This window comes from Miscanthus floridulus, chromosome 5 (assembly GCF_019320115.1).
Source record: "Miscanthus floridulus cultivar M001 chromosome 5, ASM1932011v1, whole genome shotgun sequence".
Lineage (NCBI taxonomy): Eukaryota > Viridiplantae > Streptophyta > Magnoliopsida > Poales > Poaceae > Miscanthus > Miscanthus floridulus.
Window position 1 is genome coordinate 17,794,512 of NC_089584.1, and position 72,089 is coordinate 17,866,600.

General features: G+C 44.8%; 3 protein-coding genes and 1 pseudogene across 4 annotated transcripts; 3 read left to right on the top strand and 1 right to left on the bottom strand.

Annotated features, from left to right (window-relative positions):
* The first annotated feature begins 29,512 nt into the window (after positions 1-29,512).
* Positions 29,513-30,242, top strand: LOC136454341 (transcription factor DIVARICATA-like). Its single transcript, XM_066454792.1, has 2 exons — positions 29,513-29,643; positions 29,954-30,242. Exons 1-2 carry the CDS (start codon positions 29,513-29,515, stop codon positions 30,240-30,242), a joined length of 420 nt encoding a protein of 139 aa, XP_066310889.1.
* A 5,481-nt stretch (positions 30,243-35,723) lies between these two features.
* Positions 35,724-37,274, top strand: LOC136451667 (cytochrome P450 89A2-like). Its single transcript, XM_066452357.1, has one exon. The coding sequence runs from the start codon at positions 35,724-35,726 to the stop codon at positions 37,272-37,274; it is 1,551 nt and encodes a 516-aa protein (XP_066308454.1).
* A 16,302-nt stretch (positions 37,275-53,576) lies between these two features.
* On the top strand, positions 53,577-60,567 carry LOC136454342 (cytochrome P450 89A2-like; annotated as a pseudogene).
* Positions 60,568-60,598: 31 nt separating this feature from the next.
* Positions 60,599-64,458, bottom strand: LOC136449606 (sulfoquinovosyl transferase SQD2-like). 2 transcript variants are annotated; one of them, XM_066449705.1, is made up of 11 exons: positions 64,075-64,301; positions 63,575-63,641; positions 63,413-63,483; positions 62,781-62,898; positions 62,618-62,691; positions 62,464-62,519; positions 62,279-62,362; positions 62,102-62,189; positions 61,932-62,009; positions 61,685-61,741; positions 60,599-61,424 (listed from the first exon to the last, which is right to left on the bottom strand). In XM_066449705.1, exons 1-11 carry the CDS (start codon positions 64,167-64,169, stop codon positions 60,920-60,922), a joined length of 1,293 nt encoding a protein of 430 aa, XP_066305802.1. In that variant the 5' UTR covers positions 64,170-64,301; the 3' UTR covers positions 60,599-60,919. The 2 variants fall into 2 exon arrangements, with proteins under 2 accessions (XP_066305802.1, XP_066305803.1); XM_066449706.1 differs by lacking the exon at positions 63,413-63,483 and having other exon boundaries at positions 64,075-64,458.
* Between the last annotated feature and the right edge of the window lie 7,631 nt (positions 64,459-72,089).

A 72,089-nucleotide genomic window follows, 5' to 3' on the forward strand; every position in this document is an offset into this window, starting at 1 on the left:
CAAGACAATGATCTACAAAAATCGAGTTGTTTACACGGCGCATATAAAAGCCAAACAAGCACTCGACAAATCAAGAAAGTTTATCAAGACAACAATCTACAAAAACCGAGTTGTTTACACGGAGCATATGAAAGCCATACAAGCACTCAACAAATCAAGAAAGTTTGTCAAGACAACGATCTACAAAAACCGAGTTGTTTACACGGTGCATATGGAAGCTAGACAAGCACTCGACAAATCAAGAAAGTTTGTCAAGACAACAATCTACAAATATCGAGTTGTTTACATAGCACAGTCAAAAGCATGACAAACACTTGACTAAATCAAAGACATCCAGGCAAAGAAGACATCAACAAAAAATAAAGGATCTTCATTCAAAAAGAAGTATAATATCCTTATTACAGATGCTGGAGTACTAAAGTCAAAATACATCAAGCATCGCCATAAGGAGAAGAAATATCAATATCAAGATTATCTACAATACTCCTAGCCAAATCTTCAACCTCAGGCTCTATCTTTTCAACAGCATCAAGATGTTCTTGACTCTCGACTTCCTCTGCAATCTTGGACAGGGGCATCTCCAGAGCAAGAACTCGGACCTGAGCAAGAACATTTCTGGTACATAGTTGGGCGCATCTCTTCACAAACTCCTAGAAACGGGTCAGAACTTGGGGAATAAAGTGAGCCCAAGATTGACCATCATCCGATGGAGTCTGGAGAAGATCGGCTACTGACCAAAATGATTTCCACAAAGCATTCTAGTTCTCAATAGCCATCACCAACTTACCAGTCAAGACTTCAACTATTTTTTGGGCCTGCACAAGATCCCTGTTGTGGCAGAACCTCCTAAATTATAGGACCCACATGCACTTGTCATGGTCCAACAACCTTTGACAACTAGGCATATGTTCCTGGTAACTTAAGAAGTCTATCGGGTGTCCTCGGGGAACCCCGAATCATCCACAATTTCCGAGCAGGATCACATTATAGAGTCATTGCCGTATTACAATATTTATTCAAATATCAATATCAGAGTAAAAACAGCGGAAGTCTTACAATAACATAATTTACAAAATAGTAGTTTCAACCCTCGCAACTAGGTTCGATGTTTATTACAAAATGAAATAGTGGAGTGGCATTATAATATAATACAAAACACACAATAAAACTGCCCTGCCCAAGGGCCACACATTTACTTCTCATCGTCATCACAAGGTACAACTGTCATGCAGCACAATCCAAAATATATCTGCTCATGAGGCTCACCTACAACAAGGGTCAACGAACCCTGAGTACAAAAGTACTCAACAAGACTTAACCGAAATAAAACTGATAGAACTCAGGAATGCCGGTTCATGGGATTCAAGGTATGGCTTCAACAATAATCAAAGTTCTTTTACGTAAAAGCTCTTTAACAAAATTCTTTATATAGAAAACTTCAAAAAATCATATACAAAGCTGACATGATCCATGTTGAGATCATGAAAGTTCATATCCAACACCTTCACAAGCCTTATTCGAGTTCCAGTTATTAGTACTACGATGATGAACAGAGAAGTGAGTCTCCATAATCGAGGAGCAACAATGATTTGAACCGATTAAGCCCAGCTGGGGATTCCAGACCACACGACATATGTAGGTCCCTGACCTACATATACCAACCTACCCTCAGATCCTCTAAAACAAGAACGAGTCCACGCCACCCGAGAATACAGTACTCAACCAATCCAGCCCATTGCCACGTGGGTACACGCTATTCCCGCTATCTCTCCACTCCCAGTGCATGAGTAGCCATTCTCGTAATAGAATCACCAAGTTCAGGCTTACCAGAGTATGTGGTTAGTACTATAAAGTCTCACCACACATAGTTCAACAACGGACGTGCCTTAATCGACATAGGCAGAAAAGAACCCGCTCACAAGACCTCCATGTCTTGAGGCTCACACACACCGAGTCCGCCCGGTCTAGATTTATTACTCCACATTCCCATATCACATGATAACATAAGTTAATCAAACCCCATTTAAAGTTCGCAGGTGATAGGTAATCACCTGATTTTCATCGTTCTACGCATAGCTAAGCATAACTAGGCATATACGAATTTAAAACTGGTAATATAGTAATTATGGAATAAAAAGGTGGGTAATGCACCAATTAGGCTCTTACTTAACTCCTAATCACTTAATGCAGTAACAGAAAGCAAAAACAAAATTAATTTATAAAACACAAGGTAGGGTTGTATGCATCCGGGGCTTGCCTTCATTGACGGAAAAGTCCGGTTCCTGCGACGTTTCATAAGTATTCGATACGACCTCAACAGACGGATTAACCTCCTCAACAACTTGATTAACTACCATGTGTTCACCTTCATTCACAACACGTAATAACAATGCCATGTTTAACATGATGCGGAATACGAAACATGATGCTCGATGATGGATGCAAAAATTAAGAATTTGAATACAACTTTCCTTCGCGGTACAGTGGCAAGTCAAACTAATCAAACCTTTTTCGCAACATCCAAATCAATTGCCAAGGATCATTATCAACTAATCACCCAAGGACATCACTCAATCAAAAATTCAAACAAAACCTAATTCATTAAAGGTTACAATTTGCTTTTATGAATTAATTATTTAATTCAAAATTATGAAATAAATCAACTTATTCTAATTGAGCTCAAAATTTTAGTAAATGTTCATTACATGATAACTAAGTGGTAAAACAAATTTCATAATTTTTTGATAAATAAATAAGCCTAGAAAAATCATGGAAATCCATTTATTAATAAATTGAGCAATTTTTATCACATTCAAAAATTACTAAAAAACATTATTTCATATTTTTCTTAAATAATATACACCACAGAGAAGTCACACAAAAATTTTCATAATTTTTGGAGCTATAGATAAATCTACACAAAAATAACAAATTACATCACTATTCATTAAAATCTGAAAATAGAAAAATCCATTTGAACGCTGAGTCACTGACAACGGGTCCCACCTGTCATCCCTGACCTCGCGCGTTTGACCACGACGGCAACGGCGCTGACCGGCATAAACTCGTTGATGGTGAGTCCAACGGCGACGGCCAAAGTACCAAAATAATCACCAAAACTAGGCGCATCGATTGACATCCCTATCAGCACTGATTATAGCCCTATACTAGCCCGTCGTCGGCCATGGCAGACGTGGTGGCACGGTAGCGCTACGACGGCAACATGAGACCTGTAAAGCTTAAATAGAAGGCCTAGGAAGCATCAGTAGCTCACCCCAAACACGACTGAGTAGAGCACAAGGCCGGAGGAGCAACGGAGAGGTGGGTCGATGTTCCGAGCAAACACGACGGAGCAGATCGTCGTCGGTGGCGATGTTCTAGGAGCTGTGGTGGTCAAAATGAGAAATCAATGGGTCATGAAGGACTATGGCATCATGGTGAAGCTGAAACAAGACTCAGCAGGGGCAGAGGATCACTGTAACACGCTGACCACGGCGAAGCGCTCGCGACGGGGACACTACCGGTCGCGAGGAAGAAGAGCGCGCACCGTGAGTTCCCGACGAAGACAAGCCGAATTGGTGGGTCGGCTGGATGCGCAAGGAGTAAGCGAAGCTAGGACATGCTTTGCTGCGATGGCGCGGGCGCTGGTTCGATGGCAAAAGCTCAACGGAGTTATGGCAACGGCGCCGGGAAAACAGAGGAAGGGAAACGGCGAAGAACGGCGACGGCTCAGGCCTTAAGGAGCGGCCAAAAGCGCAAGGAAGCCATGCAGGAGCCTTTCCCACGCCAGCGCAAAGCCGAGGACATCCACGCACGTGTCTAGAAGCAAACCGAAGGTCGCCGGCGGTGTAGCTACGGCGGTGAAAACTGTTCACAGTATTTACAAGTTTGCCATTCGCCAAAATTCATAAATTACTCTCAAATTTTCATAACAACTCAAAAATCCCCAAAAACAAAAGTTGTTCAAAATCAAAAGTTCTACAACTTTGCTTTTATAACCAACTCCTAATTCGGTCTAGATTTTGAAATGAACTTTTGAATTCAAATGGGGAAATTTAACGAATTACGCCTTTTTGAATTACTCCAAATTTTACTAGACAACTTGAAAAACTCCAAAAACAAACTTTGCTTAACTAGTCAAGCTCTACACTTTTGCTTTTGGACTCAACCCCAAAATATGCATAGATTTTGAAATGGATTTTCAGGGTAGGATTTAAATGCTGAAAATCGGGGTTTTCACGAAAAATTCAAAATCAAACAAACTTTGAACTTGAGTCAAACAATACAATTCAACACATACCACATGAATATAAACTTGTTTTAGTGTATGCATCTCAAAGTTTGCAATATGAACAATTGCCTTGCAATGCATATGATGACATATCATGTTTTTAATATTTAAACACCCGGGGGTGTTACAATCCTTCCCCCTAAAAGAAATCTCGCCTCGAGATTCAAAGCCATAGGGTAAGTAATGGAAAAGAAAATATGTTGCGAGAACACATACAAAATATGTCCATAAAACAATTGAGGTCTCTTTACAAAACACAACTTATACTACCGAGCTCAACTAACTTTACTCTATTCTATATTGACGCTAGAAATTCTAGAAACTTTTCTAACAAGTAATCTTCTGATTCCCAAGTAACTTCCTCTTCTGAATGTTGATTCCATTGTATTTTATAGAACTTGATGGTCTGTCTTCGAGTAACATGATCTTTCTGATCTAACACTCGGATAGGATATTCGGAATAAGTTAAATCCGGTTCTAGTTCCACTCCTTCAACTTCAACATTCTGTTCAGGCACTCGGAGACACTTCTTCAATTGAGAAATATGGAACACATCATGTACAGCTGCGAGATGTTCAGGTAATTTCAAGCGATATGCCACTTTTCCATACCTTTCCAAAATTTGATATGGTCCAATATATCGAGGTGCCAACTTTCCTTTAACACCAAAATGGGTAACTCCTTTTATTGGTGATACTTTCACATATACAAAGTCTCCTTTATTAAATACTAATGGTCTCTGTCTTCTATCCGCATAGCTCTTTTGACGGGACTGAGCTATCTTCAAATTACTCTGTATTTGCCTAACCTTGTCTTCTGATTCTTTCACAAGGTCAACTCCAAAGAATCTTCTTTCTCCAGGCTCAGACCAACTCAATGATGTTCTGCATCTACGACCATAGAGTGCTTCAAATGGAGCCATTCTAATGCTTTCCTGATAACTATTGTTGTATGAGAACTCGACCAAAGGTAAGCATTCATCCCACTTATTGGAATAGTTAAGGACACAACACCTTAACATATCTTCAAGTACTTGATTGACTCTTTCAGTCTATCCATCAGTCTGCGGATGGTAAGCTGTACTATACAGAAGTTTGGTACCCAATGAAGAATGCAATTGTTTCCAAAAGTTGGAGACAAACTGTGTACCCCTATCTGACACAATAGTCTTGGGTACTCCATGGAGACTCACAATTTGCTCTAAATACATCTTGGCATACCGTATAGTGGGATATGTATTCTGGACTGGAAGAAAATGTGCTGATTTGGTTAGTCGATCTACAATAACCCATACTGAGTCAAATCCCTTTGATGTCTTGGGTAGACCAATAATAAAGTCCATACTTATGTCCTCCCACTTCCAAGATGGAATAGGTAATGGTTGTAATTCACCAGCAGACCTCAAATGTATAGCTTTCACCTTTTGACAAGTATCACACTTTGCTATATATCTAGCAATCTCTATTTTCATTTTAGTCCACTAGAATCTTTGCTTCAAGTCATGGTACATCTTGTTGCTTCCCGGATGGATAGATAATCTAGTAGCATGTGCCTCATCTAGAATTGACTGCCGCAACTCAGGAACTTTTGGTACCACCAGGTGATCCTTGAACCACAACACATCTTCATCATCAATACTAAAACATTCCACTTTTCCATTCTTGACTCTTTCCTTGATATGAGCTATACCCTTGTTTTCCTTCTAAGCAGCAATAACTTGATCTCAAATAGTGGCTTCAACAATTATGTTGGTCAGACTTCCTTGTTGAATTACTTCTACATTCAACTTTTCCATTTCTTGACATAAATTCAAATCCATTGTTCTCACTGTCAGACAATTGCAATAACTTTTGCGACTGAGGGCATCTGCAACTACATTTGCTTTACCCGGGTGATAATGTACTTCCAAATCATAATCCTTAATCAGTTCTAACCATCTTGTTTGTCGCATGTTTAACTCTGACTGAGTGAAGATATACTTTAAGCTCTTGTGGTCTGTATACATATGGCATGTATTACCAAGCAGGTAATGCCGCCAAATCTTCAGAGCATGAACTACAGCTGCTAACTCCAGATCATGAGTCGGATAGTGTTCTTCATGTTGCTTAAGTTGCCTAGATGCATAGGCAATGACTCGACTTTCTTGCATCAACACACATCCAATACCAATGCCTGAAGCATCACAATACACATCAAACGGCTTCTCGATATCAGGTTGGGCTAATACTAGTGCAGTAGTCAACAATCTCTTCAAGGTCTAGAAAGCCTCTTCACAATCAGATGACCAGACAAACTTGACTTGATTTTTCAATAGTTCCGTTATGGACTTTGATATTTTAGAGAAATCTAGAATAAACCGATGGTAATACCCTGTCAATCCTAGAAAACTCTGAACTTGATGAACTGTGGTTGGCAGTTTCCAATCAAGCACATCTTTCACTTTGCTAGGATAAACTGCAACTCCTTCGGCTGACAAGACATGTCCAAGAAATTGCACTTCCTTAAGCCAAAAATCACACTTGCTGAACTTGGCATATAGTTGATGTTCTCTCAAGCGGATCAGAACAATCCTAAGATGTTCCGCATGTTCTTTCTTATTCTTGGAATATACTAAAATATCATCAATAAACACCACTACAAACTTGTCTAGCTCCGGCATTAATACTGAGTTCATTAGATACATGAAATGAGCGGGAGCATTTATCAAACCAAAAGACATTACCAAGTATTCATATAATCCATATCTTGTGGTAAATGCTATTTTGGGAATATCTTTAGGCTTTATCTTGATTTGGTGATATCCTGATCTCAAATCTATCTTGGAGAAAACTTTGGCTCCGGCCAATTGATCAAAAAGCAAATCTATCCGAGGTAAGGGATACTTATTCTTGATGGTCACTTCATTCAATGGACGATAGTCAACACATAACCTCAGGGTCTCATCTTTCTTTTTCACAAAAATTGCCGGACATCCCCAAGGTGAGGAACTAGGTTGGATAAACCCTTTCTCAATCAATTCTTGTAACTGAGTCTTCAACTCGGCCAATTCCTTAGGTGGCATTCTATAAGCTCTCCAAGAAATCAGAGCTGTTCCAGGTTGTAACTCTATATTAAACTGTACATCCCTATCAGGTGGTAGACCGGGTAAATCTTCAGGAAACACATCCGGAAATTCACACACTACCGGAATATCTCTAATCTCTTTGACAGCAGTTGCACAAATCTTGCCCACTGATCTTCTTAGGGTTGGAAGTTGGATGAGAAGTTGAGAATTACTATCAAGCAAACTTACTCTTAATGTCCTATTCAAAGCATCTATAACAGCCTTATGCTGATACATCCAAATCATTCCCAAGATTACGTCTATATCCTAATCCTTAAGGATAATCATGGTAGTGGGAAAAATATGCCCACTCAGGTTTACGGGTACCTGGTATACCATTTCCTTACTACACAAATGTCCCCCGGGCGACTATATAAAGAAACTTTCCTTTGTTGTCCCAATTGAAATTTCATGCTTCACGACAAATGTTCTATTGATGAATGAATGCGATGCGCCAGAATCAAAAAGTATAACTGCAGAGTGATTGGCAACAGGAAACATACCCATCATCACTGGCTCCCTTTCCAAAATTTCTCCAGGTTGAATATAGAACACCCGTCATGTCTTCCTCTCATCTTTGCCCTTCTGAGCATTCTAATTGGGGTTCTTGTTTGGTGCCTGACCCTGTTGTTGATTGACAGGGGCCTTCTGATAATTTTGATTAGCCTACCTAGGATATGGACATTCCCTGGAGAAATGACTAGTCCTTCCACAATTGTAACACGGATAGTTGTGACCCTGGGATGTTGGAGCATTGCCACCAGGAGCATTGGTTGACTGTGAGTTTGGATAGGTTATAGCAGGATGAACATTTAACTATTGCCTAGCTTGGAACTGCGGTGGATGATAAGGAGGACGTTTATGATGTACTGGATGATAAATCACCCTCTGCCTCTTCTGATTTCCCCCAAAAGATAAAGACGACATACTCTTTTTCTTTTTGAGCTCCTTATGCTGCTGATACTTTGACTCTAAAGCAATTGCAATATTTACGGCCTCATGGTAAGTGACATTGGTACAAGTGGTCATCATAGTCTGCAACTTGGTATTCAGGCCTCTCATAAACCACCTTTTCTTCTTTGCATCAGTATTGACATGTTCTGATGTATATTGGGACAGATGATTAAATCTTCCCACATACTGCATCATGGTTTGATCTCCTTGCTTCAAAGCAAGGAATTCATCTAACTTCATTACCATCACTCCTTTAGGGATATAATGGGCTCTGAAGGTAGTACGGAACTCAGCCTAAGTTATTGGAATGCCAGCTGGTTGCATAGCCACTAAGTTTGCCCACCAAGCACTTGCGGCACCTCTAAGTTGCTGGGTGGCAAACGCAGGTTTATGCTACTCCGTGCATGGAATAAGGTCAAATTTCTGATCCATGGTTCGAAGCCAGTCATTAGCCTCCAATGGTTCATCTGCCTTGGTGAACACCGGTGGTCTTGTGTCTATGAAATCAACATATGTAGCCTCCTGTCTGTTATGGTGGCGACCATGGTTTCCTTGCATCTGATTCTGATTACTTTGAGCCATCTCATGAAGCAAACGAGAATTTTCAGCTGTCACATTGATAAGTGTGGTTATAGCATCAGCTAGATTTGTTGGAACTGGTGGCAGATCTGGAATACCATCCTCATCTTGCGAAGTTCCAGGAACATACGAACCCCGCGTACGACGCATCTGCTCATAACAAACCAAACTTTATTCACAAACCTTTATTGAATTGCACAAAAGCTTACTCTAGACACATTACATAGGGTTTACTAATATAAACACCAGAACCTGTAAGTACTAAAACAAAGGTACATAGCTTAACTATAACTAACTATTATACAACTCTACTCTTTTTCGTGATTATTTCAAACTTCAGGCTCGGTATCCATTCCGGAATTATTACCGCCTTCATCATCACTTTCATTGATCATTACTAATTCTTCAGGATCTTCTTCTTCTTCTTCTTCTGATTCATTATCATCGGCAAGGATGACACCGGGGTCCATGGCATCAGCTTGAGGCTCATGATTTGGATTTAGTAGATTGCTAAGCCTATGAACTTCCTCATGCAGATAAGTATTATGTTCTTATAAATCTTCTACATAGAATTCTAGCTCATGAGTTCTAGCTCTAGCTACATTTTCCCTATGCCAAGCCTCATTTCGTCCCTCCACCGTACGAACTAACATGCTTTCACAGTTCCTGTGTGCTGTGGTGAGATGCCTCAATTGATCCTGTAATTCTCCTACTTGTATAGCATCCAAAGCCCTATCTCTAGTAGCTTGTGCTAACTCTGCAGAAATCCTCTATATCTCTGCCTAGGGATCAGGCCTAGAGCTACTACTGCTAGCACCGTCATTCCTAGGGGCAAGTTGGTGATGAGGAACTCCTTTGGGTCCAGTGGACTTACGGGGCGTCATCTTGGCACGAGCCATACTGTAGGAAGCCAATTTAATCCAAGTAAGACCATTTGATCAAAGTCTAAAGAGCAGCTATGATGGATTACATTACTCAAACCAGTCTCACTACTCAACTCCAGACTAAGAGGTGAAGGAAGTAACTAGTGAATTATTCATGATGCATGAATCGTTCTTACGAACAAAAACATCAAAGTTTATAATGCACATAAACAACATTTATTTTTATATAGGGCATAGTAAGATTACTACTCCACCACACAAAACCTTTTTAATCAAATACAGAATGGTGAGAAAGAAATAAGATAAGTCAGAAGCAATTTGGACCAAATTATCAAGTTAGATTTAGTCATCCCAAATCATTTTGAAGTTTTTGTAAAACAATACAACAAAAACCTTGTAACGATCGCTCTAATACCATTCTATGGCAGAACCTCCTAAATTATAGGACCCACATGCACTTGTCACTGTCCAACAACCTTTGACAACTAGGCATATGTTCCTGGTAACTTAAGAAGTCTGTCGGGTGTCCTCGAGGAACCCCGAATCATCCACGATTTCCGAGCAGGATCACATTACAGAGTCATTGCCGTATTACAACATTTATTCAAATATCAATACCAAAGTAAAAACAACAGAAGTCTTACAATAACATAATTTACAAAATAGTAGTTTCAACCCTCACAACTAGGTTCGATGTTTATTACAAAATGAAATAGTGGAGTGGCATTATAATATAATACAAAACACACAATAAAACTGCCCTGCCCAAGGGCCACACATTTACTTCCCATCGTCATCACAAGGTACAACTGTCATGCAGCACGATCCAAAATAGATCTGCTCATGAGGCTCACCTACAACAAGGGTCAACGAACCCTGAGTACAAAAGTACTCAACAAGACTTAACCGAAATAAAACTGATAGAACTCAGGAATGCCGGTTCATGGGATTCAAGGTATGGCTTTAACAATAATCAAAGTTCTTTTGCGTAAAAGCTCTTTAACAAAATTCTTTATATAGAAAACTTCATAAAATCATATACAAAGCTGACATGATCCATGTTGAGATCATGAAAGTTCATATCCAACACCTTCACAAGCCTTATTCGAGTTCTAGTTATTAGTACTACGATGATGAACAGAGAAGTGAGTCTCCATAACCGTGGAGCAACGATGATTCGAACCGATTAAGCCCAGCTGGGGATTCTAGACCACACGACATATGCAAGTCCCTGACCTACATATACCAACCTACCCTTGGATCCTCTAAAACAAGAACAGGTCCGCGCCACCCGAGAATACAGTACTCCACCAATCCAGCCCATTGCCATGTGGGTACATGCTATTCCCGCCATCTCTCCACTCCCAGTGCGCGAGTAGCCATTCTCGTAATAGAATCACCAAGTTCAGGCTTACCAGAGTATGTGGTTAGTACTACAAAGTCTCACCGCACATAGTTCAACAACGGACGTGCCTTAATCGACACAGGCGGAAAGAACCCGCTCACAAGACCTCCATGTCTTGAGGCTCACACACACTGAGTCCGCCCGGTCTAGATTTATTACTCCACATTTCCATATCACATGATAACATAAGTTAATCAAACCCCATTTAAAGTTCGCAGGTGACAGGTAATCACCTGATTTTCATCGTTCTACGCATAGCTAAGCATAACTAGGCATATACGAATTTAAAACTGGTAATATGGTAATTATGGAATAACAAGGTGGGGTAATGCACCAATTAGGCTCTTACTTAACTCCTAATCACTTAATGCAGTAATGGAAAGCAAAAACAAAATTAATTTATAAAACACAAGGTAGGGTTGTATGCATCCGGGGCTTGCCTTCGTTGACGGAAAAGTCCGGTTCCTGCAACGTTTCACAAGTATTCGATCCGACCTCAACAGACGGATTAACCTCCTCAACAACTTGATTAACTACCATGTGTTCACCTTCGTTCACTACACGTAATAACAATGCCATGTTTAACATGATGCGGAATATGAAACATGATGCTCGATGATGGATGCAAAAATTAAGAATTTGAATACAACTTTCCTTCGCGGTATAGTGGCAAGTCAAACTAATCAAACCTTTTTTGCAACACCCAAATCAATTGCCAAGGATCATTATCAACTAATCACCCAAGGACATCACTCAATCAAAAATTCAAACAAAACCTAATTCATTAAAGGTTACAATTTGCTTTTATGAATTAATTATTTAATTCAAAATTATGAAATAAATCAACTTATTCTAATTGAGCTCAAAATTTTAGTAAATGTTCATTACATGATAACTAAGTGGCAAAACAAATTTCATAATTTTTTGATAAATAAATAAGCCTAGAAAAATCATGGAAATCCATTTATTAATAAATTGAGCAATTTTTATCACATTCAAAAATTATTGAAAAACTTTATTTCATAATTTTCTTAAATAATATACATCACAGAGAAGTCACACAAAAATTTTCATAATTTTTGGAGCTCTAGATAAATCTACACAAAAATAACAAATTACATCACTATTCATTCAAATCTGAAAATAGAAAAATCCATTTGAACGCTGAGTCCCTTACAACGGGTCCCACCTGTCATCCCTAACCTCGCGCTTTTGACTATGACGGTGACGGCGCTGACCGGCGTAAACTCATCGACGGTGAGTCCAACGGCGACGGCCAAAGTACCAAAATAATCACCAAGACTAGGCGCATCGATTGACGTTCCTATCAGCACTCATTACGGCCCTATACTAGCCCGTCGTCGGCCATGGCGGACGCGGTGGCACGGCAGCGCTACGCCGGCGACGTGAGACCTATAAAGCTTAAACAAAAGGCCTAGGAAGCATCAGCAGCTCACCCCAAACACGACTGAGTAGAGCACAAGGCCGGAGGAGCAACGGAGAGGTGGGTCGACGTTTCGAGCAAACACGGCGGAGCAGATCGTCGTCGGTGGCGATGTTTCGGGAGCTGTGGTGGTCAAAATGAGAAATCAATGGGTCATGAAGGACTACAGCATCATGGCGAAGCTGAAACAAGACTCAGCAGGGGCAGAGGATCACCGTAACACGCTGGCCACGGTGAAGCGCTCGTGATGGGGACGCTGCCGGTCACGAGGAAGAAGAGCGCGCACCGTGAGTTCCCGACGAAGACAAGCTGAATTGGTGGGTCAGCTGGATGCACAAGGAGTAAGCAAAGCTGGGACATGCTTTGCTGCGATGGCGCAGGCACTGGTTCGACGGCAAAAGCTCAACGGAGTTATGGCAACGACGCCGGGAAAACAGAGGAAGGGAAATGGCGAAGAACGGCGACGGCTCAGGCCTTAAGGAGCGGCCAGAAGCGCAAGGAAGCCATGCAGGAGCCTTTCCCATGCTAGCGTGAAGCCGAGGACGTCCACGCGCGCGTCTGGAAGCGAACCGAAGGTCGCCGGTGGTGTAGCTATGGCGGTGAACACTATTCACAGTATTTACAAGTTTGCCATTCGCCAAAATTCACAAATTACTCTCAAATTTTCATAACAACTCAAAAATCTCCAAAAACAAAAGTTGTTCAAAATCAAAAGTTCTACAACTTTGCTTTTTATAACCAACTCCTAATTCGGTCTAGATTTTGAAATGAACTTTTGAATTCAAATGGGGAAATTTAACGAATTACGCCTTTTTGAATTACTCCAAATTTTACTAAACAACTTGAAAAACTCCAAAAACAAACTTTGCTTAACTAGTCAAGCTCTACACTTTTGCTTTTGGACTCAACCCCAAAATATGCATAGATTTTGAAATGGATTTTTAGGGTAGGATTTAAATGCTGAAAATCGGGGTTTCCACGAAAAATTCAAAATCAAACAAACTTTGAACTTGAGTCAAACAATACAATTCAACACATACCACATGAATATAAACTTGTTTTAGTGTATGCATCTCAAAGTTTGCAATATGAACAATTGCCTTGCAATGCATATGATGACATGTCATGTTTTTAATATTTAAACACCCGGGGTGTTACACCTGTCAGCTCCACGCCTAATCAACTTGGCAAGCGCGAGTTCTTCTTCAGCATGAATAATTACCTCTTCAGCCCTGTTGTGACTATTACGAGCGAGTGTCTTCATTTCCTCAATACCCTCCAAAAGCTTTTGCTTTTCAACTCGGAGAGCTAAAGCAGGCACCAAAAACAAGTCATCAGAAAGGAAAATTCAAACACAAGAGAAAACAAAAAGAACCCACAATATCATTGCACTCATTCTTCATGGCCTCCACAGCAACATCCCTTTGCTTTCCTGCCTCAACCACCTAGGCACGGAGAGCTTTCTCCTCCTTTTGGTGCATTTGACGCTCGGTCTCCATCTCAGCCCGACAGAGATCAAGCTCTGTTTTTAGGGCACTAACCTTAGAAGACAACTTTTTCTCGGTTTTAGACAAGAAAAAGAAGTCGGTATGATCCTAAGAAAAAGACTGAGCAAAAAAAGAAAGAGAAAAACAAGACATAAGAATAGAAGAAAGACGAACATCCAAAGAAAGAACTTCAGAAAAGACTTACCTGGAGTTTTTCACCAAAAGAAGTCACGAAGGTCCCCCAGGCAGTGGTCAGCTCTGACAACCGATGAGTGGCATCGAATTGTTGCACCACGTCATCATCCAGACACTGAACGCCACTAGGAAGAGGAGTAGAGGGAGAAGCCGGCTGAGGCAAAGAAGACAAGACCAGGGCCGTACCCTGGGAAGCACCGGCTACCTCCCCAGATGGCTCCACCGCCATGGCCATGGTCACCTCTGGGGCTAGCAAATCAACAACAGTGGGATCACCAAAGAACCCTATCACCCTCACAGCCACCTCACCGACCGCACATTCCGAGTCCAGAGACTCGGAACGCAGGGGCGCACCAGAAGACTAAAAAGTAGTCAACTGAGGGTTGAGGGAAGGTGAAGGCCTGCAAGATGATAAAGAAAATCGACGATAAGAATATGAATCAGAGAAGGGGAAAACAGAAGTAGAGAAACATAACCAGGATTCACTCACTTAGCTATCTTCTTCTTCATAAAACCCCCAAGACCAACAGAAGACCTTAGAGGGGGAACTATAGAAGCAAAAATATCATCGCCACCTTGCAACAGGAGTGGCGTGGTCGGAACCGGAGCTCCAAAAGAACTCGAGGTTGACGAACGCTTACTACAAGAGAACAAGGTCAAAGTCAGAACAAAAAGAAGTGTTCAACGGCAGAAAAACAGGAAAACAACTCACCGACGCATAACAAGGGCCGCATCATCATCCTCCTCTTCCTCACTCTCAAGCATGGCAACCACAGCGCCATCTGAAAAAGAAGAAAAGTACTCGGTTAGAGGCAAAAGCAAACAACAAAAAGACAAAACATATTAATATACTCACCTAGGAGCACGCTACCTATAAGTTGAGTACCTAGACGAGTACTCGATTGACGAGACTTCTTGGCGGCAGACAAACTAGAAGAAGAACAATCTGCTCGCCCCCTTTTTCCGACACTATGGGGAGCTTGAGGAACTGGATGAGGAACATACTCTACATATGTGTCAAGAATGGCAGAAGAAACACCAGGAAACATCGTAGAGGTTTGGAACTTACTGGTTAAAGATGCCCCAGTAAGATTCTCCCCAAGCTCCACAATGGTGGGGTAGTCGTCAAAGGGGATCGGGTCAACAAAGTTACGCCCCAATTCCTATAAAAGAGTAAAACAACCAGACAAGAAATATAACACGAAAAGTGGAGACAACAAAGGAAATACAAAAAGTACTAGCATAAGAAAAAACAACTCACAGCAGGAGGTGGGTTGTTAGCACAATACTCAAAGACAGTAAGCGGGACGATGCTTACTCCCTTCAACATCTTCTGAAGGCGCTCGAGCACCTCCTCACTAGTCAACTCAAGGGCAGGTACCATACGAGAAGGGTCCTCTACTCCAGAGTATTCAAAACCATAGTTTTCTCGCTCCTTCAGAGGTTGAACATGGCGGCGAAGAAAACTAGAGATATACCAAAGCCGGTCAAGCCTTGCTATTTCAGAGCACCTATCCTCTCCAAAAAATGGCTTGATCACCTGGAGCTCATCCACCATCATGGGATTCTTCTCCCATCGGTCGATAACCATGCTACTAGAAGAAGAATGGACAGCAAGAGGAGGGATCATATTGGTGGCATAAAACTAGTCGGCACGCCAATCCCTCACAGAATCAACCAAATCACAATCAAAGAATCTACCCTTACGACCCTGATGAAACTAAATCTTGCAGCCACCAAGAACATGGGTGTCATCGCCACGGTGTTGGGGCTTCAGACGGAAGAAGTAATGAAAGAGAGAAAGAGAAAGAGGAATTCCAAGAAAAGTTTCACAAAGATGAACAAAAACAAAAAGATGAAGGACAGCATTGGGAGTAAGATGGTTTAGGCTAATCCCAAAATAATTGAGAAAGTGATGAAGAAAAGCAGAGGCAGGAAGGCAAAGACTAGCACAGATAAAGGAGACAAAAAGAATAATCTCACCAGAGCCTAGGGTTGGAACCCGATGCTAGCCTGGAGCTCTCCACTTAGCAATCTCCTTGTCCTAGATCAAGCAATCACTGACCAGCTCACGCAACTGATCCTCAATCGTAGTCAGAGCCGACCAGACCTTCTGAGCAGCCCTCATGGCCATGAATTCTTGATTTTCAATAATAGAAAGTGATGCCTCCTCATCTACAAAGGTTGCCTGGGACTTGCTCACGGATTTTTTCCTACCCATATACTAGCAAAAGCAATAAGGCACTGAGAAATGACGATGGTCAGGTGGCGACGCTCAGATGACGGCGACAATGGCGATGATGGAGTAAGAACTAGGGTTTCAAGGCAAAAGCAGGGCAGCAAAGAAAAAGAAGAAAAAAGGCCTTTAAATAGATTTTTACAGCAATAAAAATGCGGCCCATTAGGCTCGTTTAACACGGCATGTAAACACAATGGTTCATTTCCCAACACAACTGACAAAGCTGAAATGACGGATGGCACACTTCTACACAATGGTATAGTTCAACGGGCATATTTCAGACTTATCCATCCAGCACCAAGGCAGATTTGACATATTGCTACAAAAAGAACTCATCAACAATGAAGCAATGAAGGGTCGCCACACAAGGAACACAAGAACTCGTTTCTTATAGAAAGAACTCGGAATCTCACAAACAACCAGGACAATAGTAGAAAAAAAAGAATGACAACCTAGAAAACAAGATTCTTTCTATTATAAATGGCTTAAAAATTACAAGATTACACATCTTACAAGACCCAACGAACTCGGTACTACGATGAGCAAGGTAGCAAAAAGGAACCCGGACACAACTAGGCTCTAGAACGACTACGTGTTCCAAATCGCTACTCGGTAGAACAAACCGCACTCGGCTACACTGTTTTCTTCAAAGGATGGACACAGAACATCTGAGGCAGAAGTCAGCAGCACGGCGGGACAACATGGAACAGGGAAGCCCAACAGGCATCTATCTACCCAAGTCCGATGTGACACCAAATCAGGCGTTGATCTGCACCGGACAGTTGTAGGGCAGACAAGGGGGATTTACCTAGAACTGCTGGATGAAGGAACGTATCCCGCATCACAAGACTTCCTCCAACTACCACAATGTACCTCCTGGTACAATGCCGCTGCGAGATTAGTCTACCTCTAATCTCTATCACAAGACTCCCTCTAGCTACAACAAGATATACAAGAACTATGAGATACGCCCGGGGGCTACTCTACTTTAGAAACTATCATATTCATGGCTACAAAGATGCTCGATGAATCAAAATAGCACACCAGGAGGGTATTTATAGACCAAAGAAGTAGTGCACATGGACCAGGAGCACCAATAGAACAAACCTAACAAAGGGCACAATGAAAAGACATAATTCAATGAAAGAGGACTCAGGCGTGAAGGAATAGTACTCAAGGACAAGCATATTCGAAAGGATATACCAACATTGTACAACTCGTGAGCAAACGGCATTTACACTCAACCACTACCATACAACCACATCTGACAACAGCAGACTACTAGAGAATATGCCAAGACCCTGCACTCGAGTTCTTTTTGGGTAAAAGAACCAGGATATATGCTCGGGGGCTGCAACAGAAGAGGTTTTTCAGCTCTTTTGAACAACATAAGATTCAAGACCCTCCAGCTCCTTGTTTCAAATAGCAAGAGGCTCGGGGGCTACACTCAGTGAGTGCACTTTTTTCCTTGAAAAAAGCACACGTCACCAAGAAGATTTCTTCAAGACAAACCACTTCAAGGACTCATGTCAAAAAGAACCCAGACCAAGCAATATCTGAGTTCTTTTTGATAAAAAAACTTAGACGAGGAATCAAAACAATTTCAAGATAAGACCCTCCAGCTTCTTATTCCAAATAGCAAGAGGCTCAGGGGCTACACTCAGGAAGGAACAAGATGAGGATTCCAGAGCTCAACCATGAAGTGCTTGGGGGCTTGTCGATATGGGACCCACCGGATACCCCATAAAGAAGGGAGAAGTTTTAGTCTAACTAGGATTTCTTTCCCTATAAACTTAGTAGTAGTATTATTCTGTAATCCTACTAGGAACCTCATTGTAAGTCGACTAGGACTCTGGCCTCCTGACTATATAAAGGAGGGCGGAGTTCCTAGAGATAAGGCAACACAACACTTCACAATCAATCCAACGCAAAGGCTAACACCAACTGGATGTAGGGCTATTACTCGATCACGATCGAGGGCCCGAACCAGGATAAATCGATTGTCTCTTGCATTTACCGTTGAGTTCTGCATACACTGAAGCTCGAACATACTGCCTCGGATAACCCTGTGGCAGGCTATCGGTGGTGAAACATCGACAGTCTGGTACTCATGTGTGGGGGCTTGGAGTCCAGTTTAGACGAGGACCTAGACCTTTTGATAGAAAAGTGGTGGGTTGGCCCTCCTTGTGCCTAGGGTACAAGAGGGATGTGTGTTTCGAGGTACCCAGTTGGTTACATTGATTCACGAATCATCGGGCAATCCGGTACGGCTTGTCTATAGTCTAGCACCGTAGTAAAAACTAGAAGATGAAAGGTGGTGAAATGGAACTATTTGTTCAACTCTTGCTCAAAAGTAGAACAGGTGCTTACATAGAATGGCTAGATAATGAACTAATCATGACTGCTAATAATAAACATACATAAGGATTCACTATTAGTATTGCTTTTCGTAAAAAGGAAACCCAGCAAACCACAAAGCTTATCATATCCCTTAGAGTCAGAAAATTATTCCTACTAGTCGGATAAGTCTTGCAACTACATTATGTACTCAGGGTTTATTTACCCCTGTTGCAGGTGCAGCTTGAGAAGTAGCTGTTGGGTGAAGGATTCTTCTAGGGGCACAGATGGATCCTTGTATATTATCGATAGATGTTTATTTTAATTCCACTATTTAATTTCTGCACTCTGAACTTGGTACTGTAATAATGTATTTCTAAGAACTCTGTTTGTATGAAATGGACTAAGTATTATAAACTTGTTCTCATTATTGGATCTTGGGGAAAAATGTGGATTATTCGAGTTCTCTCTTAGGTTGTGCTCGACGGAATCCACCCGATGTAGCTGGCTTTCGGGGTGCTTAGTGTCTGGTGAAGACGAGCACCTCTGAAGGTGTGTTATTTCAGGTGGTTCTTCCATAGGTGGTACCAGAGCCAATAATGAGTCTACGAGTTTCATCACTCTTTTCAAAACCTAAAGTGTGACCAACAAAAGTTTTGTGAAAAGTAGAATGCGATAAAATTGTGTAAATAAGTATAAGTCCTAACAATATGATCTATCTAGGATAGCAGCACTAGTTCTATCTAATCAATTTTATATAGGTACACTGACTTACGCTACGTAGGAATCGTTTAGCAAGCGGAAAGTGAGTGTGCGATGTGCCGAAAAATCTTGCGAATGACGCTATATTCTGGCTTGAGTGAACGTATAAGCCGATGCATGCATCATGATAAGAGAATCTTGCTTAAATTAAACTCCCCCTACATGTATACATTGGATTAGTGAATTGATAACCTAAAAGAATGCTTTAATAGACGTCTTATCATTTCTCTAGTCTCTTATTCCTTATCTGGAGGGTTGTCCCTAATGGTTGGTTCCTATCTGTTTATAGATGAACCTAAGATCCGATCGCGGGAGCATCGGTGCCGGAGTGGGCCATGGTCTTGGTGAAGGTCAAGGTGAAAGTGGCTGGGGCAATGAGAACGGCAACGGGGAGAGCCATGAGGCCCCACTTCTGGCTCCTCCTCCTCCGCCACCACCGCCTCCGATGACTCATGTGGAGATGATAGCGGAGATGTTGGCTGCTCATCATGAGTCAGCCTATGCCTTGGAGCTGTTAGCATAGGCTATCGATGGCTTTGCCCGTGGAGGCCACGGAGGCAATGGTGGGAATAGGGGTGGTGCCCGTAGTCCTAAGAGACCCTGTTCATACTAGGATTTCTTAAAGATGCACCCACTAATGTTCACGTCGGCTGCTGAGCCTCTGGATGTGGAGCATTGGCTTCGTATTCTGGAGCAAAAATTTCTGCTACTCACTATAACTAAGGAGCAGAAGGTGCACTTTGCAGCGCAATAGCTGTTGGGTTCTGCCAGCGCATGGTGGGACACGTTCAGTGCCATGCAGCCTATGGATCACCATGTGACTTGGTAGGAGTTTACTGTTGCTTTTAGAGAGTATTACATTCCTGCTAGTGTTCTGAATAGGAAGTTGACGTAGTTTCTAGACCTGAGGCAAGGGAGCATGTCTATGATGGACTATGTAAACAAGTTCAACCATCTATCATAGTATGTTGGGACTCATGTCGATACTGATGAGAAGGAGAGGGATCAGTTTCTATTGTGGCCTCTCTTGTAGTTTGTAGAAGGAGCTGTACACAATAAACTATTAGACCTTTGGTGTTAGGATGAATGTTGCTATTGCCATGGAGGGACTGCAGCGTGACTCTTAGGCTAAGTGGAAGTGCAAGCGGGTGGCTACGGGTCCTTCTAGTAACCCCTAGGATCAGAAGGTATAGGTTGTTAGGTGAGTGCCCTATCAGTCTTCCGTCAGCCTTAGCAGACCTACTAGGCACCTTCCACCTAGTACTGTGCACCTACTCAATAGGTGCAATAGCAATAACAGCAGCCCCAAGGACAGCAGGTCCCACCTCGTTAGGGGTAGGGGAACAAGCCTAGTGCTTGTTTTAGGTGTGGCAAGGAGGGCTACTATGCTCGAGAGTGTCCACAGAACTATCCTGCACAGTCTACTCAGCCCTCAGCTAACTCCCATCTGATCAAGCGGACAATTATCAAGAAGAATATGCCAGTAAGACACTCTGGGCAAGTTAATTTCACTGAGGCTGAGGAAATCTTGCAGAATGAACCGATGATGGCTGGTATGTTTACCATTGATTCCCATCCAGCATATGTGTTGTTTGATTCTGGTGCACCATATTCATTCATGAGCATGGGGTTTGTACAAAGGCACAATATATCTCATGTGGCTATACCTATTGCCTATAGAATCAGTACTCTGGGTGTGCAATTGTGTGTTAATACTCGAACAGACATAGTTGGATTAGTGCTAGCCACACACACTTACCGCCTCCAGTTCATGGTGTTGCCTAGGCAGGGCATTGATGCAATTCTAGGAATGAACTGGTTGCGTGTATATGGGGTAGTCTTAGATCTTAAGCAGAGAGTTATTGAGTTACGGCTTCCTTCTTTTGAGGATAGGATGTCTCTTCTTATGCCCTTAGATCCAGTCTTACCTGTTGCTACTCATGTTGAAGCTTCTCCTGATCTTGCCTCTATTCCTGTGGTCTGTGAGTTCTCGAATGTCTTTCCTAAAGATTTACCTGGGTTGCCACCAGCTAGAGATATGGAGTTTTCCATTGAGTTAGAACCTAGCACTATTCCTATCTCGCGGCGTCCGTACCACATGGCCCTGAAGGAATTGGTAGAAATAAAGAATTAGTTAGAGGAATTATTGGAAAAGGGATTCATTTATCCTAGCTCTTCACCATGGGGTTGTCTAGCCATTTTTGTGAAGAAGAAGGATGGCACTCTTCGAATGTGTGTGGATTACTGCCCTCTCAATGCGGTAACCATTAAGAACAAGTATCCTTTACCTCATATTGATACTTTGTTCGATTAGTTAGCGGGTGCCAAGGTGTTCTCCAAGATTGATCTCTGTTCAGGCTATCATCAAATTAAGATTAGACCATGAGATATACCAAAGACAACTTTCTCTACTAGGTATGGGATGTATGAATACATAGTCATGTCCTTTTCTCTCACCAATGCTCCTGCATTCTTCATGTATCTCATGAATTTAGTCTTTATATCGGAGTTGGACAAGTTTGTAGTGGTATTCAATGATGATATCTTGATATACTCCAAGAACAAGGAAGAGCATGCCCAACATCTTCGGATAGTGTTGACTCGATTAAGGGAACACAAGTTGTATGCCAAATTCAGCAAGTGTGAGTTTTGGTTAGATCGATTGAAGTTTTTGGGACATGTTCTGACACCTGAAGGTATCTCTGTAGACCCAAGCACAGTGCAAGATGTGTTAAATTGAAAGTCTCCCAAATCAGTGCATCAGATTCGTCAGTTCCTTGGTCCTGTTGGTTATTATCGGCGCTTCATTCATGACTTCTCCAAAATAGCTCAGCCGATAACCAAGTTGCTCTAGAAAGATGCCAAGTTTGTATGGAGTCCAGCTTGTGAAGAAGCCTTCTAAGCTTTGAAAAAATTTCTTACCACTGATCCTGTTCTTGCCCAACCAGATATTGACCAACCTTTTGATGTATATTATGACACCTTGAAGATAGGGTTGGGATGTGTGCTTATGCAGGATGAGCGTGTGATAGCTTATGCTTCACGTCAGCTGAAAAAGCACAAGGTGAATTATCCCACCCATGATTTAGAGCTGGCTGCTGTGGTGCATGCTCTAAAAATCTAGAGGCATTATTTGTTGGAAAATAAAGTACACATTTTTACGAATCATAAGAGCCTCAAATATATTTTAGCTTCGTCCGAGCTGAACATGAGGCAACAGAGATGGCTGGAGCTAATCAAGGATTATAATTTAAAGGTTCATTACCATCCTGGAAAAGCTAATGTGGTAGCTGATGCTTTGAGCTGGAAGTCATATCAGGTTGAAGAAACGCCTTTGTCTCTCAACCATGCTGAGGTGCTAGCTCACATTGCCTTAGTCTCAGATTTACTTGAGCAGATTATTATAGAGCAAAGGCAAGACACTTTAGAAATTCCTCACATCAAGAAGTTAATTGCCGAAGGGCGTGGTCCTCAGTTTAGTATTAATGATCAAGGTGTAGTGAGGTTCAAGGATAGATTGGTGGTTCCGTCAAATGAGGAGATTAGAAGAAAGATTTTGGACGAAGCTCATCATTCTAAGTTGTCCATCCACCCAGAAAGTAACAAGATGTACCATGATTTGCACCACTTATATTGGTGGTCCAATATGAAGTAGGATATCACCAAGTGTGTCGTGGAGTGCAATACTTGTGGTCGGGTTAAGGTAGACCATATGCATACCCTGGGATTTTTGCAGCCCTTGCCTATTCCTGTTTGGAAATGAGAAGATATTTCCATAGATTTCATTGTGGGTTTACCCCGCACGTCCAAGGGCTATAACTCTATTTGGGTCATTGTGGATCGCCTTACCAAGTCCGCTCATTTTCTCCCAGTGTATACTAGATATTCAGCCAAGAAGTATGCCAAGTTGTATTTTGACCGGATTGTGACTCTGCATGGAGTTCCTCTTACTATCGTCTCTGATAGAGGGTCAGTCTTTGTCTCTCATTTTTGGGAGCAACTCCAGAAATGTCTTGGTACTAGTCTCCTCAGAAGTTCAGCTTATCATTCACAAACTAACGACCAAACAGAAAGGGTAAACCAGGTACTTGAGGATATGTTGAGAGCTTGTGCCATTTCTTTTCATGAGAAGTGGGATGAATGCTTGAACTTAGCTAAGTTTTCTTACAATAATAGCTATCAAGAAAGCATTCGTATGGCACCCTTCAAAGCTCTGTATGGAAAGAAATGTAGGACACCACTTAACTAGGTTGAAGTGGGAGACCATGGATATTTTGGGCTTGATTTCATCAAAGAAGCTCGAGAGCAAGTCAATATTATTCAGAGCCATTTGAAGGCAGCTCAAAGTCATCAGAAACTTATGTGGAGAAGCAAAGAAGGCCTTTGCAGTTTGTAGTCGAGGATCATGTGTACCTCAAGGTGGCTCCTATGAGAGGGATGCATCGGTTTGGTGTCCATGGCAAGCTAGCCCCTTGATATGTGGGCCCTTACAAGGTTTTGGAGCAGTGTGGCCTGGTTGCTTATCGTCTCCAACTTCCAGATATTTTATCGGTGGTACACAATGTGTTTCACGTATCTCAATTGAAGAAATATTTGTGGGACCCTGATGAAGCTATAGAAATTGAAGGACTTCCCCTCCAACCCAACTTGTTTTATATTGAGGATCCTATCAAGATCTTAGATGAGAAAGAAAGAGTGATTAGAAACAGTGTGGTGAAGTTCTATAAAGTTCAGTGGCAAAATCACTCGAAGGATGAAGCAACGTGGGAACAAGAAAGTTATATCTTGAAGCATTGCCCCCACCTTCTTTCTAGTTCACTGGGGTAGTTGTTTACATTGAAATGTATTTCTTATCTCTTTTCCCACACTAGGCACATGAAATCTCAGGATGAGATTTTGTTTATGGGGGTTTGCTAAAACATGTCATGAGCATCATGTTTATGTGTTAATGCATGTAATATAGAGTGTAGATCAAGTTCCATGACTCAAAACGATCAACGGAAATGCATAACGAAAGTTAATTCCATAGTCATGTTAAATCACTTAGGGTTTAAAACTAATTTTTATTAAGCAAAAATGCTATAGAACATATATGTGATACTTGAATAACGTTTGAAGTACAAACTTTGTAGATGACGATGAAACACCTACGGTCGAAAAATGATATCACTAGCTAACATATCTAATAGCTTGGAAATCAAATTTGACGCAAATCCAACCCAAGACTTAGTCTATTTCCTAAGTCTGAAAACTAGATCGACAAAGCTATGTTTGGTAATTTTTGCTGAGAAATTGGGTTATGGAGTGGTGTTGTATTATGGCTTGCTTTAGTAGCCTATTATGCCCTCTTAAGTATAGCTAAGGTGGTCTGGTGATTGGATCAACGTTTTAGAATTTTCGAACGCTTTAAAATCATCCACAACACGTTCTCGGCCGGTTTCCTCACGTGGGTGCGGTCACCGCTTCTCTGGGACGCAATGTTGTCGCCTCGGGTGTCCCACATGTGTGATCTGTCATGCTCGGTCGGCCACCGTGAGCAGGTCAGCCTGGCCTTCGTGCCACCCTGGCACGCGGGCGTCCCATTCCACCGTCGCGCTCCTGCTCTGCTGCTGCCACGCGGGCCAGTGCCCTGGCTGATCCACTACCATCTGGCCTCTTTGCCTCGCCGTGTCGCTGTCACTATTGTTGCATCATGCCTGCATGCCTGCACTCCGTTGCGTTGTGCTGCCTCTCCCTGGCCAGGTGGATGCCTTCCGCACATGGCCATGCACGTCGTCGCTACGCCATTAATGGCGCTGAAGCGCAAGGGCCATGGCATGTCGCCGACACACTCGCTCATCCCCTGCGCTTGGGACAAGGGTCCCTCGACCATGGCAACCGCACTCCACCAAGACACGCACCAGTCGAATCCTGACCGAGCCCCGCTGTCGTCCCATCCGCTCGCGTGCCCCTACTTTTCTCTCTGCCACTACCATCGCCTTGCGCCCATGAGTGCGCCAAAGATAGGTCACCTCTATTTAATTCCTCATGTACACACCTACGCTCTCTTGTCCTCTCACCGCCTGTGCCACCTGCAGCCTTGATGATGGCCGGCCGGGCGCCAATTTGGCGTTTCCGCCCTGGCAAGCCGTTAAGGCCACGCTTGGCCGTGGGCGCGGGAAGCTCGCTCGCCCTTCGCCCACTGTCCAATTTGTTGTAGCACCACCTTTGCCTTGATCTTTCCTTCACCCCACGCACCTCAGCCTAGTCGCTACCGGCTCGCCTTTGTCGCTGACGTGATCGTGTCACCGTAGTGCACCGCCGCATTCCACCGCCGCACGTGGCTAGCCTAGTTCAGGCAACTAGGGTATGACAGTAGTGCTTTATGCTAGTTAGTTCACCCCGTGGTGGCTTAGGCTGGCCGGCATGGTCGTGCCACTATCGCGCATGGCCACGCACTGTGGTCACCATTTCCGTGAGCTCCACCGCTCCTGTAACCTAGGCTAGAGTAGGGGCTAGGGTTGTAGATGGGTGTCAGCCCAGTTAGTGGGGCTAGCGCGGGTCCCAGCTGGCCGGCGTGGTGGCCCAATGCCATGCCGCCACGCCGGTGCGCGCGCGGGTGATCGAGGGCCATGTCGTTGTAATGAAGGGAGTTTCCAAGGGTTGTATTTCATAGTTGCTCTCTCTAGGAATAGTGACATGGACTGCGGGTTAGTTTGTCTAGAGTTTAGGGGTGTTTTTGCAAGATGGTCAACGCTCGCGCGTGCTCCCTCGTCGTGGGCCATTTGCGCGCGTGGGCCGCGTCTATGGGTCCCGCGTGCGCGCGCGCTGCGCGCGGATGGGTCGCACGAGGATTGGTTTTTCTTTTTCCAACAAATTAGCAAATGCTTTTCTAATTTAGTTTTGAGCTAATCTTTGGAAAATTATAGTAAATCTTTTAGGTGTCGAAAATTGTGAAATAAATTCTGTTAAGTTCCTAAAAATGTTGTCTATCTGATAATATGGTTAGTTTATACATGTCTATGTTGATGCTAAGGTCTATTAAATCATTTGGAAGTGTTTAATATTATTTAGATTAATAATTGTAGGAATTTTTGTGACAATTTGGTAATAGCGTTGGCCATGAAATTTTTATAGTAGGTTCATTAGATTATTATATGCTCATTGTAATTTTTGTAGCCTTAGAATAGATTGAGAAATATGGTGGCTAAGTACTCTTTGTTGTAGTATATATATAAAATCGGTAATAAGATTAAGGATGCTTTTAGTTGCTTCGATGATACGTGAAATGTTTCATACCTGTTTAGTGGGAATAATAGGTAACTTAGCATCTTAGTCATTAGAGCTAGCTTAGTAGCTTGATAAATGTATTCTTATTTTAAGAGTTGCTGTGTCGTATTACTAAGTGTTGCATCATCATTTCATGCATGTAGATAACGAGTTGGTAGAGTTCGTGACTGTGGGCGAGCAGGAGTACGAGGAGATAATCGAGGAGTACAAGGAGGAGATCCTCATCCAGGAGGGAGCCCCAGAGCCATCAGTTGCTGACTTTACTGACACCCCGCCTGCCCAAGGCAAGCCCTAGTGCATAACCTTATTTTGAATAAGCACTAAATATATATACATGTGATATGCATTTATGTTACAGGCATTTTATGGAAACCACCTACATAAATATATCTGCCTTATGAGTCTGACTAGTACATGTGCGAGTAGCTGCTATGCTTAGGTTTTTCTGGTAGCGTGAGTAACCTGTCGTTACTCACAATAGGTGATTATTATTATCACTCTCATAATAAAATGGTGAAAGGAAAAATAAAGACTAGGGTAGGGATATGGTATGGGTATAGATGGGTGTAAGAGGTCGTGTCCTGCGGCCTACGGATCATAGCTTGGATTACACTGTTTTCCCTGTCCGTGTCGGTTAAGGACCGACCGTTGCATTGGGTTCTAGGCAAGTCAGAAACTTATTATCCTGAGCATATACTTGTTTATGGGAGCAGGGAAGGCTTGTTGCTCTCTTGTCGTGGGTTTCGTCTCTTTCTGGACCGACTGATTGGAGGCGGGGATGGTGGAGGTCTAAGCACCACACTGAGTCCTGGGACTCATGTGTGGGGCCTTAGGGTCCAAGTTTGGATGGAGACCTAGACCCCTTGACAGGAGAGTGGTGGGTTGGCCCTGTTTGCGCCTAGGGTACAAACAGGGCCTGTGTTTTGGGGTACCCAGCTGGGCACATTGATTCGCAAATCGTTGGACAATCTGGTATGGCTTATCTATAGTCTAGCACCATAGTAAGAACCGGAAGATAAAAGGTGGTGAAATGGAACTGTTTTCTCAACTCTTGCTCGAAAGTAGAACATGTGCTTACATAGAATGGTTAGATAATGAACTAATCATGACTGCTAATAATAAACATACATAAGGATTTACTATTAGTATTGCTTTCCGCGAAAAGGAAACCCAGCAAACCATAAAGCTTATCATATCTCTTGGAGTCGAGAAATTATTCCCACTAGTCGGATAAGTCTTGCGAGTACATTGTGTACTCAGGGTTTATTTACCCCTGTTGCAGGTGCAGCTTGAGGAGTAGCTATTGGGTGAAGGATTCTTCTGGTGGGCACAGACGGATCCATGTATATTATCGATAGATGTTTATTTTAATTCTGCTGTTTAATTTCCGCACTCTGAACTTGGTACTGTAATAATGTATTTCTAAGAACTCTGGTTGTATGAAATGGACTAAGTATTGTAAACTCATTCTCATTATTGGATCTTGGGGGAAAATGTGGATTATTCGAGTTCTCCCTTGGAGTGTGCTCGACGGAATCCGTCCTGATATAGTTGGCTTTCGGGGTGCTTAGTGTCTAGTGGAAGACGAGCGCCTCCGAAGGTTTGTTATTTCGGACGGTTCTGCCACAAGCGCCAAGCTGCAATAGTGGCATCAGAAGGCGGTTTCGACTTTGTTGGCCCCTAACTACAAGACAAAGGAGGACCGATGGTGCCATGAAGAAGAAGGCAGAAGGCTATGGCTAAAAACCCTAGGTGTACCCTAGAAACCAAGTGAATTTGTACGCCATAGCCCCCCTAGTGTATAAGGCGGGGCATGGGCTCCCGCAGAAGACATCAAACCACAAGACAATCAATCGGATCCCAACTAGACAGAGAAGGGAGATGGAACCCTAGATTAGCATTGTGCTTCCCCCCACATCGTACTCTTGATTGAATAATTCTAACACAAAGAACACTACTACTGGACGTATGGCTTAGATGCCAGAACCAGGATAAAGTCCTTGTGTTTTGAGTGCTTAAGCCACCGAAGGTAAACATATCGACCCACGTCGAACAACCTGTCGCAGTAACGAACCTACGAGCAACCCAAAATGAAAAATTTCGGACGTAACGAATGGTTTCTATGGTATTAATTAGGGTGGCAAATAAGTAAAATAGTGATATGGTATTGGATTTAAAGAGAAGAGAGAAGAAAATATTTTTATATAATAAACTATGTCTATACGGATCCATATGGTAATATGGTTATGTTTATGTACATAATAATAGGAAAGAAGATAAAGATAGACTGAAAATTTATTTTGAAGAAAGAAGTTAAATCATTGAAAATATTGTTTCTATAGTGTGTACGTGATATGGTAATCCTATAATTTTTTGGTTGTAACTGCCCTTAGCGGACATAAAAAACATCTGAGTCTATATAGAGACACACACATATATACACCTGCAAGGCTACGGGCTACCTCAGTACTTCACTCCAACAAACAACTGGTGGTAGCCAGCGCTCTGCACATCTGTCGTTAATTGTTATCATACACCAATAAGTCTAAGTGAGACGAGCACGATGGAGAATGGCGAGGTGCCCTTCCCCCCGGTCTGCAGTGGCGGCGGCGGCGGCAGCGGGGCCAACGCGGTCACCAGGCCAGAGCAGGAGAGGAAGAGGCGCGGGCGGCCATGGACGGAGGAGGAGCACAAGTGAGTATACATATGGCTTCCAGACAATAGGGTTTGCAATTATCTGATGCATGGTCATGGGCTCATGGTAATATTTGCAGTTCGTAATTATTCAGCTATCAATAATTAATTAATCGCATCTAATCCCGTTAGTTTTTTCTTTGTCTACTAGTAGGATCTGACTCTCAAGGACAGTCATATAGCTTGATGTATATATATGATGGCCTTAGGCCCTACCGGTAGCTACTATAATTATTCAACCAAGGTGAAGCAAGAATTGATCAAAAAGTTACCAGCACAAGATCATGTTTTGTTCATGTTCTTTGGTCAGGTTGTTTCTCTTGGGCCTGAAGAAATATGGCAGGGGGGATTGGAGGAACATATCGCGCAACTTCGTTCAGACAAGGACGCCTAATCAGGTGGCCTGTCATGCAGAGAAGTCCTTCATCAGGCTCAACTCCGGTGGCAAGGACAAGAAGAGATCCAGCATTCGCGACACTACCACAGTTAACCTGACGGACGACCAGCCTCCCTCACCATCCCAGTCCTCTCTGATCACCGACCAGTTCAGCACACTAGCTCTGGCACCCGACGTCAACCAAAACGGCCGTGCGAATTAGCCGGACTACTGGGCTGTTTTTAGGTGCAATCCAGTCTGCACCATGAATCTATCAGATGTCTAGTCGTATAATACGTACAGTCTGGAGAGGCTGGGAGTGTTTTCAAGTTTGCAGGATCATCTTGATGTAATAAACTTGAAATTTAATAAAATCTTCCTTTATGCAAGAAAAAGAAGGTCTTCTCTGTAGCTGTAGCGCTTCAGTACCTGAATTGAAGTAAATTTAACAAAATCTTCCTTTATGCAAGAAAAAGAAGGTCTTCTCTGTAGCTGTAGCAGCTTCAGTACCTGAATTGAAGTAATTACTCCTGGTAAATTTTTGGTGGTCCATAATTGTTGGTGTTACCGAAAATATGTAACCAGGTATTTTCAGACGTTTACTTGAGTGGCAGAGACACAGGTGATGGATCCTATGAAGTAGGTTTGCATTCAATCACGGATCCGATCCTATGAAGTAGATTTGCATTCAATCACAGATCCAGCTTTTGCTTGAGATGGGTAAGCAACGAATTCTAGATTCTTCTAGTCAGCAGTTGTGTATGGGCAACCTTCATGACTATCTGATTCTACTATTTCTGACGATGAATATTTTTATCTCGAGGGTTTCATGATTCAGAACATGTTGTACTCAGGATAAATTTATCCACACAGCATTAATCTGTTTGCCCATTGGTGCGCGCCCCATCTATTTTTCATTTGTTGCATAAGTTTTGTTTTCTCGGATAGACGAACCTAGTGTCCAATGGGTCATTCAGCACTATATATACTTGTCTTGCTCATCTAGTCAACTTTTGTTGGATTCACTATTATAATACTTTTTTCAGTCTGTGGATTCACCGTGCATTGTTTCATTGTTTCCGTGCAATTCAGCAGTTTCATGCGGCATTTTCTATTGATGATGCTTGCTCCACCAAACGCTGGTATGAGTTTGGTGCAATGAGTCAGAGTTCCACTACCTTAGCATCTCACGCTTAATTTCTTTGCATACTTATCCTGTTGAAGTATGCGCACTATTCCTAATCAGCTTAACATTTTGAGTTTGAACTGATTGGTGTATGTAGTTCAAAGTTAGATGCCCTAAGTTCGAATCCTGACAAAATTTTTATTATTATTATTTTGCGTGGAGTGGCTATTTTTTACTGGCTGAATTGTTGCTTACAATTTTTTTCTATTTTTTTCTCGATCGGGCATTTTGCCCATTTTTCGTTAAGAGAAATCAGAGTTTGCAAAGATTACAAAAGCGTCCGGTAATGGCGGCGAGGGGCCATCATTGCCTGAGCCGCTGCATCCTATCTACTGGATACATAAATCGTTGTTACATGATGAACAGGTTTTGCGACCAAACTGGGGAACACAGCATGCAGCGTTGAGATCCCAGTCCTGATCCACTCCTCTGCCTCACTGATCACAGCATGGTAGATGGCCTGCAAGTCTGCCGAAGTCCCTTGGAATGTCCTGCTTGTTCCTCTCCTTCCACAGACACCATGAGATGAGAAGCAGCATGGTGTCAAACGGCATGCGAGCATCAGCGTGAAGCCTCATTCTTTGTTGCAGCCACCAGTCTCCCAGCTTGTTGCTTACAATGGAAATGAAATTTTTGAAAACGGCAACTTTCTCGACCATATGACATTTTTGGTGATATAGTGTGTTGGTTACCAACAATTTAATTGTTACCAAACCAATAAGAAGAGCACACTTGGAGACCTCGTGTTCAAGTGGAAAGGACTTGAGCTCCACATCTGTTCATCAGTGCACAGTTTCTATGTTTTGCAGTACTGGAAACTACTCTGGAGTGAGTTTATTTTCCAGTGGCAATGTGAAGCGTCCACGAAATATCTGTACCTAAATACTCCTTCCGTCCCAGAATAGACGTCGTTATGGGATGCGTGCATGTTAAACTTTCTCAACTTTAACTAGATCTATAGAAAATGCGTACAACATTTACGTCTCTAAATAAATTTATTATGAAAGTATATTCAACGATCTATCTAATAATACTAATTATGTATTATAAATATTAATATTCTTTTATATATAATTAGTTAAAGTTAAAAAAGTTGATTTCTCGGAAAGTGAGAACGACTTCTATTTTAGGACAGAGAGAGTATCTACTATGTGCTTACTTGTACGTTGCAACGGGAGCGATAAATATTCCACGAGATATTTTGTATACAATCAAAACTCATGAACATGATAATTCAATTCTGCACGTGAGATAGTCGTTTTTTTAGGGAAACAGGACCTTGCATGTCCCTACCGTGCTTTTATTATAAAAAGGTAAAAGTTTACAACAAAACTTCATGAAACAAAAAAGGTTACAAAGAAGATCAAAGCAATTACACATAAGCTTCTAGCCATTGACTAATAAAAGGTTCGTATGACTTTTTTGCTCTAAGGATAACTTAAGCAAAATCAATCCTGAAGTGTCGTCGAGCTTGAGCAATAGCCGGCTGCACATTTCTGAATATTGCATCATTTCTGCCTGACCAAATGGCCAGCACATTAATATGATTATCTCCATTGAGAAAGCAATAGCAAGCTGAGATCTGAAGGAAGTGGTTGTCTGAAAAGGGTCATCAGAGTGCTGAATGGATAAACCCAGAGTGCCCCAACAATCCATCGCAAAGGGACAATCAAAGAATAGATGCAAAAGAGTCTCTTCGGTGCAGAGAGCACAAACAGCACAATTATAATCTTCTAAGAACATGTTTTCCTTTGCAGCAAATTTTAGTACCCAACCTATCCTTCATAAGTAACCAAAAAAAAGACCTTTCTCTTGTTCAGACTGCAACTTTTCCAAAGCCAAGAGAAAGCTGGATGTACCTGCCTTCGACCAATAAGGTGAGCATAAGTCTTCTTAGATGAAGAAATGCTGTCTCCAAAGATCATCCTCCTACATCAGCTGCAGGCTGTCAAGGTAATCTAAAAGTTCCTGAAATTGTTGAAAAGCCTCCACAGACAAGGGTAGATGGAAAAGATCATGAAGTTCCTGAATTTGACATGCTTGTCTGAATGAAATAAGTTCGTTCTTAGCAAAGGAGTGGAGCTTTGGGAAAGCTTGTTCTAGAACTTGATCAGCCCATAAATCCTGCCAAAAAAAACAGGTGCTACCATTCTTATAAAACTCAGGATAAACCTTCAAAGGAGTTTAAAAGCTTTAGTATATCTCTTCACCAGAAGGAGCCATATCTAGAAATCCCTGGCAGCCGGCCATTTGAATCTTAAAGAACATGTGGTGAGGCAAAGTCATCTTCTGTGGCAATCCAATCCAAAGAATTAGGCATGAGCAATCCAAAGGAGTAGAGCGGCATGCAAAGGATTCCCAAGTGGGCTCAACATTGGGCTCCGAAGACGGGCGGTAGGTTCAAAGCAGGCTTGGCCAGTGGGCATCCAGTACGGCTTGGGACCTCTTTTATTGTTTTTTCTCTTAATTTTCAAAGGCAGGCGTGAATCCCGTCTCTGTTATCAAAGGCGGGCGTGAAACCTGCCTATATTATCTTTAATTTTTAAAGTTGCATGTCATTTTCCACTTGTTACACGCGTGAATGAGTCTTTAAGATTTATTTAAGAATAATAACAATTCTCGATTAGGCCAAGACCATTTGTTCCAATTACACATTGGTAACGATAGATCAATTTCCTTGGTTCCGAGCCTATGCCATTATACGCATACTATAGGCATAAAATCCATAGCTGCACATATAATTTCATTAGTCACTAGAGCTGTTCCACACTACCAGCAGTGACAAGCACACTGTAGAAAATAGGGCCACAGTCCTAAAGAAATCGGGCTTGCTAGCGCCCGGATGTCCGGACGAAAGGGGCGTCCGAACGGTCACGTCTGCAGTCCGTTTCTTGTGCCATTTCGCATGTCCGCACGGGGCCCACGCCGCCCCGAACGTCACCAGTATCGAGAAGAGATGGAGGGGTGGCGAGGAGGGAGATGCAACACTTACAACATACGTCCGAAAGGTAGATAAAACACTTGAAACATGCATCTGAAACACTTGCAAAAACACATGAAAAACACTAGAAAACCATTATAAAACATACGCAACATCTAGATAAAACACTTGCAATATATGTGTAAAACATATGCGCAACATCCAAATAAACACACTTGTAACATACGTCTGGAAAAACATATGAAACAGACTCTTGCAACATACGTGTACCACCATTGTAACATATGCAACATCTCGATCTACTTTTGTAACATCCGCATGAAACATCTGCAACATACCTCTGAAACATCTGAAACAATTGAAACATACATTTGCAACATGTCAGGCGCGACACTTTAGTGGGCGCGTGACCACCATGTCTGGTGAACCTCGAGGTAGTCGCGTTGTACGGCACGGCCACGACGCCCTTGCTGTCTCTAGCCGCAGGAGAAGTGATGACGGGAGGACGCCGGTGCCGGGGCCAACGATGAGGCAGCGGATGTGCGGAAGAGGGAGACCTTGTATTGGTACCCGAAGCAGAAGCCATCCGAGGAAACGGACAACACCACAGGCTTAGGGAGCTTGGAGAGCGGCCGTGTGGCAGCAGACGCCATGGTCACGACGGTAAGGGGCGGGCGGAGCAGGACGAAGGGCATGGCAGTGGTGAGGGCCACAGTGAGGAGGAGCAGGAGGCGAGGAGCGAATGAGGGCTAGGGTGCGGCCATGAAGGAGGAGAGGAGAGCGGCGGTAGGCCACGGCGAGTCGCTAGGGCTGCGGACTTCGACTGAGTAGGGCGGAGATGCCATCAACGGGCGATGCTTCGAGTGCTGGATTTGGGGAAAGTGGGAGTGGACTAGATCTAGCAGAAGCAGAATGTACGTGCGGCTGGCAGTTGGCAGCTTACGAAGTGGGAGGGGTTTTTTTTTTTTTTTTGAGGCGGTGTCAGGACCGACGGATGTCCAGATACAAAATACTTGTCGTGCTAATTGGGACATTTGCTCGGTGATAACATTGCTAAGCATACAATACAGCCCAGGTTTGAAAGAATAGTGGGCTTCAAGATCCATGGGAAATATCACGTTTCAGTAGGAGGAAAAAAGGAAAGCGGAGACAAAATAGGACGACGTTTCGTCAAAAATAAGACGACGTTGCATTCGATTTGATCCCCTTCATTTATTCTGACATATTCCTGTACTTATATTGTACTTACCACTAGGACTACCTGACAAAGCCGATCCACCTGCATGCTGATGTTTGCTACTCCCAGCTAATCCCTTTTAAAATGTGCCTGGTTTGGCCATGCGACGACTCGCGGTGATATCTAGGCTGAAATGGTCACCCCGTTTGTCGCAGAATTGCAACTCACGACGACCAAATAAGATCAAATTAACAACATCAAACTAGTACAAATCAAATTCATATGCCGATTATATATACACACACATACACTGACACACACACACACAAACACACAAAGCTCCAGCTGACAAGTGTGTGCAGCATTTGAGATCAAGGTAAGCATAGCTGCACCACTGGCCATGGTGGAACTGGGTCTTACCTTGCGCACCTTGCCGGTCCCGCTCCTCTCCGTCTCGCTCGCAGCCTCAGTCCTCTACTTGCTTCACCGGAGCCATGGCCGCAAGAACCCAAAGAAGAGTAGCGGTAAGGCCAGCCGGCCACCTCTCCCTCCTGGCCCGCCGCCGCCAGTGTTCCTGGCCAAGCTTTTCTCGCTGATGCGGCGGCCTCGCTTCGACATCGGCCCGTTCCTCCGTGAGCTGCACGCGCGCCACGGGCCCGTCGTCACCCTCCGCCTCCTCACCACCACTGTCTTCGTCGCCGACCGTCGTATCGCGCACCGCGTCCTCGTCCAGGACGGCGCCGCCTTCGCGGACCGCCCGCCGCTCGTCGAGCCCAACCCGCTCTTCAACGCCGGCAACATCAACTCCGCACCCTACGGGCCCTACTGGCGCCTCGTCCGCCGCAACCTCGCCGCCGAGACGCTGCACCGCGCCCGCCTCGGCCTCTTCGCGCCGGCGAGGCGGTGGGCGTGCGACGTCCTCATCGCCAGCCTCCTCCGCGACGTCGACTCATCGGAGTGCGTCGTCACGGTCAGGCCGTTCTTGCAGCGCGCCATGTCTGAGCTGCTCGCGTACATGTGCTTCGGCGAGCGGCTTCCCCCGGACGTGCTCGACGAGATCGACACGCTCGAGCGCCACGCGCTGCGCACAGCCACATCCTTTCCGGTCTTCGCGATCTTCCCTCCAGTCACCAAGAGGATCTTTCGCAAGCGCTGGGCGGCACACGTCGCCGTGCGCCGGAGGCAGGAAGAGGTCTACGCCCCGCTCATCCACGCCACGAGCGCCGCCGACGATGACCAACCACCGTGCTATGCCAAGTCCCTCCTCGCGCTGCGGGTGGCCGACGACGGCGACCGGCAGCTCACGGACGCCGAGATGGTAAGCCTTTGCTCCGAGTTCCTCAACGCCGGGACAGACACAACGGTGACCCTGCTCGAATGGATCATGGCCGAGCTGGTGAACCACCCGGACGTCCAGGCCAAGGTGTACGAGGAGGTGATCACAGCCAAGCGCGAGCTCGACGACGCCGTCAACCTCCAGGCGCTCCCATACCTTAAAGCCGTCGTTCTAGAGGGCCTGCGCCTGCACCCGCCAGGCCACTACCTCGTCCCACATGCCGTGCGGAGTGACGCGGAGATCGGTGGCTATACGGTGCCCAAAGGAGCAGAGGTGAACTTCATGGTGGCGGAGATCGGCCGCGACGAGTCAGTGTGGACGGCGGCGCGCGAGTTCCGGCCGGAGCGGTTTCTCGACGGCGGCGAGGGGAACGGCGTGGACATCACCGGGAGCCGGGAGATCAAGATGATGCCTTTCGGCGCCGGCCGGAGGATGTGCCCCGGGTACACGCTGGGCATGCACCATGCCGAGTTCTTCGTGGGGAGCCTCGTCAGGGAGCTGGAGTGGCTGCCAGCCGCGGAGGGAGTGACCGTCAACATGGAGGAGACCGTGGATTTCACCACCGTCATGAAGTACCCGCTCCATGCGCGCATCGTACCAAGAAACAAATCCTAGCTCACCTAGAACAAAAATCTGCAGGAGACAATATGCGGCTGATGGAAGCACACAGACGCATATTGTCTCTGCAGATTTTTGTTTATATATGCGCGCACAAAAGCATCTTCATGCATTTGATGGCGTGATCATGATTTACACGTTATAATATCAAAATAAGTGTATTATCAGAATATATTTCATGGTGTATCTGAGTATCTCTGATAAATCTTGTCTTATGTTGTATATGTTTGTGCGTTTTTATATAAACTAGCAAATATGCCCGTGCGTTGCAATCGGAGAAAAAAATTATCAAACGTTAATAAGCAACGAGAATAGAAGTGTTGCATATTTATTTATGTTTTACCTTTTTATAAACTTTATAGAGTTGTAATTTATTTTTTGATGATAATAACATCCTGAATATATAAGTTAATTTAAATCTCTGATTATATTCAGCCAGGAGTTAGTTGCGTCGTGTCAAAGATTCGTCTAGTTTATAACACATCTTTTGATATGGCACAATCTTATAAATTATACTTTGACCATTTATTTATTAATTTTATTTCATATTGTTTATGAGTATATTAACTTATGATTATTGGATATAGTACATTATATTATAAATCTAACTGTATTAAGTTGCATTACAATAGTTATTAAAATACGCAGCAACACAGCTCTTGATATCCATCTCAAATCAGCCGACCAAGGCCCATCATCAGCTTCAGTATATATTTCGATTTATGAAACCCTGAGCCTCTCCGTTCCCAAATCCTCGAGTCCTGCAGCCGCCACACAAGCCAAGCGTGACTCACGCTGTCGCGAATCACGAGCGTTGTACCCAGCTCTCGCAAGCTCGCATCGCCCAGCCCCGCCCCTTGGGACGCCGCGTCGCTGCCAAAACTCTCTATGCTCTCTCTCTCTCTTTGCTCGGTCTGCAGGCCGGCAACGTCTGTCTCTGCTCCCTCTCTATTTGCTCGGTCTTCAGAGTTTGCGATTAGATGCTTGACGGTCGAGGTGGAAGCCCGTGTCCGTCTGACGGCGTTCTACCTTGACGGATCGACGGCGGCCTGGTGACTCCGTGCCTCGACGTTGCTGCTCCGCTCCTGGAGGCGCGATCCTCGCGCCTTGACGGATCGACGGCGCTGCTCCGTGCCTCCGTCCCGTCGACGGTTCTGCGACTCCGCGCCTCGACGACCGGCGGCGACCCTGTGCCTCGACGACGCTGCTCCACTCCGGAGTCACGATACCCTCGCCCCGTGCCTCCGTCCCGACGGCCGGCGAAGGCTCAGCAATCCCGTGCCTCGACGAGCGGCACTGCTTCGTGCCTCCATCCGACAGCGGTTCCACGACCCCGCGCCTCTACGGCCCTGCTCTGCTCCTCTTGCTCCGCTCCTGAGTCCCGATGCCCTCGCCGCGTGCCTTTTTTTTTTTTTGATTTTTTTGTGCATCACGTAATTTATGGTGGTGGTTGTTCTCGATTTCTATCCATTCTATTTCTATTTGGATTCGACTTCAATCAAATTAATGATGATTTGGAGCCACGTGGATTCTTAGTTTCCTTCTCATCCTTTCCGCTCGGGTTCCTCTTTGCTGGACTAATAGATGGCCAACGGGGCCGGACCAGCCTGGCATCGCACGGGCACTGTGAAAGCACCGTCCCATAGGAGTCGGACCGGCATGGCACGTCGGGCTTCCTGGGCTGTGCCTCTTAGGGCCACGGGCCTGGTCTTCGGTCCAGGCACAGCACTATGGGCCTATTTTTCGTGCCGTGTCGGCCCGCTAAGCACGACCAGAATTACGGGCCATGCCATAGTTTCATACTTTCATTTCATTCACAGAATCATACAGATACAGAATCAAAGTCTAAATGTCTGATATATTCACAGTCCAACAGAGATATCAAACTCCAAAGCCAACAGATAATATAAATAACCAAAATAAACTGTTTAGTGCAATGCTGCATTCATTAGAAACCTTTTATATGTAAAACTCACCCCTGTGAGAAACCCTAAAAAGAAAGAAAGTGTGTAGCCAACTCTTAATTAAGTCTTACAAACAATTATTCAAATGATAGACAAGTCTTTCACACTAACTCACTCTTTCACAGTCACAGATCACACTCACGCTCTCAAGAGCAGTGTCAACCTCACTAAGTATCAGGAGCACCACCAGCAGCTTCATCTTCATCAAGATACAAGTTCTGGAATGAGTCTTCCAGCTCTTAGTTGTCAACAGCATGTTGTTCTCTTTTTTCTCCTAACTCCCAGTCCTTTATGCAGGTCAACATCTCCATAGTCTCTGGTGACAAGCGCCGCCGCCGTTTCTTAATTTATCCTACCTGTCAAACTAAAACAAGACTCCGAATAGACAGTAGATACAGAAACTGATATGATATCTCTAGTTATTATAGACAGGATTGGAAATGTTAGCTTGTGGTCATGCCACCACAGAACTAGGTCAAAATTATCCTCATAAGAAGTGACATTGCCACTGTCTAAGTAAGCTGAGAGCTCACAAACAGCAGAAGTAGATGAAGAAGTGGCAGGGAGAGGGGAAGGACCAACAACACCTGATCCATGGCCAAAGATTCTTTCCCATGTCTGTTTTTTTCTTACCTGTATGATGTGATGGTTGTGCAACCCTTTGAGACCTAGCTGCACCAAACTTGGTCTCATATTTATTAAATAGTTTATATAATTCAGTTTTGACATCAGCATAGTATGAATTGTACTCAGAAGTTAGTATATTCACCAAGTAATTGCAGCACATTAAATAAACCTCTCATCTTAGCTCTAGGATCAAGAATAAATACATATAAATATAACAGAGGTATGTCCTACCAATATTTAAGGAATTTAAGCTTCATAGAATATACAATAGCTCTCAGATTTTGATCTTTTTTCACATGCGTGCAAATGAGAAGCAATATCTAGGATATGGTGCAGAACAAGTAGACTTATAAGATAATAAACACCAGACAGAACAACAGTGGAGTCATAGAAGAGTTCCAGGAACTCCAATAACTTCTCAGCAAAATACCAATGATTTGTAGTCAACAATTGTGAACCATAATGAGAATTAATGAACACAGAAAAGACATTCTTGTATGAAAGCAAGTGTTTAAGCATCAGGTAAGTAGAATTTCATCTAACATCCATATCCAAGCCAAACTTTCTAGGTCTAACACCCTTAGCATTATAGTATTCCTTGAACAATGCAATTCTTTGATTAGAGAAATTTAAGAAGTTAATTACAGTTCTAAAATCTTCTATGTAAGGTTTCAACCTCTTTAATCCAGATTTTACAATGAGATTAATGATATGACAAGGACAACGTTGATGTACAAGACTATACTTACGATTACTAGGATCCAAAGGATCAGGTGAAGGATCAGGACCCAAGTAACCAGCAAATAGAGGTGTCAAAGTGTTCATAGCCTTAGCATTAGAAGAAGCATTGTCTAGAGTGACCGAGAAAATCTTATCAATCAGATAATACTCCTCAACCACATCAACAATTCTTTCAATGTTTAACCTCAATTAGCCTAAGACCAATAACCATTTTCTGTAACTCCCAATCAGCATTCATATAGTGAGCAACAACACTAATATAGTCCTCCTTAGCATTACTAGACCAAATGTCTAAACTCAAAGCAACAGCAGAAGCAACAGGCAATACAAAATTCTTAAACATATCACGACGTTCAGTAAATAGCTTACCAAGATCTCTAGTGGTGGTCTGTCTAGAAACCTTGGCAAACCTAGGGTTATGAGCAAGAACAATAGAATCCTCCAAGGCCCGTGTCTCACCTATACCTAATGGAAGGTCAAGCCTAGCAATCAACCGACACAACTCAGATCGAGTTATGCACTAGATCCATCAGGATTGAAAGAAAGCCTAGACTAAACCCTAGCAGCGTGATCAACCTTTTTCCTACAAGATTTTTGGTGCCTAATCAAATAGCTAGTGCCAGCAGAAGATCTAGCAGACAATTTACTCTTACACATTTTACAGATAGCAACGGTTCGAATCTTTGAACCATTCACAGTCTCATAGATACCATCAAAATCAACCTAGACACCAGATTTATGCTTACCAAGAGATGAGATACCATATGTGCTGTTGGAGTCGACCGACGTCCTGGTTGCCGTCATCGACGGCGCTAGCGCCGCCCCTCCACCACCGTCACCACCGTCTAGATCGATCGATGTAGAGCCGCTACCGACACCGATACCCAACAATGCAGCAGCATCGTCATGGATGTCGTCGTCGTCCTCGGGGACCAACCCTATCATGATTAGGTCATCGTTGTTGGTTAGGGGATAGACGACATCATCGTCATCCGCCATGGCGACCTTGACCGCAGACGGCTGATCTCTAGCACCGTTCCTCAATGGTGTGCGTGGTTGCCATGCCCGGTCTATGCCACAGGAAGAGGACGAGGCATCGGCAACCGACTTTCATGGAGGAGAAAAATAGAGAGCCAGAGAGACAGAGATCTAGATCTAGGGCCAGTCACTCGGTCTTAGAGACATAAGAAGATAGATCTAGGGTTAGGGTTAGGGTTCATGGACTACCTACGTAACCAGAGCCCGATGCTGGAGATGACGAGGGCCACCTAGAGGAGAGACACCGATTAGAAACGACGACGAACAGCGGAGGAGGGACGGACGAGGAACACGGTCATGAACTCACATAGTTCACCGAGAGCGAGAGGTCGAGAGGAGAGAGGGAGAAGGGAGGAGAGTGGAGATAGGGTCAGACAGGCGGATCGAGGTCACCGGAGTCAGGGAACGACGGACGAGATCACGAGAGAGAGCTTAGATTCGCCAGATCATGGATGTGGCCGATGCGGGTGAGAGAGAGAGTAGAGATTGCGTCACGGCGAGTGAGTGGGGATTAGGGTTAGGGTTGGGAGTGGACTGTAGAGCGGGCGAGGGGTGACTAGGCGAGTGGGGAGTGGGCAAGAGGCTCAGCCAACGCTCCCCGCTTATATATGCGGGGGCGCAGGGATGGGGCAGGCCGGGCCGCCAGCGAGGCCTTCGGTTGAGGAGCGAGCCGTGTCATGCCGGCCCACGTGCCTAGGGTATGGCCTAGGCATAGCCTGCTCCTTAGGGCCATGCCAGCCCAGGCCCATTCGCCGCCGGGTGAAAGGTCCTAATGGCTAGTGGGGAGGGTGAATAGCCTAATAAAATTTCTACAACAACAGTTAATAAAGTGGTTAGACAATTATAAGGCGAAGCAAGTGTTGTGCTAGCCTACTTAAAATGCAAGCCACATACCATAATTCTAGTTTAGATAGTGTCTACTTCACACAATAGCAAAGACACTATCCTATGTTAGTATGCTCTCAAAGACTAACTAAAGAGCCACATCAACTACGCAAGCAAGCTCTCACAACTAGCTACACTAAAGAGCTTGTCAACTAGTTTGCGGTAAAGTAAAGAGAGTGATTAGGATAGTTATATCGCTATGTAGATGAAGAACCAATCAATCACAAAGACGAATAACAATGAAGACCAATCACCTCGGAATCAATGATGAACACAATGATTTTTACCGAGGTTCACTTGCTTGCTAGTAAGCTAGTCTTCGTTGTGGCGATTCACTCACTTGGAGGTTCACGTGCTAATTGGCTTCACACGCCAAACCCTCAATAGGGTGCCGCACAACCAACACAAGATGAGGATCACACAAGCCACGAGCAATCCACTAGAGTACTTTTTGGCGCTCCGCTGGGGAAAGGTCAAGAACCCCTCACAATCACCACGATCGGAGCCGGAGACAATCACCACCTCCGCTCGATGATCCTTACTGCTCCAAGCCATCTAGGTGGCGGCAACCACCAAGAGTAACAAGCAAAATCTACAGCGAAACACGATCACTAAGTGCCTCTAGATGCAATCACTCAAGCAATGCACTTGGATCACTCCCAATCTCACTATGATGATGAATCAATGATGTAGATGAGTGGGAGGACTTTGGCTTAGCTCACAAGGTTGCTATGTCAATGAAAATGGCCAAAGATATGAGCCACAGCCAGCCATAGGGCTTAAATAGAAGCCCCCATGAAATAGAGCCATTGTACCCTTTCACTGGGTACTCTGCGCTTTGACCGGATGCTCCAGTCCACTTGACCGGACCCTGGACCTAGCGTCCAGTCCATAGATGGACGCCATGCGTCATCAGCTTCAAACACTGTTCGTCAGATTCCAACGGTTATGACGCTGACCGGACGCTCCAGTAGAAACTGACCGGACGCTGGAACCCAGTGTCCGGTCAAGTACAGTAAGGGTCGAAACCTGGTTTTCCTCGACCGGACGCATCCAGTCCACCTCGACCGGACACAGCCCAGCGTCCGGTGGTAAACCCTAGCCACTGTACCGACAGTCAACATGACCGAACGTAGGCAGTCAGCGTCCGGTGCTTCTGGATCCAGCATCCGGTCACTGGACCGACGCTGGCATCAGCTCTGTTCTCACTTCTATCTTTTCCACCCTTGCACCAATGTGCCAACCACCAAGAATTTGCATCCGGCGCAATAGAAAATAGGCATTCTATTTTTCCGAAAGCGCCGAATCCCGCTGAGCTTGCGAACACCTTGTGCATATGTGTTAGCATATTTTCACAAATATTATCAAGGGTGTTAGCACTCCACTAGATCCTAAATGCATATGCAATGAGTTAGAGCATCTAGTGGCACTTTGATAACCGCATTCCAATACGAGTTTCACCCCTCTTAATAGTACGGCTATCAAACCTAAATGTGATCACACTCTCTAAGTGTCTTGATCACCAAAACAAAATAGCTCCTATGGTTTATACCTTTGCCTTGAGCTTTTTGTTTTTCTCTTTCTTCATTTCAAGTTTAAGCCCTTGATCATCGCCATGCCATCACCATTGTTATGCTATGATCTTCATAAGCTTCTCTACTTGAAGTGTGCTACCTATCTCATGATCACTTGATAAACTAGGTTAGCACTTAGGGTTTCATCAATTCACTAAAACCAAACTAGAGCTTTCACCGGGCTAGGCCGGGCCAAAAAAATGGGCCTTGAGCCGAGCTGATAGGCTAGGGCTACATGGCCATATATAGCTAGACTGAAACTCCGTGGAGGGGGCGACCAGGCGGGCATAGACATATAGGGAAAGGATCTAGGTGGGTGGGGGCAGGCATACAGAGAAAGGAGTAGGAAGAGACGGACATGAACGCTATATTGGAGAAAGAGACGTGTTAGGACATGCGACGGAAGTACATGTGTATAAAAGCGCTAGTTAGTTACAGAGGCCTGAATTAAAATAATAGTACCAAAAAAAGGAGGAAATTTTGCCTCTTTATTATTAGGGATAGACTTAATTCAAAGTAGAAAACTTTAACTTAGAATAAAACTAAAATGATTGACAATTTAGAGCTCGTGCGGAGTAGGTGTTGGAGCTTGTGCACCTCCTCGGCCCACCGACACCAACATGTCCAGCATCGGTGAGGAGAGAGGGGGGCAGAGGGGTCATCCATCGCATGACCGTGTCGGTGAGGAGAGAGGGGGGCAGAGGCGTCATCCATCGCATGACCGCACCTACCTCTGCTCATCATCGTTTGAAAGGTCCTTGTGTGGTTTTGGTAATTGAGTGACAACCTAGGTGGACTAATTGTGTTTATGTAAGATACACAGGTGATTAGTCCACAGGTACATGTATGTGAGCAACATATGCCATGAAGGTGAAAATGGCTTAGAGATGTTGCAAAGCTCACACATGTGATGACGAAGGAGCTCATTGCAAATGAGACATGACATTGAGTCATGAGATCAAGGTGGAGAAGATCAAGACAAGACTTGGCTTGATGGACCGGTTGCAAGCGTGAAGGGCAAGTTGGAGGCTTTGGAGCGATGGACCGCGTGGCGGTGAAGCTTGAGCAAGACTTGGCGCCGATGGACGAAGGCAACGGTGAAAAGCAAGTGAAGTCAAGATCGATGAACCAATATGATCACGTGATGATATGAAGTGGATCATATCATTATTGATCGTGTTGGTGCATGTGTTGCATCGACATTGGAGGAGATGGAATGGAATGCGCAAGGCAAAGGTATAACCTAGGGCATTTTATTTCACCGGTCATAGGTGTGTAGAGAAGTTTGTGACCGGGTTTAGGATAGATGGCCGTACTATCAAGAGGGGCAAACTTGTTTGCATATCGGTCATCTAGTGTCACTCGAGTGATCTAACTTTGCATCATCGCTAGGATTGAGTGGCATGGCAAGTTGAGTGGCTAATCTTTTGAAAAATGATTGTGAAAATGCTAACACACATACACATAGCAGTGTGCACTTGGTGGTGTTGGCACATTTCCAAAGGAGATGAAGTTAGAGTTGATGTGGATCAACTCGGTGATGGAATAGAGGTGAGAAGGGTTCAAAACTCCATTTGCGGAGTGTCCACCCGTAGAGTGCGGACAGTCTGACGGTGCCACCGGCGCCCTATACCAAAAAGATAGGGTCTCACAGAGTGGACCAGATGCTGGTCACATGGTGACTGGACGCTGGGGTCCTACATCAGGTCAATGGTGACAGACAGTGTGCAGGCATCGGTCATCGACCGGACACTGGCGCTGGAAGTGACCGGACGCTGGTTGTGTGCGTCCGGTCAAGGTGACGTGTGGTGACGTAGGCAGAGCAGAGTAGCTAGAAGTGACCGGACGCTGGTGCTGCGTCTGATCGCGACCGACCGGACACGTCTGGTCATGTCTGGTACCTTACTGGAAACGACCGGACGCTGGGGTTGCTGTGTCCGGTCAGTTCAAGCTGCTGCGTTCGGTCAACAGATGACCGTTGAGATCGGGCGAACAGCGTTTGAAGCAGGGGACACGTGGCATACATCACACGACCGGACGCTGAGGTCCAGCGTCTGGTCAATCGGACCAGAGCGTCCGGTCATCCCGACTTTTGCCCAGTGAAGGGGTAACAGCTAGTTTAGCCCGTGGGGCTATAAATAGAAGGGTGTCTCGGCCATGGCTGGTGCTGAGCACCTCGGCGGACTTTGTGTCCACGCTTGTGAGTGCTTGGGAGCCCTCCATCTCACATATACTTGATACTGATCATTCAATTGTGTGAGAGAGCGATTCTAGTGCGATTGCATCATGAGGTTGCATTGAGTGGCACTAGGTGATTGAGTTACAAGCCGGTGGTGCTTGTTACTCTTGGAGGTTGCCACCTCCTAGATGGCTTGGTGGTGGTCTCCGTCGAAGCCCGCAAGAAGCTTGTGCGGTGCTCTAGAGAAGAGCTTTGTGAGGGGCATTGTGCTCACCCCGTGGGAGCCACAAAGAGCAACTCTAGTTGAGCGTGTCATTGAGCTACTCTCATTTTCGGGGTAGGTTCTTGTGGTGTCCGACGTGCGGGCTTGGCGGGTGATGCCAATTAGCCGCCGAACCACCAAGTGAGCGGTCGACACAACAGGGACTAGCGTGTTGGCAAACACGTGAACCTTGGGAGAAAAATCACTGTGTCAACCTTGTTCTTCCCGTTGGTTTGCATCCTCGTTACACAAGCTTGTAATTACTTTTGCATACATTGTGCTTGTGTAGTTGCTCTTATAATTAGTTAGCTTGTGTAGCTTACTAGCCAGGTGTACCCAACATTTTCTAAAGCGTACCCTACGCTGTGTGTGTGATGTGTGTGTGTGACAGGTGGGCCACCTGCGCGCGTCATCAGTGATGGCGACATTGGCGTTTAAGGCCATGGGCCCACATGTCAGTGAGGGAGAGAGAGAGAGAGAGAGAGAGAGACAGACAGGGACGGAGGGACGGCAATGCCGTTTCCTCCCGGTCCCACCTGGCGGAGACAATGGAGGGGGAAGAGGGGAACAACGGCGAATGGAGGTGCCCACATCGGTGATGGAGCAGGGGAGGGGGAGCAGGGCTTGTTGGAGCGGCTTACGCCGGTGGCGTCAGCCTTCGAGGGTGGTGGATGGAGGGTGGACAGGGTTCGTGAGGTCACACCGCAGCCGGTGGCGGGGTCGCCATTGGCAATGGGTGCTCGTGGCGGTGGCGGCTCGCTGGAGTGATCATTGTGGTGCTGTGTACTAGACTCGGGGCTAGAGGCCCTATTCTACTCAACTAACTACGTGTACGTGCATGCAGGTGGAAGAGGAGTGTAGTGGTGATGGTGATGTGCCCTGGGGTGGCCTCGCCAGTGATGGCTGGCTGCCAAGGTGGCTTGGTAGAGTAGGGCTCACGCGGGCAGTGCTACACAGAGACCTAAGTTACCTACTAGCTATAGCAAAAGGAAGAAGAAGAGCTTGGGGACTCACAGGTCGCTCCAATCGGCCAGAGATGCAGCGGAGGAGGAGGAGAGAGGGGGCGGCGCTGTTGGCGCCGACGAACTCCCAAATTGGAGAAAGGTGGAAGAAGAGGGAAAGAGGATGGGTGAAAGGTCCTAATGGCTAGAGGGGGTGAATAGACTATAAAAAAATTCTATAACAACACTTAGCAAACCGGTTAGACAAATATGAGGCGAAGCAAGTATTGCACTAGCCTACTAAAAATACAAGCCACCTACTACAATTCTAGTTTATGTAGTCTCTATCCACACAATGGCTATGTCACTACACTAAGTTAGTGTGCTCTCAAAGACTAACTAAAGAGCCACACTAACCAAACTAACAATCTCTCACGACTAACTACACTAAAGAGCTTGACAACTAGTTTACGGTAATGTAAAGAGAGAGAGTAAGATGGTTATACCGCCGAGTCGAGGAATGAACCACATGTACGCCATATTGGGCCATGCCCCCTTCCCCCTCACGAAATTGAAATTTCTTAATAACAAAGATGATACTTAGCAAGTAATGGATATTTGCACACATAAGACTACCCACAACGTCGATTTTCTGTGATGCTGAAAGATGAGAGATAGTGTTGGAGCATCAGTGTTGACCATTGTGGCTATCGATGCCGAGTTCAGATTTTGTCTACCCGAGGCATGTTCTTTCCCCGGTGCTGAAAGAGTAAAAAATGGTTTTCCAACCAACACTTGGTCTTAGATGATGGTTCTGGCGGTTGGGTCCACAGGAACAAAGCACTGGTGTCCAGTTCTGGCATCCGTCTTGATGGCACGCTGAAATTCCTTTTTAGCACCGCTAACGATGAGGGTAGTCTAAGAGGAAAGTTGGACACTGTGCCTCCTCTTGAATTTCCTTCACGCTCCGCCACTGGTCGTACCCACCTCGCTCGCCCTCGTGCGCCTCCCGTCGGGGATTGGTCATGCTCTACACTATATGCCTCCCGCCGAGAAGGTGACGCTAAGTCATGGCAAAAAGGTGGAGAGCGGGGCAAGGCAGCGGCATGTAGGGCTATTGTGGGGCGGCTGCGATGGGGATGGGGTGGGGGTAGGGCACGACAAGGGAGGGGTGGGGCAGCGGCATCAACAGTAGGGGAGCCGGGGAGAAGCGGAGAGGCGTGTTTTTTTTATTTTTTTTTGTTTTTTCCTGATGATGATAGATGAATCACGGTGCGGACGATGTACCTCGTGTTTATATATGCTAGTACTAGTAGAGATTAGTTGGTTATCTAAATTATTGCCTAAAAATTTAGGCATCTCAAATATAGCAAGTCCCTTTATTCTAACCATTTATTTCTAGGTTCCATTGTAGTAAAAAAATAAGTATGTTGATATGATGGACGCTTAATAATGATCAAATTTGTTACCATTACCATTGGAAAGGACTAAGAACGAGTATAAAAATTTTCGTTTGTCAAAGTCAATCCTAGCTATGGACGAGGAAGATGCTTATCCCAAAGCTATATACTGTAGCTAGCTGAGCATAGCTTGGCTGGTAAATTTTTTAGGGTGGAACTTGTCCATCCGATTTTAAGTCATTGACTTGACGTGGGTGCTCGTATTTTTCTATATTTTTTAGTATTTTGAGATTGCCCATGGATTTTTATAGGATTTAATGATGTTCTTTGAGATTCCTCATAAAGGTAGGGTATGTGTGATTACGTTCATAGTGTGTGTGTATGTATGAGTGTTTGTATTTGTACTATGGTTAAAAAAAATATACTGTATATCATAATTCAAGGCTGAGCTTTCCTATTCCTTTTTAAATTTTGGCTGATTTGGCCAAAAACACAATTTTGCGATGTGTCTATATAGAATTCTAAATGACGAGAGTCACAGTCACCCATTGGTCCATCGTATTGCAGTTCACAACACCCAAACGAGGCCAATTTTTTAGAATTGCTATACAACAACCGATTGTTTTTGCTCTCTCCAATAACCAATTGTTCCGCCGCTGCCCCTGGCCGGCCGCTGCTCCCTCCGCCGCTGCCGCCCCCAGGCCAACCGTTGCCCCCTCTGCCACTGCCGGCCCAGGCCGGCCGCTTCTCCCTCCACCGGCATCCCCGGTGCGGGCGCATCATCCTCCCTCCGTAATTTGTGAATAATTTGTAATTTTTTTTTCTAAAATTTGTGAACATTTTGACATATATTCCTCTAGTATCTGCAATCCATAAAAATAATGTATAATTTCTTCTAAAAAGTTTGGCATATATTTATCTGGGATCTACAATCCATAGAAATAGAAGTTATGTTATTCTCAAATTATATCAATGTGTCCAATAAATTATAGTAAAGAAATCATTATAAATATAGCTAAAAGACATTATAAATGTATGGACAAAAATCAGGTGTTAGAAGTTTCCAAAATATTCAATTGCCAGGCAGATAGATTCTAATTTTTTGACATGATAAAAAACTTTACGTTTTGGAAGAAACGATCATGCCATCTGAGCTGAAAGAGATGCTGATCGAGCTGCCACCGGATTGCGCTCCTCACAGTAAAGGCTTAGCAGAGGTTGCATTGTCGCAAGTTGCAACAGCAGCCAGCCAGCCATGGAGCTCGTAAGCTTTGCCTCCAACACCTCGACGACCCCAGTGAAATCTGTGTATTTTGGCCCCTTTTGAAAATATTTTTTACAAAAAGACCTACGGCAAAAACGTTTGCTGAAAATAGATCATTTTTAGGCGTCTTAGGACATGACGCCGAGGTATGTGGGTCGGCGTCGACTGACACGACGCCGAGGTCTTGCCACGTCACGGACGACCCCGGTCGACGGGGACACAGTGCCGCGTGGGGTCCGACACGTCGGCGTCGTGTCAGCCAACGCCACGGGCCGAAACTCGGCGCGTAGTCACGCCGCGCCGAGCTATTGGCACCACCCAGCGCACGGCCCAGGCGGCCCAACAACCCTTCGTGGCCCAATAGCTCGGCGTTGGATCACTTAACGCCGAGCCACCAGGCTCGGCGCGGCCCGACTCAACGCCGAGGTCTGGTCCCTTGAAGCCGCGCCGCGGCCCCCTTCTTCTTCCTCCCTCCATTCTGAAACCGCCGGCTCTCCTCTTAGTTCTTCTCCCCCACACCGCCACGAAACCCTAGCCCCTAAAATCGACCCTAGGTGCCAGGATCTCGTCTTCCGAAGCTTCCTCGAGGTAATGGTCCCTCCCCTCCTCCAATCTATCCGCGTAGATGTGCTTGCATTGTCTCTAATCATGTGAAATCATGGGTGTATGGTGTTTTGGTATATGTGTGTTTGTATTTGCAAAATGTATGGCTTAGGATGATTGAGTGCATTTTTGTTTAACTGTTTTATGTGTTGAACATGTTATGTTAGTTTGGTTTCTAGTTATTTTGGTCATTAGGGTTCTTTGTTTATTGCAGGTGTCATTAGGGTTAGTTATTTGTTGGTCATTAGGATTAGTATGTATTTTAGTTATTTCTTGGTCAGTAGATTTCAATTTTTTATGACTAGAAATGATTATGTTGTTGGGGTTGAAAAAGATTAAATGATATATTTTAGTTTCTACTTATTGGATTAAAACTCGCATGATATATTGATATGTGACACTACTTGTTGTGTGATGGCTGTAGATGGATAAATTAGTGAGGTTGCACCATGGAGGCTGTATTGTTAGGACAAGAGATGATAGTTTGGAATTTCTGGACATGTGTGAGGAGTTGTTGATTTTTTCTGAAACACCATCTTTGACTCAGTTAGTGGAGCGAGTGAAGGTTAAGTTAGGCTGGAATGAAGGAGACGTGCATGTTCAGTTTGAAGGTGTCATAGATGTTGGGTTGTCGAAGGATCCTCGGATCAAGCGGTTGCTCAAAATTACAAGTGAGTCTGAATGGAATGATTACAAGGCAGTTGTATTGGCCTCAGAAGTGCGATCTTTGGATTTAGTAGTAAGTAAGGAGTCCGGCTTAGGAAATGATAGCTTCGAAGCATGCCCATCTTCCCCCGCTCACATAGGTTATGGTCCTTTGTCTGAAGAAGAAATACTTATCACACAACTAGGCTACGGTGGAGATGAGGAGGAGAATGTGGTTGCCGATGGTGAGGGCAATCATGATAGTTATAAAGAGGATGATGATTATGTATTTGGTGATGCAGAAGAAGGTTTGGACGACGCTAGCGGAGACTTTTCTATTGAGGATGAGCTTAGCGACGAAGATGATCTTAGTGGTGAAAAAGACTTTGGTGATGCTAGGGCTACGAACCGTTTTGACATAGAGATAGCTGGAGATGATGAATCCTTCGTAGAGGAGATAGCTGAAGACTCTGATGACGATCGCCCTGTTGGTCGTCTCAATTTTAGGGAAATAGAGATATTGTCTAGGGTCTTGCCTTAGAGAGATCCACTAGTTGGTGATTTCGAGGACCTTAGCCATGGTCATAGGGCAGTAGCTGATGGTGGGCCAAGTGATACAACAGTGCCTGATGTTAGCGGTTGCCTCATCATATGGAAGGGCATATTGTTTGCTACCATGGATGAGTTGAAAACATGGTTGCAAGAGTACTCCATTGTACACAAGTGACCTTTTAGGGTCATCAATTCATTCAAGGAGAAGAGGTACACTGTTGCTTGTGAAGAACAACAGTGTGGTTGGAGAGTATGTGCTAGGAAGACGAAGGCAGGCAAATGGAAGATTACCTCAGTGAAGCAACCACATGTTTGTGCCACTGCTGAGGCAGAAGAGAACCATCTGCAGCTCAATTCTAGGTTCATTGCAAGGCAGTTATGCCCCGTGGTGAAGCATATGCCAACCATTACGGTGTCCACGTTGGTTGAGATCATCTTCCAACGGTACAATTACTATGTCAAGTATGAAAAAGCATGGAGGGCAAAGCAGCGTGCACTGGAAATAATATTTGGAAATTGGGAAGAAGCTTATGAGCGCCTCCCTGTAATGTTGAATGCAATGAGGGCTGTAAATCCTGGGATGCACTTCAAGTATTTACCTAAGGAGGGTGAAACAAGGAATGGTAGCCAGGTATTTGGAAGGGCCTTTTGGGCGTTCGGGCAGAGCATCGAAGCATTCAAGCATTGTAGGCCCGTCGTCTCAATTGATGGGACCTTTCTTACAGGGAAATTTAAAGGCACAATGCTTATTTGTATTGGGACAGATGCAGAAGACCAGCTTGTGCCATTGGCCTTTGCGATTGTTCGGAAGGAGGACACGGATAGTTGGTGTTGGTTTCTCAGGCTAGTAAGACAAGTGGTAATTGGTCTGGGACGTGATGTTTGTGTGATATCCGATAGGCATGCTGGCATTCTGAATGCCGTAGAACAAGAGATTTCTGGTTACGGCCAAATACATCACCGGTGGTGCACTAGACACCTTGCTCAGAATCTTATAAGGCGTGATCACACAAAGGACAACTTCAAATTATTTGAGGAGGTTTGCAGGCAACAAGAGGTTCAATTATTCAAAGACAAGCTAGATACCCTAAAGTTAGCCACAAATGTTGATGGCAGGCAATTCTTGAGCGAGTTGATGGCGTCGAAGGATAAGTGGTCACTTGCATATGACACTGGAGGTTGGAGATGGGGCTTCATGACTAGTAACATGGCAGAGATGTTCAATAGCCTTCTAAGAGGTTGTCGTGGTCTGCCTATGACTGCTATTGCCTCATTCTTCTTCTACAAGTTGAATGCTTGGTTCGTTTCGAGGAAGAAGCATGCGAGGTCTCTATGGACAGCAGGCAAAGCTTAGCCACTTTTAGCATCTCAGGAACTAGCTTTCTCAAAGAAAAAGTCTAAACGACAGAAGGGTTCATGTTTCGATCTGATCAACCATGGATATGAGATTCTAGAGGGTGGTGGAACTAACATTGGTAGTGAAGACCGGGGTGCTCGAAAATATAAAGTAGTGATCAATGAGAACAAGTGTATGTGTGGAAAACCAACCATATACCATAGGCCTTGCTCCCACATGATTACAGCCTGTCGCCTTAGACGTGTTGACGCTGAGGTCCCTTCCCGTATGGCCGCGGAGTTCTCTTTGAGGAATCTAATGAGCACCTGGAATCCTCAGTTCGAGCCATTTCTTGACGAGAGTCAATGGCCTACTTATGATGGCCCCAAGTATGTGGCTGATCTTGGTTTACTCTAGAAGAGTAGAGGACCTAGGTGGCGGAAACAGTTCAGGATGGACATGGACCGAGCCACGAAAGGTAGATCAACCACGAGTAAGGTTGGGAGACATTTTGTAGAGGACACCCAAAAGAGCCGTTGCTCTAGTTGCCATAAGACAGGCCACAAGAAGAGAAAATGTCCTGAACTTCTTAGACAACAGGTATCCACCAAGCTAGCTACTTGAATTGCTTTGTGTAATAGTGCATTGGTTTACTTTTGTTTTTTTATTGTTATGTTACTTCATACCACATATATATGCTTTTAACTTATACTAATGCTTTGGCATTCCTTATGTTGCAGGATGGATCGGTTCCCCCTTCTTGATCCAAGGTTTGATGAGCACCACCGGGCTCAGAGGATCGAGAACGGAGAGGTATATTCAATAATTCGTATGAAACAGTGCATAGTTCATCTTTTGCTCTATATTCCATGCTCTTTATAAAGTGACATGAACTAATACTTTTTCATGCTTGTCTTTTTTTGCAGGTTTTGAATGTGCTGAGGCCAATGGCACATGAGGCCTCTACGACCATGGTCTACGACAAGAGGTACACGCCCCTCTTGAAGCTGGTGAACCTTGCTACCGTTGCTCATGTTTGTCGTCAAGGCACACCACCTTTCAACCCAGCGGCGCTGATGGCGTTGATAGATCGGTGGTGTCCGGAGACATACAGCTTTCACCTACCATGCGGGGAGATGACGATCACTCTCGAGGACATTGCCATGATCCTTGGAGTCAAAATCCGAGGATTCCCAGTGACAGGATATACGGAGTCTGAAGGATGGCAGCAACGGGTTGAGCACTTCTTGAGACGTCCCCTAGCGGCAGTTGAGGCTGGCAAGAAACGGCGCAGCAGTGGGGTGTCCCTGAGGTGGCTTTGATTTCAATCCCCTATTTTTAGAGAGTGTCAAATCTTTTTTTTAGTTTGGGAATCAACCATAGTACATGAAACTTAGAGATAGGTAAACTGCAATTTATGAAATAGCGAATGCACAACGATTACACTCACATCAAAACTAACAATGGCATGTCGCAAACTAAACCTAGCATGCCTTAGGGGATTGAAAGAAACAAGTGATACAGACGTTGCAAAGGGTACACACTCACATGAAAACTAACAATGGCATGTTGCAAACTAAACCTAGCATGCCTTAGGAGATTGAAAAGAACAACTCATACAAGCATTCCACATTCGGATTGACTAACAAAGGTTGGTCCTAATAATGCTCCCATATATTGAACTGAGTTGCGCCTTCCCCATAGTATCCTCCAGTTGACGACGGCGGTGGCGGTGGCGGTGGAGAAGGAGGCCCGTCCTTCTTATGGTATGGGCACTCACAGTACGGATTATTGCATAGTGCCTCCTCTGCATCATTGCTGTTGTCGTCATCCGACTTGTCCCTGTTACCACTTCCAGGGCCATACTCTAGGTCAAAGATGCGTCCCTATAGATATGTGATGTACTGTTGATGGGGATAGATAGGAGGAGGGTCGACCCATCTAGTGAAGCCACAGTTAAGCCTGGGCAAAATACCCGATATCCATTACCCGTACCCGAATTACCCGAACCCGGACCTGAATTACCCGAACCCGAGGTACCCGATACCAAATTCGGATAGCGATTTTGATTACCCGAAATTAGTTTGGGTAATTCGGGTAATATCCCCCGGTACCCAAACTACCCGAACTACCCAAAGATTTGTTTTTGTCTTTGTATTTATCATGTGTTGTTAGCTGAACCATTTAACTTATCACTTTATTAGAATATAATTATCTCTATTTGAATGAGTGACTGTAATATATTATTCACTATAAATTGCTATTGAAATTCTATACAAATTGCTGCTGAAATTATGTATAGATCGCTACTGAAATTTAGTGTAGTTTGTTGTTTTCTATAAATTTGGGTATATCGGGTAATACCCGAACCCGAATTATCGGGTACCCGAATTTGCGGGTAGTGTTTTTTCGAGGGTAATATCGGGTAGCAATTTTCATTACCCGAATTTTGAATTACCCGAATTACCCAACCCGAAAAAATCGGGTAACCCGAACGCCCAGGCTTAGCCACAGTTATCTGGACAGCTTGAATCTTGAAAACCCATCTACCAATAAGTACTACTAGAAACCAAATGCAAATCTAAAAAAGGAGAGAGTTCAAAGGAAATACAAATCCTCGCAGGCATCTGAAGAAACGACGGCCTCCATCGTCACAGTCGTTGTACATCTGCACAACGTAATCCAAACCGTGGCGGCATTTTGGCCAATCTTCAATGCGCTTGTCGTATGATCTAAGAGGTCTCTCACGGGTGAAGTCACTCTTCATCTCCAAAGGAAATTCCTCTATTGGTTCTTCAAAAGAATCAGGACCCAGAGAACCCTCCCACACAATCGGAGGTCCCTTCCCCACCCCCTTTCCTCTCCCTTTGCCGAAACCCTTTCCACTCGAGGAACCTCTGCTCGACATTTGCTAAAACTAAACCAGAAAACAAGTTGTGTGGATGTGGAGCAAGACATGGACCACTATATATAGAGATGAAGGCAGGTTCACCATGAATGCTACTTGACAAAAAACTTGTGTGCATACTCATTTATTGAATCTGCAAAGGCTAGATGCTTCATCTGAAAAACCTACAACCATGACTGGTCATTTCATCTGAAAAGGCTAACCTATGTTTTGTCACTTTATCTAAATGCAGTACATCACTCTGATATTAATTCATTGTGTATACGGATACAACAGTAAACGAATCTAGGCTTTTCAGTGAGTTTTCAAATAGACTTTTCATTAACTGCAACAGTACTTGTAGCCCTTTCAGTGACTACAACAGCACAAGTAGCCTTTTCAGTGATACAAATAGTAGCACTATAGTATAGGATAGTTAACGAAGTACAGGGCATAAGACCATCTAAAATAAAAGCATAGTGCATTACAACATAATAAAAAAAGTCCAGGGAATAAATTCATCTGAAATAAAAGCAGAGTGCATTACAACATAGTAAAAAAAGTCTAGTGCTACAGGACATCGCTCATGAATAAACCAAATACCTACTGAGTTCAACGAGGCCACTTTTCCTTTCTCTGGGCATCAGAATTCTCCTCCATCGCTGCCTTCACTCGCCGCACACGCTCAAGCTTCTTCTCCCTCTCCGCCCTATACACAGCAACACGCCTCCTTTCCTCCTCTTTCTTATGCTCCTTTTCTATAGCCTCCTGTCTGTGTCTCTGCTCAAACCTCTCCTTAACCTCCGCATCCCACTCCTTCAGGCCTTCTAGATGCTGTTTGTCCGACTCCTTGATCTCAGTGTCAATCCACTGCTCAAAGTCACATAGTGGTGGAACGGTCTGCAAGAAAAACAAATTGTTACAAAACAAATAAATAAGCAATACTTAATATCACAAGAAAATTAATTATCACACAATAAAAATTCCTCACAAACGATGTACGGCGCTGTTGCTTTGTAGGTTCCCATGCATAATTGGGACACATCCAGTACCTCTGTCTATATGTTTCCTCATCTTCAGAGATGTCTACCTTGCAAGGATCACCACAAAAGCATATTGGTCGAGGAACACCTTTAGGGAGAAGCTTTAGGTCATAGGGATTTGCCCTCTAGCGACCATAGCTATAATTGAAAGAATTTAGTCATATTAACGGAGAACCAAACCTAAACCTAGGGTTTTCTATTTGTTGCACAAATAATGAATAAACATTGGGATTATCTTGGAATACGAGCTTTACCACGCCTTGGCATCCTAACATTACGTAGAAAAAAAATCAATCCAAAGTACCTTGCAACGAATGTAAAGCTACTAACACTAAATCACCATACCTCCCAAATAAGCTTTTCATTACAAACCCTAAGCAAATTTGAATCCCAACAAACATAAAATTTAACTCAATGATTATAAACCAGAACATATACAACAACAACAACAACAACAATCATACATTTGGGTCATTCAATCATTCGAACCATCAAACATTGCACGAATGACATAAACATGAACCAAACCTATAATGCCAAGTTAAAAACCGAATCTAAATGGATGAAATAAAAGAGGGAAAAGAGGAGTACCTTGGCAAAACGCCTTGGTCATAAAAAATTGAAATCTACTGACCAAGAAATAACTAAAATACATACTAACCCTAATGACCAACAAATAACTAACCCTAATGACACCTATAATAAACAAAGAACCCTAATGACCAAAATAACTAGAAACCAAACTAACCTAACATGTTCAGCACATAAAACAGTTAAACAACAATGCACTCAATCATCCTAAGCCATATATTTTGCAAATGCAAACACACATATACCAAAACACCATACACCCATGATTCCACATAATTAGAGACAATGCAAGCACATCTACGCAGATAGATTGGAGGAGGGGAGGGACCATTACCTCGAGGAAGCTTCGGGAGACGAGATCCGGGCACCTAGGGTCGCATTTGGGGGTTAGAGTTTCGTGGGACTGTGGGGGGATTTGGGAGACTGAGAGCCGGCGGTCTTCAGAATGGAGGGAGGAAAAAGAAGGGGGCAGTGGCGCGGCTTCAAGGGACCAGACTTTGGCGTTGAGTCGGGCCGCGCCGAGCCTGGTGACTCGGCGTTAAGTGACCCCACGCCGAGCTATTGGGCCACGATGGGTTGTTGGGCCGCTTGGGCCACGCGCCGGGTGGTGCCAATAGCTCGGCGCGGCGTGACTACGCGCCAAGTTTCGGCCCGTGGCGTTGGCTGACACAACGCCGACGTGTCGGACCCCACGCGCCACCGTGTCTCCGTCGACCGGGGTCATCCGTGACGTGGCAAGACCTCGGCGTCGTGTCAGTCGACGCCGACCCACATACCTCGGCGTCATGTCCTAAGACGCCTAAAAATGGTCTATTTTCAGCAAACGTTTTGCCGTAGGTCTTTTTGTAAAAAATATTTTCAAAAGGGGCCAAAATACACAAATTTCACGACGACCCCACTCCTCTGCTGCTGCATGGCCTTCTTTGTCTCGCTCCTTTTCTTGCTTCACCGCCGCTATGGTCGCGGCAAGTCAACGTCGAATAATAAGAGTAGGGGCGGATCCAGGGCCCGGGCTGTAGCCCGGGGCGAGTCCATGTAGCCCCTGTAACATATGTGGTGTTTAGCCTAAAAAACTATGATCTTAATTAGATAAAAGGAGGCTTTGGAAATAAGATCAGACTATTTTAAACGTGAATGAGCAGCTCAGCTCGGGGCGCAGCCCCGTTCTTGATCCGCCCCTGAATAAGAGCAAGGGCCGCCTTCCTCCTGGACCACCGGCGCTGGTGTTCCTGGCCAAATTCTTGGTCCTGCGGCGATCGATCTTCGACCTGGCGCCGCTGCTCCGGGACCTGCACGCGCGCCATGGCCCCGTCATCTCTGTCCACCTCTTCACCACGCTGGTCTTCGTCGCCGACCGCCGCCTCGCGCACCGCGTCCTCGTCCGGGACGGCGCCACCTTCGCCGACCGCCCGCCGCTTGTCGAGCCGGACCCGCTCTTCTGCGCCGGCGACATCAACACCGCGCCCTACGGTCCCTACAGGCGCCTCGTCCGCCGTAACCTCGCCGCTGACGCGCTGCACCGCGCCCGCGTCAGCCTCTTCGCGCCGGCGAGGCGGTGGGCTTGCTAGGCGCTCGTCACAAACCTCCTCCGCGCGGCGCACGTCTCCTCCGAGACGGAGCCCGTGGCTGGCGCGCCATGTTCGAGCTGCTCGTGTACATGTGCTTCGGCGCTCGGCTCAGCCAGGGCGCGCTCGACGAGATCGAGGCGCTCGAGCGGCACGTGCTAGCTTCCTTCACCGCCTTTCCGGTGTTCGCCTTCTTCCCACCGCTCACCAAGAGGCTCTTCCGCAAGCGGTGGGAGGCACATGTGGCCGTGCGCCGGAGGCTGGACGAGCTGTTCGCCCCTCTGATCAACGCCGCGCGCCGGCGTGGCGAGGACGACGACCCGCCGTGCTACGCCGAGTCCCTTCTCGCGCAGTCGCGCTACGGGTGCCCGACGAGGGCGACCGGCCGCTCACGGACGCCGAGATCGTGAGCCTCTGCTCCGAGTTCCTCAACGCCGGGACGGACACGACGGTGACCCTGGTGGAGTGGATCATGACCGAGCTCGCGAACAACCCCGGCGTCCAATGTAAGAGGAGGTGACCAGAGTGCAGCCCGACGTCCTCGACGACGCCGGCAACCTACAGTCGCTGCCGTACTTGAAAGCCGTCGTGCTCGAGGGCCTTCGGCTGCACCCACCGGCGCACTTCCTCATCCCTCACGGCTTGAAAATCTGGCTTGACGAGCGACGCGGAGATCGGCGGCTACACGGTGCCTAAAGGCGCGGAGGTGAACTTCTTGGTGGCGGAGATCGGCCGCGACGAGGCCGTGTGGACGGTCGCGCGCGAGTTCTGGCCGGATAGGTTCCTGGACGGCGGCAAGGGGTACGACGTGGACATCACGGGGAGCCGGAGATCAAGATGATGCCTTTCGGTGCCGGTCGGAGGATGTGCCCGGGGTACGCGCTGGGTATGTACCACGCCGAGTACTTCGTGGGAAGCCTGGTGAGAGAGCTGGAGTGGCTGCCGGCGGCGGAGGGAGAGGCCGTCAACATGGAAGAAACCGTGGATTTCACCAGTCATGAAGTACCCGCTCCGTGCGCGCATCATATCAAGAAACAAACCCTTGCTCACCTAGAACAAAAACCTGCAGGAGGCAATCTGCTGCTACATGCCTACATTGCTATACATGTATCGTACTCGTATCGATGGCTATCTGCTAGTCATGTTGACTTTGTTGCTGTGTGCTTCCATCTTGTAGATGAGATGCATTCGGCCAAACACACGTGTTGATGAAATACAAACAACTAAAAAGTTCACTCTTGATTGTGAGCACAAAAGGATATTCATGCACTAGATGGCATGATCATGATTTACAGGTTACAATGTCCATCAAGATATATAGCACATTTCCAATTCTGATTTGCTACACAACACACATGTAATCGATGGAATTGCCACACCAATCACAACCCAACTCCAATTTCCATACAAAAACGGGGAACTATCTCACCTATCGACACAGCACTATGCATCAGAAATTTACAAGGAATGCATATGCATCCGTCCTTACAGCCATCATTTCTCTGCATCATGGCTGCAAGCAACAGCATCCCACGAGTGGAGGCCTCAGCACTGCGTGATGCTGCGGACCTCAGGCACCGGCAGGAACATCTGGGCTAGCCACTGCAGCGGCTTCACCAGCTCCGCGTGCTTCTTTCTCCAGTACCAGATCGCGGCATTGTAGAACTCGTTGCGGATCGTCTTCGATGCTGCCCGCCAGTCACATTTCTCCATCTCGGATCTGGCAGTCCGCCCCATGTTGTCTCTGAACTCCCTGTTCGTCAGCAGCAGCTGGACCTTGCCGAGGCAGTCATCCAGGTCGCCAGGGGTGAACAGGAAGCTCGTCTTGCCCTCCTGGTCCTCTGGGATTATGTCAGGGATCCCGCCTGCACGGGCCGCGACAACGGGCACTCCCGATGACATGGACTCTAGGACCACTTGGCCGAGCGTTTCTGACTCTGATGGCATGATGAAAACATCTCCGCTGGCGTATGCCTGCGAGAGCTCTTCACCCTGCATCATTCCTGTGAACACTGTTGGCATTCCTTCAAACATCTTCTCTAGTTCACCCCTGTCATTTAATTAAAAAGAAAATTGTAAAAAAAATTGCACTAAAAGCTCAACAATGTGAATGCACAGAACAATGACAACTTCAATGAAAACTGTCTCAGTCAATACTTCTTAATTGAAAATTGTCTAAATCAATACTTCTTAATCCTTATCAGCTTGAATTATGAGGTTCAGATTTCTTATCAGCACCCATGCTGACTAATGAACTGAACAATAGCGTAAGAGTTAAGGAATAAAAGCAAGGTGCTGCATTGGTCATACCTGTATGGTCCATCTCCGATAAATGCAATTCTTACTCCAGGCAACCTATCCATTACCCTGATAAAAAAAAGCAAAATTAGTTCCAAGTAACCAATGATGTAAGGCATGAATGAAGAATAAGTATGGCATTTGGATCATTTAATTTAGTTGCATTACTCTCTGTTTTTAATAAAGATGCATCATGTTTGTCAACTAAGAATCAAAGATCAAATCAATCACAGAAGGGGCAAGTACGACAATAGCTTACATCTTCAAAAAATCCAAATTTTTCTCACGCCCAAAACGTCCGACATGAATTACCAGTGGTTTTTCAGGCTCACCGTCACTGAAAGAATACATCAAGCAACATAAGCTTAGACAATCTATCTCAACTTGCTGCATACAAAACATTCAGGAAGAAAGCAGACAGAATATTACCTCAGCCTGACTCGCATCTCATGATTGCGAAATCTAGGATGGAAGCTTGCAGAATCAACACCTTTGTTCCAAAGGCGTATTCTGTTAGCTGAATAAGGAGGGAAATCACATCTTTAGCATCATAACATGAATAAAAACATGCACATCTGGTACATTGTGTAAAAAAAATTGACCAACCTGATATGACCTGGGCAGTTTCAAAATCTTTGCTGATAGCAGCAGATGGTACTAAAGTTAAATCAGCAGCTCTATGAAGGAATCCTGTGTTTTGGGAATAACAGGACCAAGAATCAGCATGTTTCACAGACAGGCATGCAAGTTACTGTTTACAAAAGCAGAGATAAGGTGAGTAAAATGCTCACTTATGACTTGCCACATTGGCTCCACAAGCCAGCTAAATGTATATCTTGGTATGTATCTGCAAGCAAAAGAAATATGATTCAGTGGCAATGAAAAATCTGAAATTCTGTCTGTTTGCAGTAAAACTTTGTGCAATAAAGTTCATAGTCAACTTACACTGGAACATGGGTGTGATAGGACATGACTAGGGGCACACCGAGTAGCTTGGCAATAGCTAGAGCCCCAAAAACCTGAAAGAGCAATGGACTTAAGTCATATTCAGTACTAGATAATCAGAGAGATTCGATGATTAATGATTTGACTGTTAAAATAAAGTTACCATAATTCCAGGAGAAGACGCATGAATAATGTCAGGTTTGAACTTTGCAACCTCCGAAATGATCCTAGGACTAAGTGCCAGCGAAAGAGGGACTTTTCCATACATGGGGCATGGGAAGCTGTAAAGGATGAGAAAACAGCCATAAGCATAAGATTCCACCACTAAAGGTACCACATATCATGTACTCGACAGGGAAGAATACAATGCTTCCAGTCTAACCAGCATGGCCGCATGATTGCGTATCATTGTTCAATAACTTAACAACTTCAGGAAAGATTTTTAAAAATTAAAATATTTATCATCTAGCAAATAGGTGAGCTATTGTACTAGTGCTCACTTATTAATTCAGTTATACTAATTAACAGAATATGTCTAAAACCAGACAACCCGAATCCAGTAGCATAAGGAGCGGTTCCAAGGCATATCATTTTTTTAGGAAAGGTATTCTTATGATCTGGATTAAGTAGAAGCTAGCTGCCAATGTTTCTTAGTGGCAGCTTTTATACAGAGTAGGCATTCTCATTTCATTCTTCGAACAACAACGAGAAAACTCAGGCCTTCAAAAAATATTGCCTAAACTGCTACTGATATCCTACAGACAGAAGTTGACACAAGCATCCTGAAAAACTTACCTCCATGAACCGATAACCTTGGCACCATGAAACTCTTGGGGGACTCCCTCATGGTTGGTCACAACAATGACCTGAAGAATACACCTAAGCCAAATTAACAGACACCTACTAATCTGCTGCCCCTCTAATATCGACCCTACCAAATGACAGCAAAACGTGTACCTCGTCCCCCATTTCTCGCAAATGTTTGATGAAGTTCTGGAACCGGTTCTTATACCCAGAGATGTAGCTGAAGACACCAAGATGCAGAGTTAGTTCCATTAGTGAGAACATTTTCATGAAAATTCAGTCTAGGAGTATCTAACAAAAGCATATACTTCTTTTGTTGCAGGCCTTAAAACTGATAATTGTGATTCATTCACATGAATCCTACTAAGCCCAGCTAATTTCGTTCTTAATCGTGGTATTAAATTAACTGGAATCTTAATCCACTTCTATCCGGTCTTCACGAATCCCAGTTTCCAAGAAAGATCCAAACTTTTTTTGGCAAACAAAAGAAAGCTAGGAAGGACATTGCGTCAGGGCTCAGTCAGAATGAATCCTGGGGATAACCTCATGGATCCAGCCAAGAGTGCGCACAAGGCCAATAACCAACCCTGACAAAGCCCGCACCAAGAAAAGAAAAAGAAAACAACAGAGCAGGGTCCGGCGAGGAGGCTTACGCGAACGGAGACGGCTCGACGAAGAGCGCGACGCGGCGCGGGCGCGCGGCCTCGTCCAGTAGCAGCGGCGGCGCCTCCTCCCCGTCAGTCGCCATTGCCCCCGTGGCCACCCGAGGAGGAGACCAAGAGCAGAGCGGCAATCCTTAGGTTTACGGTTGCGCAAGCGTGCACGGCGCGTGTGTTCTACTATCTGCGTATGATGTGTCGGAGCAAGGAAGAGGGCGAGCTCGCCGTTGCGTATATAAGCGGGAGAATGACTGAAGACGACGAAGAAGGCGGGCGTGGGTTGGAATTGCGGGGATATTCCATCGGCGGAGGGGAATATTGGAGGGAACCGGCTGGGCTGGCAACTTCGCGAGGCATATGCTCTCTGCTGCAAGATCTCATCTCCTCGCCTGGTTTCCGGCGGTCAAATTGCAATTTTGTTTTGCAAATAATTGGGGAGGAGTAGGGATCAGGGAATCTTGAACTCTTCAATTCACAATCTTCGGGTGATGTGTAAGTGTGCAGCTGAGTTTGTGCCTGGTTTTTATGCTTGCCACCTTGCTAAATATAGGGATTGGAGTACCTTTTTCTGCGGAAATTCTTGAAAATTTAGGCCTCTCCCCTTTCTATTTGGATCACTAGACTAAACTCTAGCTTTAGATAATTACTAGGCAGTGTGTTCGTGCATCGCTACGGTATAACTAACAATTTATACTAAAAATACACAGATCGCACGATAAGATAACAATATTGTAAAAATTAAATACCAACGTTAAAGTGACATTTAATCGAAAAAGCAAAGTTTATGAATTTAATACAGTCACGGAGTGCGCGACATCGCAGGCTCATAAACTCTATTTTATAGACATTTCCGTGATGCGGCTAACATATGTTTTATATTGGCAGGAAGAAATCTCCAATACCCACAACCTTTAACCTAGCTTCGCCCCTGCTAGTGAGCTAACAACTAGTTCGAGACTACTAAAAATTAGGTAACACGTTAGCTTACCTGTTTAGATCCTTAGGGAGGTCAACTAGTTAGTAATCTCATGGATCAACACAAACCCTAACAACGAATATGGATGATAATAAGCTATTAAGGGAACAAAGAACATAAAGATAAGGTCAGCAGTCAGCACCATTCCTATGCATCATCATTCTCTGTCCTACAAATATGAGACTTTTAGTGAAGTGCCAGCTATTATTGATAAAGAAAAACATGTGTAACGAAAAAAGAATGTAATATCTATGCTCAAGGCTAGAATATGAATATGGAATAACTAAGAGAAGCTAGATTAGGAAATAATAAGGAAAACATGTTTATGATCCTGTATATATACACGCACATGTGCTATACACAGTCTGAGGTCGAATAATGTGTTCTCCACGTTAGCCACATAAGTACAGCCCAGCTAACTGATTGCTCTAAGTGCTCAGGTCCAATTAAGCCCAACGTACAACACAACACCCTATCGTTTCCTCGTATCCGAATCAAAAGAGGTGGGCAAAATAAACTGATGAACGAAAACGAACCGAATCACCCACGACCGAAACCAAAAAGTTTCGGTTCTAAATTTTGGTCTAAAAAAATTCTCAAGTTCTCATAAACTCAACTTTAGTCCTTTTATTTCGGTTTTAGCCTTGGGTAATTTTAACTTTTTTTTTAGGAAAGGATAACTTTAACTGAAATGACTGAGAAAACCGAAATACTTCCCAGGGGTCCAACAATAACCCTGCTTACATGTTCCTCAGCTTTTTGGCCGATTTTTTTTTGTTGTAATTTAGCCTTTTTTCAAAATTTTACATTTATACCTCTTGGTGTAAAAAAAAACTATCTTTAGACCTGGAGCTCGACGTCGAGGTAACACGTCTTGGTGTCACAGATAGGAGGTTCGGAATAACGTGGCTAGAGGTCGGCGCCATGATTCACGTCGCTAACCTCGGCGCCATGATCTATGGCACCGACCTCGGGGCTGTGAATAATAACACCGACCTCGGCGCCATGAATAATGGCGCCGACTTCTGAATTCAACCTTAATCACAAATTATCATGACTTGGACACCCTAAGTTTTTACCATGGCATGGTAATGTCAAATTTGGTTGCATTTTTTACTATGAGATGGCTATACAGTCTGTTTTTTTACCCTAACAAGGCCATATATATTTTTACTATGAGATGGATATATAATTTGGCTAAGTTTGAATTTGCATTTCAAATTTTTTGTGTGAGTACATATTTGTATGCACTATGAATGTACCAAAATTCAAAAAAAAAAAATTGAACAACCAAAATATAATTTTTGAATTGGTTCTCATGTTTCCACCTAGTAGGTGGTTTTCACCATATATTTTGCCAGATATACACACCAAGGTAGATAGCAGGAACATGAAGAAAACAAATATACGCTACTTGATATAAATTATTATGTAAGCACATCTAAAAAGGGGAGGAGAGGAAAGGTTGAAAAAAAAACGCTGCAGCGGCAAGCCACACAGCTCACTTTACCTTGCTATAACGGCCCACTGCAGCCCAACGAATAGCGGCAGCAGCAAGCGCCTGGCGCACTCGTCAATTTTAATCCCACCTCGCTTAGATAGATGAAAGTGATGGAGCCGATGGTCTATATAATATAATATGATCCAGGCATGCTGGCAGAATCTTAGCCACTGCATAGCGCTCCTTGCGTCGCCTCGACAGCCTAACAGCATTTAGGCTAAGCGTATAAGTAGAATATACAATGAAAGAAACAATTGATAGATGAATGGAATGGCGCAATGAAAGCCAAGCACAAGAATGGCAGCACATGAATCGAGATATAGATATAGATAGCATCCATTGGAGGAGCACATGAATCCTAATCTAGATAGGAATGCTAAACAATATCCATGTGTTTTAGCACCTTGATTTTTTTTTCTGTGTCTCTGACGTGCTGGATCCACACGTCAAGTTCCAACTTAAAACACTCAGCCCCGACTCCTCCCCACACCCGACTCCTCTCCGCGCCCCGTGCTCTCTCTCTCTCTCTCTCTCTCTCTCTCTCACCGGTGCCGGCGAGCTTCACTCGGCGCTCGCGCCCGCGCCGGCCATGGTGGATCTGCGTGAGGTAGGTCTTCTCCTCCTCGTTGTCCTCCTCTTCATGGATCTATGCCGACCGGAGACAAAGACGACGATGGCGGTGGTTAGGGTTCCGGCGAGCCTCTCCCCCAAATTTTGTCCTTGTCCTTTCATAGAAAAAAAATGTTTCTTGTGATCTGTGATCTGTGATTTGTGCCGAGGAGTAAACGGGGGAGAGGCGGGCCGCGTGCCGGCGGCTGGGTGAGCAGCGGCAACGGAGCGCTCGCTGGGCAACGGGGCAAAGCTGGGTGCGATCGGAGGTAGAAGAAGAGGTGGAGGCCGTTGGATCTTTATCGTACGGTCAAAAAAATCATGTGCCGTAACAGGGTGAAACACCCGAAAGGCAAGTAGACAGATTCTAGATATATAGTCCCAATCTAGATATATAGCATCCATTAGAATCGAGCAGAGAACTTGCCTCGCAAAAAAAGTGTTGCTTGAGAGTTGTCTGGAAAGTTAATGTTTTTTGCCTGGCCAGGCAAATCTAAAGAATATATGTTTGGTTGGAGACATGTGCCTGGGACTGAGAATGCTAATAGAGAAATGCTTAAATTAAATGTTTTTAAAATATATTATGTAAGATTAACATATATCTTTATAGTTTGATTATGATTGTGATATTTTATCCCACATGTTTATTAAGAAACTAACAACGACAAAGTATTTGCAAGGAAATAATTAAGTTTTGCCCCGTTATTAATAGATTCTTTATAACCATCATCAATCAGCTATCACCAAGATAGAAAAGAAGCCATGCGGTCAATGAAAATAAGAACCAGACAAAAGAGAGAAAAAAAAAGAGAAAAAGGCAAACACAAAAGCTAACACGATACATGGCTCTTTTCCAGCGGTGAATAATTAAACTAACCAAACGTACTACAGGCCAGGCAACACGGGCGCTCGATTTCCATTGCCTGGGCGAGAGCACACCTGGTACAGGCAACATCCCATGACACCAACGAAACGCATAACAGGCAAGGTCGAGGCAAGGTTGTCACTAGGCAAATTTGTCCCCGGGCTTGAACAAACAAGCCCCTAGAACATCGCCATTACAGCTCATCCGACCACCACATAAATGCCACGACCAGTATGCATAGCTAACCAAACAAGCCTGTCTGGTAGCTGTGAATATTAAGTGAAATGAGCACTCAAAGGTAAAGCTAATGACTATGCTACACAGCTGTTTGCAGCCACAAGTCTATGCGGATGCGAACGATGAGACCGACGCACAAGACCCTGTCCACCGGAGATGAAGGCCCGTTCGACTGCCAGAATTTTGGTTGAAACTGGCTGAAAAATACTATTGTGATTGAATTGTTGTGAGAGAAAAACACTATTCCGGTTGAAAAAAGAAGCCGAACAAACCGAATATGGGGTAAGCTGAACGAGGCCGAAGTAGGACACAAAAGTTGGCCGCAACTGGTAGAGGCAAAATGAGCACGAGCTCCACTGCTCATGCATCCTTACTTGGACTGCAAAAGGATGATACTCTTAATCTATTTTTCAGCATGTATGTATGTACAAAGTTGGAAGTTTCGTTCAACTCGTAGAAAACCAAAACTTACACTACTAAGATACAAGATGAAAAGTGAGAAACAAATAGAGTAGTCTCTTTTAGGCCAACCACACCACAATGGGGAAAATTGCTACATCAGCAGTAAGCAGAGCTGAATTTATATTTTTTTAGATACTAGATCTAAGTACACAGCTGAGAGCTGAATTTATATGCAACTGACGATTCATGACTATTTGACAACCTGGCATAACTATACAGATTTCAACATTTCGAAAAACTTGACAGCCAGGTTTGCTTGGTCCTCTCTAATAAGTCTACAGGTATTCTGTCTAGAATGGAAGGTACTTTCTAGATTTAAATTCTATGGCCTTCATGGTTCAGTGGTAACTCTAATCATAAATAACAGCCTGCACTTTTGTCTAATTTAGCAACCACTGTAATTTTGCTGTGTATCTCTTTTGAATTCAACAGGAGGGCAGCAAGTGGAATACTGAACATGCAGTGATGGAGGCAATTGCTGTCCCATAGATATAACATCTGTAGAACATAGTTGTAGCGCATGAATTTGACAGCTAAGGAAGAAGAAAGCAGCAACTCCATTATATCTATTGGGCCTTCCCCTAAGCATGTGAACAGCGTAGCCTATAGGACAGCTAATCTTACTAACATGTATACAAACCAAGGAGGCACAAACAACTATCCAAAGGTACTGGATCACTGTGATCTGTAACCCATTGGAAAACCAGACCAAGCCTAACTCCTTTTTTACTATCCGTTTATTCAACATGTTTGATATGTGCAAAAATAGAAATCAACCAACCAGGTAGATGAATCTTATGCTTGATACAGCGAGGTACCTGTGCTGATCAGCAGCGCTTGCATCTCCACTGCCGCCACCATTATCATCATCTTCGGTTTCCTCGCTAGTGAACAGTCACTACCGAAAGCAGTAGGTACGCCAAGTGCATTTCATCGGGCACTCGATAAACATAGTTGTGTGCCGAGTGCCGCCGTGTGTCGACGAAATATGGTCGGCAGTCTACCTAGGGGTATGCCCAAGGTAGTAGATTGTCGGCAGACAGATGCGCAAGCCACAAACAAGACGGTGATGCAAGACAGACACGAGGTTTTATCCAGGTTCGGCCGCCAAGAACGCGTAATACCTACGTCCTGCGTCTGATTGTATTGCTGTATGTCAATGAGAGATGTTTTTGAGAGGGGTCCCCTGCCCGCCTTATATAGTCCGGGGGGCAGGGTTACAGATCTAAAAACTAATCCTAGCCAGTTACAATTGCCATAGGTGGTCGGATAAGGATTCATATTCTAACCGACCAAGATCTTGTTTGATCGCCAAATCTGTCTTGACTCCTTGCGCGGGACTCCAAACAGGTTGGCCGGGCCGCGCGTCGTCTTTTGGTGGACCGGACCCTCTGATCCGGGCCGGCCCAAGCCTAGCCGTAAGGGTATAGGGGTTAATACCCCCACAACTAGTCCCCGAGCACCATGTATTATGCTGCGACACGCCATTTTAACCTTCTCCGAACAGTGAGGCTTGAATTCTTGACGTCTCTGACCACCGTTGTCGCCAGAGAAGTAGGTTGTCCGAAGAATGTATGGTGCTCTTAAGAAGAAAGAAAAAGATTTCCGTCCTGGAAAGTGTGCCCACTTGTATTTCTGAAAAGAAATGTAAGTGCGTCTTGAAGCGTAGCGTCCTTGATCATCAGAGGCGTAGGGGTCGAAAAACAAACACATTCACCGCAAGGTGAAGTGTGCCCACTTAGTCCCCGAGCCTGGTAGTAGGTGACGTAGGCACGTGATGCCAGGGTCTAAAAAGAATTCCCAGTTAAGTTGAGAATCCAATCGTCGTACAGGCGATACGAAATGCACCGATAGGTGCATCGTACCGATGTAGTCCCCGAGCTTGCTAGAAGGCGAGGTATGAGCCTTGTAGCAAGGTCTAAGTAAATGTCTCTCAATTATATGTGAGTACAAATCACATGTAGCCAAGGAGAGCGGTCTCCGAGCAGTGGTCGGGACAGTTGCCCGAGCACGATAGTAATCCTGACAATCAATCAAAACGTAGGGGTCGATTAAATAAACACATTCACCGCAAGGTGAAGTGTGCCCACTTAGTCCCCGAGCCTGATAGTAGGTGACGCAGGCACGTGGTGTCAGGGTCTAAAAAGAATTCCCAGTTAAGTTGAGAATTCAATCGTCGTACAGGCGATACGAAATGCACCGGTAGGTGCATCGTACCGATGTAGTCCCCGAGCTTACTGGAAGGCGAGGTATGAGCCTTGTAGCAAGGTCTAAGTAAATGTCTCTTAACTGTATGTGAGTACAAATCACATGTAGCCGAAGAGAGCGGTCTCCGAGCAGTGGTCTGGGCAGTCCCCGAGCACGATAGTGGTCTGGGCAGTCCCCGAGCACGGTAGTGGTCGGAGCAGCCCCTGAGCACGACAGTGGTCGGAGCAGTCCCCGAGCACAATAGTGGTTGGAGCAGTCCCCGAGCACGGTAGTGGTCTAGACCATCCCTGAGCACGAGACATGCAGCAAAGAAATGAATATCGCTTGTACTATTATTTGGTGTATTTATTTATCTTCTTACTCTGTCAAGTCCAATCTGACATGTCTGGTCAAAAAAGCAGACGGATATAGCATGTCATACTGCCTTCTTGTCCTTTCAAGCAAACAGTCGCTTGGCACGTGTAAGGAGGTGCGTCAGTGTGGGCCCTCTCACACTAGCAACGAAGAGGCGCGTACACTGGTAACGAAGGGGCGCATATATTGGCATAGATCTCGAGGTTGTGAAAACAACCAGTCTATGGCGCATGCACATGTCTCCCTAGAATCTCGGGTAGACGAAACGACAGGAACTCTTGGTTATTTATAATATAGAACTGGTAAGTTACTTTTTACCGATCCCCATTACCATTCGCCGCCACAGCCTTCTTCTTCCTCTTGCCAACCCTAATACCTCCGATATCATCACCAATCACCCCTCCACCGTATCCACCTCCTTAGCAAGGGCAGATTCATGGCGAAAGAGTGACGCCCAGAAGAAAGCCAGAGTCATGGCGAAGGAGTGGTGGAAGTCAAGAAGCAACGAGCAGACCATCGAAGACCTCATCATCATGGGAGTACTCCACAACAAGGCACTCGTAGGATGGTGCGCATCGGAAGGAGAAGGGTACCCCGATCCACAACCAGGTGGGATTGTGGTTTTCAAAGATTTCTTCAAGCGAGGTTTTGGGGTTCCAGTGCACCCTTTCCTTCAGGGGCTCTATTTGTATTACGAGATTAGGATTTGCAATCTGTATCCCAACTCGATTCTTCTTGTCTCCACCTTCATCCATCTTTGCGAAGCATATGGTGGCTTCCAGCCCTATTTCGACTTC

Excerpts from the sequence above, each read along its gene's own strand:
- LOC136449606 (XM_066449705.1), bottom strand. The coding sequence starts at position 64,169 with ATGGCGACTGACGGGGAGGAGGCGCCGCCGCTGCTACTGGACGAGGCC. Across the intron at positions 63,484-63,574 it reads TGCGAGAAATGGGGGACGAG|GTCATTGTTGTGACCAACCA; the intron begins GTACACGTTTTG and ends TGTATTCTTCAG. Across the intron at positions 62,899-63,412 it reads AAGGTTATCGGTTCATGGAG|CTTCCCATGCCCCATGTATG; the intron begins GTAAGTTTTTCA and ends CATCCTTTACAG.
- LOC136451667 (XM_066452357.1), top strand. The coding sequence starts at position 35,724 with ATGGTGGAACTGGGTCTTACCTTGCGCACCTTGCCGGTCCCGCTCCTC.
- LOC136454341 (XM_066454792.1), top strand. The coding sequence starts at position 29,513 with ATGGAGAATGGCGAGGTGCCCTTCCCCCCGGTCTGCAGTGGCGGCGGC. Across the intron at positions 29,644-29,953 it reads TGGACGGAGGAGGAGCACAA|GTTGTTTCTCTTGGGCCTGA; the intron begins GTGAGTATACAT and ends TTCTTTGGTCAG.